Here is a 72,089-nt window from a genome sequence, read left to right as displayed (position 1 = left end):
CCTCAGGAGCTGCTGAAGGACCTCAAAGTCTGGGTCCACACCCTCATGGACCTCCAATGCCACATCACCAACTTCTGAGATATCACCTGCCAAAGATGTGCTAAAAAGCACCACTTTAAATGGACCAGGTCCCAGTCTCTTAAGGTCTGCAGACTGAAGCATCTCAGGAACATCCACCAACAGTCCCGGAAAAACAGCAGAATCGCTCACCGATTGGCTTTCAATAGCAATGGTGACCGTACGGCCAAAACAGGTCACACCGGGAGAGTTGCATGGGATAGAATACAGGAAGGCCTGTGTGATCAGTGAACTGATATGTTGCTTCTCTCTGCTATTCAACATGCAGGCAGGTTTGCTGGTAAGCATACTGGTAGCCAGTGCAACCAGTGAATTACAGCTGGTAAAGTCCACTCGGACCTTACAAATGCAGCTGTCGCCTTTAACATACATGTTGCATTCTTCCAAAAGGTGCTTGTATACCTTGGATGCGGCAACAGTCCTGAGACCAAGTTTCTGAGTACTTTCAATGAGTTGGAGAGTAAAAATCCCCATAAACAGCCCACAGTCACTGTAACGCGTGGTGTGATGTTGAATAGAAGTTGAGATTAATTTGAGAATTGGCTCTGATAAATCTAATCGTTTGAGCAACACTGTGGAAGTTGAAGTGGTCAACACATGCCCGCCAACGTTGTTGTGAATTTGTTTTAATCTGCCAGTAGGTCCGTAGCTGGTACGGAGTATGTCTCTCAACAGAGCAATCTTTTGACAGATGCTACTGTTGGAAAGCGGCTCGTCTGTGCACACAGCCGGTTTCTTCTTACAAATACGAGACATCCTGCGGTTTTATTTACAAAAGATTTCACGAATATTACTGATACATGACAGTTACATGATACATGATCAAGCTAAATAGCATCTGTTCCTGCGGTAACGTTAAGCCGAAACGAACAGTAACGTTACTCTATTTTATTAGTAGAACAGTTAAAAACACGAAGAGAGTATGAAACGTTTAACGGCAAAATCATACATACCCGTTAACCGAACTGTTTACATGAACTTATATAAAATATATAAATACGCTAAAAAAAAAAAAACTACAGCAAATACCAAGTAGTTTGGGGGAGCCATACACACATATCCACATGCTCTCGTGTGGTGTCCGAAACATGCCGGTTATAAACGTCTTTCAAACCCAAGAAACCATAATAAGATTTTATAAATCTAGTAATAAAGAGTAAGTTCTTAACAATAATTTTGTTTCAACAAATATTACATCTAATTTTGTATTTTAAACAAAATTACTTTCAGGAAAAATTGGTATCCTCCTACTTCCGGCTATCTCTATAGCAACTCCTGGCGCTGGGGTCCTTACGTTACATGGGAAGTTTCGAAATCGTTGGCGGGGAATTACAGCTTCTTTTAAAAGCATTTTTTTCATTGTCTCGTTTTTAAGTTGATATTAATGAATGAATTATTATTATATATTGATTTTTTTATAAAAAGATTTGTTGGAAATATTTCATCAGAATGCACTCCTCCAAGTTTGTAATCAAGGTAACTTAACTTTACGTAAACCTATTTAACACACGACCTAACATTACCACACATAATCCTTCATTTACATGGTAACGTTATTCATTTGTGTTAGATATTCGTTTATTGTTTAATTGTTGTGTTATCTATTACGCTGACAGTTTTTGTTTATGATTAAAGGAATGTTGAATTCTAGATATTATATTCACGTGCAGTTGATCGGATATGATATGATATCAGGGCTCTCAAGGTTTATCAAAAGTTTGGAGTGAGATTACATCTGTTAGGGTAGGAGCCACTCAAATTCGGCCCCACCCAATTCTCTCAAGTTTTGCTATTTTACCTATAATTGCCCAGTACAAATACAATTTTAAACAATTGCTAAATCTAATAAAGGACAGACAGATTCATCCAAATAAGACAAATAGTTTTATATATTTTAAAAGCATTTATCAAAAATATATTTGCCCCCAACAAGCCAGCAGATACTGCACACATATAGCAGGATTGTAGAACTTGCCCTGATCGTGCCCTGTGTGAAGCTGCGTGTAAAACATTACTGAAATGATAACCAGAGCGCTCTGCTTTAAGAGATGTAATGTTAGCCTAGTCTTATCACAGCTGAAAAGAATATAAATACAGTAGAATTTAAAGCTAAGCTTAAGCTTATTGCAAAGCAGATGGAGAGTTTTTGACTGCATCAGTAACAATTTAGCATGACTTTGGCTATATTCCCCAACATCAGCTCTCACTATCTATGCAGGAATCATAAAATCCAAATGCAAAAAATTAAGGATGCATGACATTGTTTAATACAAAGACTGTTTAATGCTGCTCAAATGTGCCATATTTACACCAATATTACATAATGTTGTAATATAATGTAACTTAAAGTGAATAGGCTACATTACAAATAGGCTAAATGACTACATTTAAGGCTGATTTAAGAAAAACTAGAGCTAGGTCTATGGAGTCAAAAAGCTTTATTGGGATGAATGTAAGCATTTATAATATTACCAAAGCGTATTCATACCCCAACCCCATAGTTCTGGACAAGACAATGCAATGACTCTGCACTCAATTCTCATACAGATAAAACAATGTGATGGTTGTGTTGGCTGTCAAGATCTTTACATGTTAGAACTTGCTGTATTTTCAGATTGGAGAACAACCCTGAAAAAGCAGGTGTTTATGGCTGTTACTTTTATTTGAATGTACTACATATTCTGAACACGAGAGGGGGCTGTCTCATCAGGAATGCATACTATAGTTTTAAGCCCTGTACAGTAGCATTGATTGAGCTGTTTTAATGTAATCGTTATGTAGTTATACAACACGGCTTCTCATTTTTAATATTCTCTTCATCTGTCTAATATGGGCTTCCTTACATACCGCACAATAAAACCACACAATAACTTCCATCTTTCATATAAACCTATAAGCATCATATTTTGCTGACCGCCTCGGTCACTGTTTTTAAAATCCCTTCCCAGGTGATGTCCCAGCTTGAGGGTTGGATAATAATGCAAGTCTCTATCCAACCGAATGTCTCTTCCCAGTTTCTGGGCCGCACACATGCTGGACTGGCCCTGTCTATTCATCCACGGGCCAGATGAATTAATGTCAGTGCTAATACATATCAGATGTTTCTTTTAAGCACTCAAAAAGCCCCAGGTCTTTTTCTTTGTTGATGTTTCATATAGCGAAAGCTTTAAATTTAGTTTCTGAATGCTGCTGCGGAACGCACACATTTGTGTTTAGTGCCAGACTGCATATTTCCCTCTCTCTGACTTTCTCACTCATCATCTTTCCTTTTTTTTCTGTTTTTCATTGTGGGAGAGCGCCTTTTACCAACTGCACCCTCCCAGTCTGCACATAATGATACTGTTATATATTGCTCTCCCTGAGAAAGGAACTGTCATGCCCAACAGTGTGACCACAGGGAGACAAACAATACCATCAGCTGGCCCAGTTCTCACATTGCACTGGAGCTAAACAAACAGTCTCTGCAGAGCAACTCATTTGGAACGGAAGCGTCAATGCATGTTAAGGGTGAAGGGTGCAATTTTTCGGATATGAATACTTGTATATGAATACATTTTGTAAGCAAGCCATTTGTGGGTTGATTTCCCGAGTTGTGTTTGGCGATGCCAGTGGTGCAGAAATGAAAACTTCACCTTTAATTAATATCGAGACTTTGAGCACATAATCCCTCCCTTCATACTTGTTGTACCAGGTTAGGTCTTGCTCTGCACCTGGTTGCGAATGTCATGTTTCCTTTATATAATGCAGCTCAGGGAAATGGAAAGCTCCATGCCCTGAATCTTGTCGTAACACCTCAGAAGACACCGAATATTTATACAAGACCTGCCACACCACTCCACTGTTATACCCATCTGGTGTATGAGATGGTGGGAGAGTGCGAGTCTTTGTTTTTGCCCATGAATGTTAAGTGCTGGGTAGTATGACAGATGTCTTGGCTCTGGTTTATGTGCTCGGTCGACTTCCCTGGTAGATAGGGACCACACACTCGGACCTCCGAGAATCCCCTTGCTGTCATCGGATCAAGGAAATATGTTGTCATTTCTGAAGCAGAGAAGAAAAATTGGGATAGATGCAGCTTGTAACAGACGTGGGAGGAATCAAGTTTTTTAACCGGGGCTTGTTCCATTGCAATTAATTTGTGTTGTTTTACAGTTAATTTTGTTGTATTAAAGGTCCAGTGTGTAATTTTTTGGATGATCTATTGACATAAATTCAATATAATATACATAACTATGTCTTCAGAGGTGTATAAAGAGCTTACACAATGAAGTTTTTGTTACCTTAGAATGAGCTATTTCTATCTACATACACCGCGGGTAACCTTGCATATAATTCGCCATGTTCTGTCAGCCGTCATAGTGTTTGGAACGGGAGGGGGAGGGGTGGAGTGAGCGGTTGGTTGCAATTTGCAACCTTGCCACTAGATTTTACTGACTGGACCTTTAATATAAACTGTAAATTAGACATTGGTATTTCCCAGCCCTCGTTTTTTTGTTGTCTCCCGATACTTCCTATTTACTGGAATTCTTAGGAACCTCTTCAAATCGTTTGCTTGTTTGTGGAGCATTACCAGGTGATATTCCTGCCCGTTCTTGCTAGTAGAATTTTCCTTCTGGGTTGTGACCTGTCTTATAAAACACTGATCTCCATTCAGGTGTGCTAACATCCAGAGCTTTACTCATAAAGCACACAGAGTTCTTAAAATTAACGTCCATCTTAGTCATTATTGATTCATTTGCGGTGCTTGCTAAGTCAAACATCACTATTGTTCATACTTGGGGTTAGGGGTTTTGCAAAATCGATGTGTGCCACGTCCCACACTGTTTGCGTACATACATCAAACCATGTGGTTTATTGAGAAGATGTGTTCTATTATTTGTTTAAGCGATCAGACTTGGGATTTTTACCTGGCAGACGATAAATCGGGTAAAAAGGGCTGCGCTCTTTAAATCTCAGTAGTAAGTGATGCCCTAGAAACCACCCAGAACACCTTAGCAACCAACTATTTAGAAGCCGTTATCATTACATCCCAGTATCCTGGCAACAACCACCCTAGAAACCACATACCATCCGCCCAGAACACACTGGCAACCTCGTAGCAACGCCCTGGCAACCACCCAGACCACCCTAGCACTGTAGCAACCACTTTTGCAGGAGTAAAACAGCATTCACATTTTCTTCCGAAAATCTATAAAATCGTTTGTCTCATGACTCTCCACAGCGCTGATGTTGACCCTCTTTAGGGAATGCCAGGTGACTCACAGTGTACGAAATCAGCAAGTCAAGACCAAGAGTTTAAGCCTTTAACAGGCAACACCCATAGATCTAAAGAGTTCCCTGAGGCTCCAGAGACTGTTCGTCGACCTGCAACTTTTACATGGAGACAAAGAAGGAGCTAGAAGGAGGGGGGAGTTTTATTGAGTGAGACTGCTTTTTCTGCCCTCTCTCTATCTCACTCTCTCTCACAGCATAAACATCTGTGGCTGGTTAATGTTAGCCCAACAGCTAAGTGCAGAGAAAGGGGGTCTGGTTCTCACAGCAGCGATAGCAATGGTAAAAGGGCAGGGAGGTGTGGCGGCGAACGGGCAAATGCTGCACGAGCGCTCCTGGGCTGACTGCCCGAGACTAATCAGAGAGAGAAAGCAAGAGAAACAGAGATAAGAGAAGGTAGCGTCTTGGGAACTGCGAGTGATGCAGAGGAAAGCCAGGAGGTCAGGAGGAAAAGCTGCAAGCAGGTTGTGATTGCTTCATGTTTTTTCTAAGCAGAAAATAGAACAGCTTAGCATTACGACAGGCCGAGGACTTCGGTCAGAGCGGTGGCGACTGAGTTACCGCTGTTTTGTTTTATTGTTTGTTTAGTTTCTCAAGCTTTTGTGGTGTCTTTGGCAGGGCACGTTGATCAGATAGAGAGAGAAAGGTAAGGGAAAGTTTAATCGCAAGGTTATTGACCCACAGGAAGCCTCAGGTGGATTCAACAGGAGAAACAAACAAAAGGATATGGAAAAGAATAAAGGAGCTGCGTTAGAAAGCACCGCTTGTTCATTCTTCAATCTTTGTACACAAAAATCACTACTGCCCTTGAAGTGATGAATAGGACCCCCCCCAAGATCTGTAAAGGATTTCCTGGATACAGTATCACTTTTCCTCTAGATAACAACAAAGAGTTGACTACGATGTGTTGAATTGAGAATTGGCTGAAAATCATTTGTGGGTATTAAGCAGACCAATTTCACATTATAAACAAAATCATTGAAGATGATAAAAAGTGCATTCAACAAGCAAACCCATATACATGTCTAAGAACTGTGTATGTTAAATTTCATGTATCTGCTGAAGGATTGTTAACAGAGGCGGTGTAACGGCTACGGTCAAAGATCACCTCTAGGTTCAGCTTTGTGTTCCGCAAGGAATTTCTGTTACAAAACCGTCTGCAGTTGCAAAGCATATTTTTAATGGCTTTCTCTGTAAATATCCAAGATTACATCAAAAATTGTTCACTGGCCTAATAATAGATTTTGGATAGATCTAGTATGTTAGTATTTGTTACGTATTGAGATTTCACAAACAAATCCAAATGTCTAAGTCAATTTTATTGCTTTACAAGAATGTTGCATTGTTTCATTTTTATTGACTGGATGACTGGTGACTGGAATCGATGCAAAAAGGACCCAGGGGTCTGATTGTCCAGCTTTTTGCAAAAATATCCAAGTAAATGATAACAGAATTTTCATTTTTGGATGAACTATCCCGTTAACATCCCTTATGGTCCAACCCTCCTTATTTCTCACCAGCCTGTTCAGTTGACCCATGTTATCACATATTAAGACAAACCCCCATATTAGGCAAATCCATTTAGTTGTTTCTCTAAAGCTGTCCCATAGTCCAGTGATTTACACAGGGCCTGGAAAAGCAGGGCCAACATGCCTATCTAATACTGGGAACATTCTTACAGTCATCTGTAATGGCATAGTTCGCATTTTGAACAGAAAGTGGAGAAAAACAGAACAGCATGCGATAGCACAGCCCTTCCAGCTAGCGCAAGAGGACACATCGATGCTGAGCCCCTTTTAATAGCCTGATTGACAGTTCCTGTCTATCCCATCCGTTGCTTTCCCACGCCACGGTAATTGTGGAAGGCAGTCAGCCGAAACCACTGGTCAGTCGCAGAATGACCGAAGCACAAAGGCGTGGGGAGAAAGCCACCCAGTGTTTTCTGAAGGATCTGCTGTCCGATACTACACACATAGTTTCCCCCTCATACATAAGGATGCCTATGTTTCAACTTTTGTGTTCGCTCTTCTGTTGAGGATTTACTCTTTCTTGGGTGCCACAGTTGACCAAAATGAAATCTTTAAGTATCTCAGTGAAACAAAACCTTGAACACAGATCCTCTACATACAGCCACTTATCTTTAAAAAACACACATCCTTCTAACACTAGGGGGCAGCCCGCCCCTCAAATTCAGCATGGTTGTGTTTAATACTAAAACAACCCTCATGTACACAAAGCGGCAATTAGAGAAAAAATGCTTTCATGTCAAAAACAAAGCTATTTGGCAGCACGATCTGGCCAAAGCTGCCTGTCTCTGTGCTAATAACGTGCCGTAATCCTGCTTGACTGGAGATGGATTCGGAGGTTGGAAGCCAAACGAGAGCACTGGAGACGTTTTATTTACACAGTCGCTGTAGACTCCTCTGGTATGGGGAGGCATAAATCATCGCTTATGGGACGAGCGAGAAAGAGACAGGAGACGTAAAGAGAACGAGAGAGAGAACGAGTGCAGCCAGTGAGTGGGGCTGAACAATGGGCTTTTCCCAACACACCCATCTAATCACTTTCTCACGTCATCTCTTCCCAACTGGCCTAGGAAGAACACAGACCCAAATCAAGGCATTACCCAGCCTCATACCGCCTGCCCTGCCCAGGCCACTTTAGATCCTCTCCAGGGCACACTAAAACCCACACTCACTTAATCATGTTTTATCAGGCTTTTATCAGACGCTCTCCAAGTGCTCTAGAATGTGCTCTGTACTGTGTCATTATTTGTCATGCGTGTGTTTTGAAAAGGGTTTTGCAATATAGATAATTTCATCACTAACACACCTCTCCTGTGATGTCATCAGCTCATCTCCCCCACTGTCAATCAAGCTTGAGTCTCATCATTAGTCTGCTCATGTCGTCTGGAGTTCAAGTGTTGACTGTCTGCTCTCCGTCCTCTCGTGGGTGGTCCGGGAATGGCCCGTGCGAGACTGGACCGGAGCACAGCATCAGGCACTCATGTGTAAAACACAATCAGGCCGGTGTGGAGCGGAGATGTAGCGACCACTTAAATAGCCGCAATGAATTTGATTTTGCTCTTTTGAAACACTTCGGAATCGGATGAAGTTCTGCAGCCAAAATGCGACCATTAGGAATGTATATATGTGTGACTAAATAATGACTTTAGCCACAAGCTTTTGGGTTTAACAGCACTGTCTTTGGGTTCAAGCGTATCGGGTTGCTGATGAGGTACGTTTACATCACTTGTAAAAGTCATTGGGAGAGGGGAGGGCGAAACAGATGCATGGAGAGGAAGGGGTTTGTGTGACATGCCTTTAGGTACGGATCTGAATGTGTCATTCAGTCAGCTCTTGACTTTTTTGGTTTTGTCTAAGCACTCCCTAATGATGAGCCTTCTTTCTCTCTCTCTGTCAAAGTGTGGGAACTTTGCTGTGCTGGTGGATCTTCACTTACTGCCCTTAGGCGCCCAAGACAATGCCAGATGGTTTTCTCCGGAGCACAGGAAGGTACGGGACAGAGGGCGTGTTTCTGTTTGTTTGTTTGTTTATGTGATCTTACACTTTAGTAGACACTGCAGAAATCCGATTCTAGATCTACTCTTGGGGATTCCCTCCTCCTATCTTTATTCTGTCTTTATAAGATGTTTTCATCTGCCCAGAAAATAAGTTAGGCATTGAATGGTGTTTTTCCTCTAGGTTCACACAATGGTGTTAACTCCACATGCAACATTTCAGTTTAAATTTGAGCGCTGTTGAAAAGGTTTAGAATCAATGTCATGTTTGATTACAGAACCTTGCTTGAGGGGGTTATCTTTGTTCTTATGAATGCATATGTGTGTGTGCAAACTTGCATGTGTCTGTATATGCAGGAAGTGGGCTCTTTGATAAGAGATTCAGTGGAGCAGAAGGTGAGGCAGTTTCAAGAGGCCAGACACCAGAAGATCCAGCCCAAACCGAAGAAAGATGTCACCCTGAACACACCGCTCTGCCTTGAAGGTATAGCACACATGTGCTTTGTTCCAATACCTGCATACGTGGATAAGTGTGTACCTGATGCAAAGCTTTTTCCTGTACTCAAAAAATGAACATTTTATGGAATGTATGATACAGAGGTTTTCAGAGTAGTTACTTATAAACATCACTTCCTACGTTTACATGCACCCTCATAATGCGATTATAATAGGATTTTGGCAATACTGCGTCTGCGTTTACACTTTACCTCATGTAAACGCAATCATTCGATCGAAATAATGCGATTAAGCTCATAATCGCAGTAAGCATAATCAAAGTAACATATGTGGCGTATGCCGGTTTTAATCGCAATATAAAGGCATGTAAACACTTTAATCGCATTTATGCTGCTCTGACAAGGTGCACGGTGTGCTTCTGTCACGCACCTTAAGCGCAAATTCATGGTAAACTTGACAGTCTGAAGTTTTACCGTCAACACAACTCGCTGTCAGCAGTCTCTGCTCCTTGTCTTCATACAGAAACAGTGTGAACGTGATGACAGAGTACACAAACGATGCAGAGACATTTTCATCATATTTCTATATCTATCACAGCGCCAAATAACTAAGAAACACATCCGGAGGAAGGCGTTTAGCATTTGACGTGAACATATTAAAACGATAGCCAGTAACGCACCTACTGATGCCAAGAGCATCGTTTGTACCGTGTATTATTGCAAATGATCAGAATAATTAAAACTGCATGTAAACGGGAGAGAGAGGTTTACTCGTGTCATGTTAACATGTTACTGCGATTAAATCCTTACTCTGATTATTGGAAAAAATCGCATTATTGGTGCACATTTAAACATAGTCAGTGTGCAACTTGACCCTTGTTTGGGGTTGGGGTCCATGAGACCCATTGTCAAAAAAGGTGTCATGTTTCTTTAACCTATGACATTTATATTTATTCAGGATAAATATTTATACAGGTGAACACAGAGCAGGATATTTGGAAGATTGCTTGTAACCAAACAGTTCTTGGCCACAATTGATTACCATAGTAGGAAAAATCATACTTTTGTAAATTGATTACCATAAAGAAATGTATGGTAGTCAATGGTGGCCAAGAACTGTTAGGTTACAAGCATTCTTCCAATCAAATTTCTCTGTGTTCATCAGAAAAATAAAATATACAGATTTGGAACAACTTGAGGGTGAGTAAATGAAGACAGAATTTTCATTTTTGGGTGAAATGTTCCTGTAAGTATTTAAAAAAAAAAATTCCGGGTACCTTCCTGAGCATCATACAAGGGTTAAAAGGCAGTTGTAGGTTATACAACTGAGCAATGTTTTCCAGCAAACATTCTAGATGTTTAATTGCAAAATCCACCTCATGCAGTTGGCTGGAGATTAGATGATACTGACGTACAAACCCAGCCCTTATGTTATTAGTGTTTGCTAATGTATAACTATTTTGATTTATGTCTTTTTCGTGGCGTTCAGTTGAACCTCAAACACCACCGCAATCTTCAAATACAATACCGAGTGTACCTGTCAAAATATGACAGGTACTTGTTGCGCCTGCATATTTGACAATTATCTTTAGGCTATTGAAATATATAATTACCTGTGATCAAGCTGCAAGTGAAGACCTGCGTCTTTCCCTCTCACCTTCTTTAGACACTCTGTGTCTCTGTACACAGCGGTCCCACAGCAGGAAGGAAGATATATCAAAACAGAGCGGAGAAATTGATGCCATACCTGCATGCCATCAGGAAAAATACGTAGCCTCCCCCCAGGAGTATCTGGACCACAATCATACAGATGTGATGGATTTTTTTAACTTGGCTTCCACTTTATCCTATATCCGGTTAATATGTTTCACCCAGTACCAGTTTTTTCTCATGTGTTTTAAAGGGTTCCCATCATATGGTTTTTATTATATTTCCCCATCTGAAGTTTACTTGCACTGTTCATAAAATTGTTTTGTGGCAAATGTTTTTTTGTTGTTGCTGCTGTGCCTTTAAGAAACACTCCCTTAACTTAAGTAACAACAATTTGGTCCGCTATAACACGGCCTGTGGGTTTTCTGTTGAGTTCATTGTCGTTTTTTAAGGGATAGTTCACCCCAAAATGATTTTCTTTTATAAATATAAATTCACCCAATAATAAAACTCTGCCATCATTTACTCACCCTCAAGTTGAACACAGAGAAAGATATTTGAAAGAATGCTTGTAACCAAACAGCTCTAGGACTACCATAGTATGGAAAATACAATGGTAGTCAAAAGTGCCCCAGAACTGTTTGCTTTCCTACATTCTTCAAAATATCCTCTTTTGTGTTCAACAGAACAAAGAAATGTATAAAGCAATTTTTCCTACCATGGTAGTCAATGGTGGCCAAGAACTGTTTGGCTACAAGCATTCTTCCAAATATCATTATAATAAAGACATTTATACAGATTTGGAACATTTTGAGGGGAAGTAAATGAAGAATTTTCATTTTTGGGTGAACTGTTCCTTTAACCATCACGTTGCAGCTTTAAATCTTAGCAGCGCGGGAAATGTAGTTAGTCACATCATCACACACGACTGAAAGATATTGACTGTCCTCTGTCATTGCCTTTTCATTGTCTTTGGTCCCGTCTCTCTCATCTGATACCCCTCACCCCGTCCTGTAAAAGCAGAGGAGGGGCAGGAGGGAGTCTGAAGGAGGTGCTTCTTCTTGCACAGGTAGCACTTATACCCTGTAAAAAGCTAACTCACTGCATGGGCCAGGTCCTGCTGAGAGAGGCAGATTACAGGGCAGTTAAACCCATAAAACGAAATTCCCTTTAGATTTTGCTGCCCCTCTCACGGCACATCAAGGCACGGCAGCTCCGCTGCATTGGTGCCCAGCTCTGGCTGTTTCTTTTTTCTGTCTCTGTAAGTCAATAAAATCACAATGCATGTTGTTTCAAAGCAGCTTTAGGCCATAGTTGGGCTAGGCAACACAAATGAGGTTGGATACGCAGCTGGAATCTTAATCTGAACCTCGAGTTTCCAGAGAAGCCGGGAAATCAAATGAGATAATGTTAGATACTGATAGTGGAGAAGGTCTTAATGTTTACAGTATATTCTGGCGTTGAATGTTGGGGTTTTCTCCATTTGTTAGTAGCTGGTTTCTCCCGTGAAGACGGACCTTAACTTTCCCTCCTGACACATTGTAGGTGTCCAGCGTCCCTCATTCCGGATCGATTTCAGAAATGTCATGAGCTAATCTGACGAGAACATCATGAATCACTGCTCTGTGTGTTACCCTCAGGCCAGGTGAGAACCGGGTGATCGTCTAATATATCAGAAAGACTGACTCATTATGTCTGACAGATGAGCATAATAAATATGAGGGTGTGTGCGCGGACAGACTGTCTCCTTCGCTTATGTGTCCATAAACAAAAAGGGTTAAAGGTATTATTAGGCCTCCGGCAGGAAATGGAGCTAGTCTGTGATGGGGAAATAAATGGAAGGGTCACATGCTCGGTGTGGAGGTCAAACACTAACCTGTTTATCTCCTTTCCAGAGTTGCACACGGGGGACACAAGCATGAGGAAACATCACAGACAAGGCTATCTCTCTCATTCTGTCTTTGTGCGTGTGTGACCGTGTCAGAGTTTTGTCATTGGCCGGTCACACAACATGTGACCTCTCCAGCTGTTGGTCTTGTTGTGATCTGAACACATGAACACGTTTATTGTTCAGTTAGGGGAATTTTTCAGTCCCATAGGATCATTTATAAAAAACAATTTCTTATTATAATTTTAAAGTTAGCTAGCTGACTTGTTGAAGAATCACTCATATGAGATCATTTGTCTCTCTTTTATCTGTCACCCTATTTTATTCTATGCTGTTTTATCATGCATGTCTTGAGCAAAGATGTGTCTGTTACGACCTGTCTGTGGTTGTTTCTGCAGATTTCGGCGCGCACGCCACGTCTCATCCTGCATGCACATCACATGCCGACACATTTCCTGAGAAGTCTGCTGTGCTTTCAGCTGCAAAGGCCACTTTCCAAATGTCAGCTCTCGTAGATTCCCCCTGACTGGCTACTTCATGCTTCCCCATTAGCTCATAGTGAGTTGATTTATTTACGCTTTGGAGAGGGCGGGAAAGGGGAACTTTTCCCACCAAATGCTTTGGCTTGGTGCGAGCACGAGCCGGACCCTTGGCAAACTTACCAAGGAAATGTTTGCTGCTGGAAGAAAGCAGACTACGATGTTATATATGGTCATTTGTGCAAGCGTTTCTGCCCTGAAAAGGGCAAAAGTACAGCATTTCGATTCTTTTTTATTTTAAGACATAATGATATTTGGAATGAGATGAACGGTGTGGTAGTAGCACTCACACCCAGAGAAGAGTTTTCTTCATTATCTCATTATGCCAGTCTCTAAAGCCACTGTATGACCCCGCTGATGTGCTGGAATAGTATAAGTGCTGTAATCTAATCTTGTACAAATTTAACATATAACTATTAGGTAGATGGAGAACATGAGGAAATTAGGTTGTTGCCCAAATGTTTCTGCCAAAGACTTTGAAAATCAAGCTAAATCGAGACAGGGTTTTTTTTAGAAGTTTAGTTGTTCTAAATGATTCCACAAGGTTTTTATGAGCACTCTTAAAGTAACTTTACTGTTTCAACCTGTATTATATTGTTACTTTGTCAATAGTATATGAAAATGAACATAGACAGCTCCCGATGGACCAGATGAAGCGTTTTGGATTTACTTGACTTTCACTGTCAAATAAACTTGCATTTCACTAACCAGGTATATGCGGATAAAGAATAAACATACAGTATAAAGTTCAATTACATATGCCGAATTACCGACATTATAACTGGTGGAGTCACACTTTAAAAAAGGTTAAAATTTTGACCGTACAGTTATATTTCGTTAGTTGGAATGTACTACAATAGGAACAGGACAATATATACCGGTATAACCGCGATATTAAAACCATGACCATGGTCGATATCGTGTTCATTCTGCAAATACATAAAATAAACAAAATTAAATATACATTTTACTGAAAGCATTATTTGTTCATTAAAGAAACAACGTTGGAATAAATACCATGATGATATCATCACCAAGGGGTTGCCCACGATAACCGCGTAAAAGTGAAATTCTGATATCATGACAGCCCTCGTTGTAACCAACTAAATGTTTTACTCCTAACATTGTGGAATCATATGAATTTAATGTCTATAAATAAAATAAATTTGTGGCTAAAGACCTAGTTAGAGGTTGTTGTAAAAATGCGTTTTATTTTTGGAAACTATGGTAACCATACATTTTTCATGGGGTTGCTTCACATTTGTCATTTGTGCACTTCCTCCAGGTCATTTGTTATCCATTGTTAACCCAGGTTATTCACCCAGTTGGAAGCAGCACTGATGTTCTTCTGGTCTGGTGTCACGCATACTCAATGGGTTTCCTGCAGTGTAAACCGAGAAGCCCTCCATCAATTTTGGCCAAACTGAGGCAATTACACTTACGACGCACCAATGATCGCGGGCAGCTGTTTGCACTTTCACGCACATCTGCCGGTGACTCAGATGTGAGATTGTCTACCAATACTCCCATTTCCCCATTAGCGTGTTTGATCCGATGATGAGCAGGTATTAATGGATAAAGGGGAGGAGAAAGAAAGAAGGTGGGCTGGTTCTCCACACCTCCCTTTCTTACCAAACCCCATCCTCTTTCCCACAGGTGCCAGGGCTTACAGTGCTGGTGTGGCAGAGGGGGGAGGGAACACCTGGCACGCTGTTCTCCCTGACGCTCTGGTGGGTTCGGAGGCATTTTCCCAGGCTCCCCAGATGAATGGTCACTAATAGCCGTGGGAGAGGGCTTTGCGAGAGCTGCACAGTGTACCAGCCTGACTCCTCTTGGCAGACCCTGTGAGGAAGGCTTAAACGAGAGCTGGCTGCCCGTGACCCAGCCCCAAAGCCAGCACAAGTGCACTGCTGCAGATAGCCTTACCACTGGAGAATGTGTTTACAAGGCCAGAGTGAGATCTCACTCAGTGAGACGTCTGGCTGCGGTGCTCGGACCGTTTCTGATTCTCTCAGCCTGCGTTCACAGAGCATAAGAATACGGTTGTCTGTTCTGTTTTACAGTGCTGAATACAGTTACTGTTTGTTCACAAGCAGTGCATTTTGTAATTGAATGGACTCGGAACTGTTTTCTGAAGGTGAGTTTGGTAAACCTGTGCTGTGAGATTTGAACCACACTAGACAAAATATCTTTCGGTTAAATCATATCGTGCAGCTAGCTATTGTGCACTGCATTGCATTGTGTGTTGTTTTTGAGGTCCTCTTAAAGGGACAGTACACCCAAAAATAAAAATCTGTAATTCATTATTTACTGTCATGTTGTTCTAAACCTGTATGTGACTCTTTCTTCTGTGGAACACAAAAGAAGATATTTTGAGAAATGTCGCAGTGGTTTTGTGACCGTACAATGGAAGTCAATGGGGTCCAATGCTGTTTGGTTACCAATGTTTTTAAAAATATCTTCTTTTATGTTCTGCAGATGAAAGGAAGTCCTACAGGTTTGGAATGATGTGAGAGTGAGTAAGTGATGAAATCATTTTTATTTTTGGGTGATCTCTTTAACTCCGATCCAGTCAATGTCTTCCTATCAGAGATGCGTCCTACAAACTGTATCAGCTCTGTGGTCTGGATGTGACCCAAATTCTGTGCTTTTCAATTTTATAAATAATAACCATTTACTATTTTATATATGATTTTAAAACGTTTTTTTTTGCAGTGCTACAAAATCTCACAGCATTAGCTGTAGGCAACTGCGTCCGTCTAGCTGTTTTTGACAGCTTACACCGTCAGAGTCAGGTGACCCTGTACCAATCCACCTTAAGCGTCCGTAATACCACCTATAAACGTTATTAAATATCTAATATCCTGTATCTCTTTCAGGCTCCTTCTGTCTGCGCCCCCTCCTCACCAGTTCAAGCTTAGTTTTCCTGCCCTGCACGGCCCGTAGCCTTTAAATATAAAGCATGTGGCAGCTTTAGCAGCAGTTACCTGTCCTCGAACATGTGAGGGGGGTTACGCAGGATTACCAACACGGGAAATGGAGACCTGTGGGCAGGAGTTGCCGAATTCCTCTGGCTCTCTTGACCGCCTGTCTGTCAGTCAGTCAGTCGGCCTGTCTGTCTCCTTGTTCTAGAATTAGCCCTTGATGTTTTGTCGTGTCGCAGTTGCCGTGCAAATCCACCTCCTAAGCCCACGTCTCGCTGTGCAGAAAAGCCCCTGGACAGCCGGACCCTTTCCACATACCTTTATCATTTACATGTACATTTAGTCGTGTAGCAGATGCTTTTATTCAAAGAGAGACATCGCAAGCAATATATCATTTCAGATTCTCTCCCGCGGTCAAACACACCCGCTTTTGGCCTTAAAGTTATGTTTGTACATCAGTATGACTTGCTCTGGACATACACACACACACCCTAGTCTCTTTTCCAGGGTCAGTGGTGTTCCTCTGGTTCTGTCCCACCACAGTTCTCTGTATGTAATTAGGGATTGAGGAAGGACCTTGATCAGGACGAGACCGCTGCTCCACCACAGTCCAGTCTCTCTCTCTCTCTCTCACACAGACACATACACGCGTGCAGCCTCTGTGAACCTAGACCAACCGTGCCGAATGACCAAAGCACTCACTACTGCAATTACCAAATTGTTTTAGAGGATCATTCTACTTTTTCCTTTAGTGTTTTCCGTGCAGGGTCCTTGCGCAGATCAAATGGCGGTTTAATGGTGCCCATCATTATTTTCTGGCCTCTTTTGTTTTATAATGAAGTGCATATTTTCCTGGCAGAGGAACCCATTACAGTTGGCACAGTGTGATTGTTCTTATACATTTAATAGCATGTCACATTTCGTCATTAGAGCACCAGTGAACCTTCCAGGTGTGTAGCGGGTCAGTTTTAATGCACCGACGATTCGTAAATGCACAAGCGGGAGAGATTTAGTGGGAGAGAAAGATGAGGAAGAGAAGAGGTCTGGATTCAATGACAGGTCGAGATCAGGTTCAAAACCTTTAGCCCTGCAGAACAGCACATAACTCAAGATTTCAGGAGCCTTTCCCACATCATTAATCTGCTGGAATCAAACAGGAGGAATGTGTTTCCCTGCACTCATTCACACCACACCATTCTCCTCTTGAGTCCCTAATTTCTGCATTTACAGTACCAGAGCTCATTTAAGGATTTACGGGTAGTTTTGTTCTACTGTTCCACTAACCAGCAAATATCTGGGTTGATGGATTTTGCAGCAAACCTTAAGAGTTTATCGTATAGATCCTTTCACAAGACTTAAACACAAATGGTCCTGAGGCACTTCCTGTCTGTTTTTAATTTTTTTACTACAGGTTGGTTTTAACGCTCTCTATTGGCTTACCACTGTAATGATGTTGTGTGGAGAGTAGATGAACCCAAAAGCAGGAATTCTAAGCTTTACATACATGTAGATTTGGTAATTCCCAAAGAGCGGGCAGCAGTGAGTGAAGTTTGTAGGTGTGTTTCCGGCCATATTGTTCACAATTTTGCTGCATCCGTTCACAAAAATAAAGTTTTGATGTATTTACGGTAGGAAATTTACAAAATATCTTAATGGAACATGATATTTACTTAATATCCTAATGATTTTGGTATAAAGGAAAAATGTATAATTTTGAACCATAGAATGTTTTGTTGGCTATTGCTACAAATATACGAGAAAAGTCAGAAGAGGTCACATTTTTAAGCTTATTTGGAACCAAGATATGACTCAGAATAGACTGATAATAAGTAGTCAAAAATAGTTGTGCAGTTGTGTAATTTTATGAGGAAATGTTATTTTAATGAAAATATTAGTCAATTTTGGAACTTACTGTATTTTGTATGTCGGTTTCAGTTTCCCTGAACTTAACAGTATATTTGTTTTCAAGTAACTAGACCTAGGTATTAACAGGAATTAAACAAGCCTTTCAGTCATAGTAAGACATCAAATACTAGTGTATTAACTAAAATGTTATCTTATAAATAAAAGATGATCTTTTATTTATTCTCTTTTTTTCGATAGTGCAGGTGTAGGCAACTTGTTGTAGTGTCACAGACATCTGTTTGCACACGAAGTCACATCTTCATTTTCTATGTTACTGTCACCTTGCCGTGTCATGGCAAGAATCTTTATTACGGTCTTTTTGATTGACTTCATGTTAACGTGTTTAGTTTTTGTTTTGTCTTTGATCTTTTTCTTCAGTGAAATTATGAAAGGAAGGTGCTTTACTTCATGTACTTATCTTTACAGTTCTCCTTTTGATCATGTGTTGCATCCTCCTGTTGGGCCACACTACAGCATTTCATAACCACGCTGAAGGGTCACCCAAATGTTAAATTGAACACTCATGCGCAAATATTGTTTCAGGTGGACGTTGAACAGAGTGATAAGATGCACCGCCCGCTCGGCCCAGGCTACAGTTACGCAGCCGGGTGTGATGTGCTTCCAGGAAAACCCCACTCGCCCATTCCATGTGGCGACCCCCGTGAAACCTTCGCACACATAGGCGCAATCGCCCGGGAGCCCCACCCTGACCCAGTGAGAGCAGAGGATGAGATCTTAGAGGGTGATCGTTCATATCAAAGTGAGAGAAAATATTTCCACAAATTCCAACTCGGTCACCTAGACACCGCTCTTCCACCCGCTGTCACCGGGTTTCACAGTAGACACGTCTGTGAGATCCCATCGGGATCATCCAACAGTAGCTGCATGCTCGGATATCACAGATTGTACCCAGAAGCAATCAAATCTGATGTCTGTTTTTCAAGTTTGATGTGTTTAGATTGTACAACCTCTTTGGCTTGTCAAGTCCCCAGACTGCGGCGCTGAGAGATGATTATTATTCTTTCGCATGTCGAGCTGTCTATACTGCCCATTTGCTTGGAGCCGATGAGGTTTTTATAGCTCTTGTTCCTCTTTGAACTCTGAATCAATGGAAAGAATGCCTCTGGTTCGAGACAAGGGATCACTCACCCTTCTCTTCCATTTTATTTCACATTCCTCTTAACATTCTTTTGGTTTGTTGACTTTTTGTTCCCTCTATTGTTTTCCCAGGAAGTTTTAAAAGCTTTGGTGTGGGGGGCTCCGGGTGTCCGTGTATTGATGTACTGTATACTGTATATATATCTGCTTTGGCACCGTGTCAGCTGAATCTGTGGAAAGACATGTCTTGATGCTGTGTTGCTGGATTACGGTTTATGGTGGTGCACTTTACCTCTGAGGGTTTAACAGGGCCGTCATCTCCGGAACGTGACGTGCCGGTTACAAAGGCAGCATTACTTTCTCAGACATCTGGTGGGTCTGGTGATCATTTTCTGCCTTTGGTGTTGCGGCTCTCTTCGCTTGCCGAGACGGATCTGACTGTGCGCCGGTAAACAAGAGTGTTTGTGTAGATCACAACAGTCTTTGTATAGATCAGAATCAGAATCAGATAACGGTAGTGTTTGCTTTATCTCAAGAAAGGATGCTTTAGAAGTCATTATTGGAGGTTAGAAATCATTAACCTGCTTAGAAACTGGGACAGGGTCAGAAGTTAATGCTGTGTGTGGGGAAAAATGGCATTGAAAGAGATAAAAATGTCCATAAGTATGTATATATTTATTTCTGGAATAACTCATGAGAGGCGTTGTTGTAGGGCCTTTTTCATTGGACGCACGTGCATGGCCCAATATTAACATTGTTTATCGGTCTTGCTAGTGGCTAATAATATAACTATTTATATTTTATTAAATTGATATAAGTGTATATTAATATTTTAATGTATAATAGTTGTATTAAATAAACTATTTGTTGAATTTTATTGCATATTTATTATTTAAATAAAGAATTTGTTGAATGGGTAGTGTAACTTTGTCGCATTTAAGTTTAACCAAGTAACGGTTCTTCTATTGGTCGCCCAACATAATACTGTCTAGACTTACTTTTAACTTGCTAGCTAATGTCATTTATCTTTTATTTCTTTTGCTTGTTTTCAAAAATAATTTACAGGGACTCTATTCTTTGCGGATGTGTACCGGAAGTTAAGTTTGGGCCACACAAGCGTACATGCGCAATAACGTTTGTTTATGTTGTTGTTTTGACACATTGCTTTCATAAATCGATTATCACATATCTTTTTATAATTTAAATGTTATTTTACTAAGAAAATGGCACATCATCCACTAGAAAGCATCTCTGCCATATAAACTGTGGTTTTTATGAATGTAATTTTTTGTATGAACATGAACCGTTAGTCTTTGTGCATTGGAATGATTGACAGCCTTTATTTGGCTTGCGGGCTGCCATTTAGAAAGCTCTGGACTAGACCCGTACATGTCTGTTCCCTTATCTTCTTCGACTCCGGTGATAGATAGAACAAACAACACTGACAATCTGCATTTCGGTACGGCATCCCGAGTTAAAAAAGGGAAAGAACATGCTCCAGGCTCTTGATGTTGAGCAGAAAGACTTATGTTATGACCCAGGAGTTTTATTTTCCCATAACTCTCTCAAGCCTCTGAGGCCGCTTGCATACTCAAATCATTAGGAAGAGGAAAGATAAGACCGCTGATATCGTGAATGCATGCCTTTTTTCACTCCCATTGATGTTGTGTGCCATCTTGATCTCTACGCTGGTGTTGACTTTCTCCCTTTAGCTATTTAAGGCCATCTGATGAACTTTTCATCTGATATCGGAATCTTCCTCGCCCTCGTCTCGGTTAACACTTTGTGGCAAAACGGAACGCCCAAGGGTGCATCTGATTCATATTTACCTTCACAGGACTCTTGTTTTGAGCGACGCTGCGTGCAGGTTCGGTAGGTATTGCTGTTCCCAGTAGTGTTGGATCACTTCCCTTGAGCACAGATCAGTACCATTTGGCTGGAACCTTGACACGAATATCAACATCAGGAGCCTGTTTGGCAGGTTCACCTGCCTTTCAATCTGTTATAAGAAATTTACCGTAGCCTATTATTGTTATAGGTGGAATACAATAACATTTACAGTAATTATTTTGTATCTTGGATACAGTGGCTGGGGTTTGGGGTTTAATGGGGTTTGAAACCTCTGTTTGTTGTTTCTGGAAATGATTTGGGTATCGTGACGATTCATGTCATGGTTGAGCTTTGAATGGAAGTTATTTTAAAGCAAGAGGTTCGAGAATTCGCTCTAATGTTGTCTTTACATTTACAGATTTTGCTTTTTCAACACATGTAATTTTAAGCACTGTAATAAGAACAATAAGAGCAGCGTAAACAATTCAACAACAGTTGTTGCATCTTTGAAGTGGAAGGAAGTACATCCATCAGTCATATTCTGGGGGTGCCCGCTGACAGTTTTGTGGTTGGAAGACACTGTAATTGCATATCATTACCTGCAGAGGCACATGTTAGTGGGACCTGAGATAACATCAGAGAGGCAAACCTATCTTTCCATAGTCATTTGAAACATGCTCTCTAAAAATTGGCAGCTGTCTGTTGGGGATCCCTGTGAGGATGTTTCAGCATTCAAAGATTTGAGTCATCTGTCTGCAACCTTGCTTATATAATCTGAAGATATATTCATAATTAGATCGCCATTAGATCTGATCTGTTTCTTTTGGGATTTATGGTCCTCTTGCAGCATTGAGGTCTCACTTCAGGGCTCTAAAGTGAGAACTAATGGATTCTCATGGCTGTTTACAGCTGCACCAGCATAGCTAGCATATTCACCAGCCGCTTTCTTTTGCAGTTTCCTGTCAGATTAAAGGGGTCATATGGCGCGAATACGTGTTTTTCTGTGTCTTTGGTGTGTTTGCCCATACTGTACATGTATTAGACACGTAAAATTGTAAAAATGAAAGTGTCGGAACAAAAGATGCATTCTATCTAAAAGCGAATGCCCACCCAGACCTGCCTGAAACGCCTCGTGTAACCACACCCCCACAAATGTATGTCAGTTCGTGGTTTGATTTGACAAAGACCGCCCAAATGTATACGCAAGTAAGGTGGGCGGACCTGTCAGTACAATTGCTTTGGAACCTGATGTTCCAAATATGGTAAGGGGCGTTATATTTCCGTCACACGCTTGCAGTATTTGACCAATCACTACGCACTGGTTAACTGGCCAATCATAGCACACCTTTTCAGAGCGATGAGCTTCGTAAAAAATCTGCGTGTTTCAGAGAGGCGGGGCAAAGAGGAAATATAAACATGCACGGTATGTGGAAAATACAGCGTTTGTGAACCTTAAATCGTGTAGACAGATTGCATTACATCTAAATCAAACAATAATATTCGTTTTAGCCGTGTCATATGACTCCTTTAAGCAACAGTGCTTTGTCTTTGCGCCTAGTGGATCTTGCATTCCTTGGACAAACCGATCTAGGCTGGATTTTTCCTGTGCCCATTGTATCTTAATTTAAAACAGAATGGCGGTGATTCCAACGCTGGAAGGGTTGAATGAACTCATTTTCTTGGCGTGATTGCGGTGAATGTGTACGGTTGCTCTGGCAACTGCAAAAGCTTGTAAGGCCATAATGTTGACGTCAGTTAATTCTTCCAGTGTCTGTTGAATTTCAACAAAATCTAACCTCAGAAGTGACATTAAGTCATTCAACAGCAATGTGAAAGACTGACAGCATGACAAGACACATGAAAACTGTGATAAAAATCGAGGTTATCACATAATTTTTTTACCTTTTCCTAAATACCTACAAATATTACTGTTGTACTGCTCAAAAGTGAATATAAGGTTGTTTTCTTTGCAGTATTTGAGGTCTGACAAAATACAGGGCACCTTTTCTGTTATTTTCACCTGTTTCTCCAGTTTTCATTTTCTGCAAATAAATGCAAATAGAAACAATATTTCTATTTGATATTTGGGAGAAATACTGTTAGTAGTTCACAGAATGAAACAAAAATGATCATTTTACCTAAACACATACTGTACCTATAAATGGTAATTTCAGAAAAACAGAAAATAATTTTTAAATGGTCTCTTCATTTTTTCTGCAGCTGTATATTATATATATTTAGTAATTTTCCAAATTTCTGCTTTTAACATAAAAATGCTTTTTTTTCTAAATAAATTAGAATTGAAATTGAATAATTGACATTAACATGCATTGAGTAATACTGGAAGCTGTTCAGCACTTTAGATCATGATTCAGGAGAAAGTGCTAAAATTGGAAAGTGTTGTTTGCTTTGTGTCTTTACGCATGTTTTTGTTCCATTTCTTCACTGACAAAAGCTTCACACTCACATAAAGGAACTTACGTCTGTGTAGCACAGATGCATCGCAAGCTATGCAAAGAATGCAAGCTGAAGGCCATTTCTGCTGAGGTGATGAAAAATGCATTACACTATAAACATATTTTGTCACCAGTAGCAGTTTGCCTCAGCAAATTGCGTCAAATTGTTTTTTAACAACTGCAAGCCATACTGTAGCGTCGTATATCAAACCCCCATTTCAGGGAGACTCGGGTGCGGCCTGTAAATGCTGAGAAAGTTTGATACTTTTTCTGGTTGCCTTTATCAAGGAAATGGATCCTGACTCATCGTGAATGAATATCTTGGATTATGTAGCTAATCTTTTCAATAATTTCATTTTGCATAAACACTTTTTTGTGTTTGTGCAAACAGACAAATCTTTTAATAGATCTCCAGGACCCCACCTCTTCGTGTAAACTGTCAGTTTTTTCAAACGGCACATAGGGCCTACGTGCAATAAATCTCAGCGTGCCCTACCGTGAGACGACAGACGCCAATAAATAACTGTCTTAAGTTTTACTGTAAATCACCTCGGTTTCCAGCTGCTTAGCTGGTACCTAGAGATTTGACATAGTTTCACGTTCAGTCTAAAGTACAGGTTGTGCATGCAAAGTGGCACATCTCTAAAGAGTAGAGCATGGATTCATGTAGCTCTTTCACCGATAGAGGTTGTAAATAGTTTCAGAGTTTAGTCAGGCGTGTTACAGTGGACTTCAAAGGCCGAGATGCCCCGGAGCTGCTCGAGTTCATGTCTGAACTATGATTCTCGCTTATTTGCTTTTATCTGGCCTTCTGCATAGCTGCATACAATTGATAATGTTTGTGTTCAGGAGAGGCGTCATGAACTGTAATTAATATGATTTGAATGCTGATTCGTTCATTTCCTCATGACTAAATGTGTATTTGTTTAAACTCTGCTGGATCCCTGTTACCTGTTCGGTGATTATGGGTGCACGTCTGATTTACAATATGATGTCTGATGAGTCATGACGAATTTGTTTTACTTTGGCAGGTGGGAACATTCGCTTGTCGGTGTACTTCATGAAGCGACACATCAACCTGAGGTGCATTGTGAGGCAGCACTACAGAGGTATCGTGTTTTTTGCAAGGCTGAATAAGGCCACATTCATTTTAAAATACGGGAATACATCTGAAATGATGCAGACCTGTTATTTTGCCTACACAATAGAGTACCACAGGTATGACGTATTTTTGTAGGCCAACCCAGAAGTTAGTTCGGTGGCTGGTTCCCACCACGGAAAGCCTTTGGAAGATCGCAAAAAATAAGATCTGTGATTAACAAAGGTTTATGATGTTTAGGCTATGTGTTTTGTCTATCAAAATAATCTTTACAAATAACACAACATTTGTTATTTTTGAAGCCTGAATACAATCGCCAGAAGAGCTAACATGAGGTTATAAAGAGACTACACTGAGGTTGCTCGATATCAACTTCACCACCACCAAGCCTCTGAAAACTCCTTCAAACTTTATTAAAAATGTTTTCCATGGTAAATGAATCCCATCCACGTTTTTAGAGATTTGTGCCCATGTTGCATTATAATATGTGAGATTTATATTCACGATACTTGTTATCAACCGCCGTTTTTAAGACACAATAAAGCTTTAAAAAATCATGAATGGGTTATAACTGGTGTTTTATGTCATAGATTAAAACGTGAAAATATTTAAAGGTTTTGTTAACTTTTTAAAGGTTTTGTTTTGTCGCAAAAACGGATGATTGTATGAGAAGCACTTGTGTTGTTATCAGGTCATAGCTGTCAGCCTCCAGTTGGGGGGCACTGACCAGACCATTATTTTGGAAAAAGTCGACGGAAATATGTGAGAGCAGTTCACTTAGTTGGCAGCTCAGGACACAGAATACACTTTATACTCAACTTGTGGCGTTTACTGCAACTTCGTTGAAGAAACCGTTCATTTTATCAGGCTAGATGGTAAGAATCAAATCCATCCCTGCTGAAAAAAACAATAGAATCCATTAAAGAAGTTATAAGGGTTTTAATGGTTTTAAAGGTATTTGTATTGGTTTTAATGGAAACTGTAATGGTTTTACTGGTATGCGATGGATTCTACTGGCGGGATAATATAGCCTACTGGAATAATGCCCAAAACACTACAAAAAGTAATTTTGTAATGGTTTCAAATGGAAAAAGCTAATGGTTCATAATGTTTTTTAATGGAAACCATTAGAATTTCTGTAATTGTTTCTATTGGGTTTCTATTGTTTTTTTCAGCAGGGATGTTCAGTCCTAATAGAGGCGGAGCTTAACAAATATTTGAGACTAAAGCCAAGTCCACCAGAGGCAGGCAGACAGCGGCTCACAGGGAAAATGTGCTTCATTTATCACAGTAAACAACTGCAGGCTTGACGACTTATTATGTCTGTGGAAACATAACCGTGACGCCACACTCCGTATGGAAATTACAATAATCATGTTACTTATTTATATTTAACACGCTTCAAAGAAGTAAAAACAAAGTAGGGATGTACACGGTAATAAATGTGCAGTATGGATTATTTTTGGTGATCTAGAAAAAGCAAAACGAAGGAAAAAGGACTTGACCAACAATTTGATTGGCATTCACTTTCCAGCTAAATTTGGCTTAGAAGGTTAGAAGGAAATAAAATGGAATACATCAAACAATGTGGTTTGTTTTGCTTATATCTAGTTACATATTTGAAGCTGCATTGACTGAGGGGCAGGAGGTGAATTCCGCCAGTGTTGACATTCAACATCATGGCAACTTTGCCAGTTACTTGAAAACAATAGTTCAAGGTTTTTTTTTACTGAATTTGATATTTCACATGAATAGGACATTCAGGTCACTTTACTTACTAGATGAAATAAAAATAAACATTTTTACCTCAGATGTCTGCAACATTACATCCATCTCCCATTCCTGTTTATGCTGTATACATGTCTGTCCTGATAAATGATTCATCTTGCAACCAACCTCTTTCACTACAGTTTAGTTAAAGTTGATTTTGTTTGCAGAGTTGCGTGTTTTTCCTGAACGTGTTGTAGTGTGTGCCAGTCCTCTGGAGAACGCTGTACTTCCCAATGGAAATCTGAACCAGGATGTGGTAAGAGCTACTTACTCAGTAGATGTATATTAAAGTCATATTTCACATGCAGAAGTGTCACAGCACGAATCTGATATTGTCTCTCAAGAATACTGATTTGTTTCCCTGTCAACAGAACGACAGCTTGTGGTTTTTGCAAGTGCTTATTTGTCGATATATTACATATTACAAGAATGTAAGAACCTGTACGTTTGTGTTGCTTTCATACACCCATTCTCTGCCAATGCACGGTTGCCATGAAGTGGGTTTTGGCTTGTGCAGTCAATTCCTTTGCCTTTTGTTCTCCTCTCCCTTTTATTATGGGATGGCAAAAGAGAGGTTGGAAGGGCTAGTTGGATGAGGTACTGTACACTGGTCATGCTCTCTGAGGTGGACCACTGAAATGCTTTGGCTTCTGTGCTGGCTCTCAAACCCCCTCTGAGGTCAATGAGTTCTGCAGCTATTCTATGTACAAGAGGACTGTCTATATATCGTGTCATTCATTCACCCAAAAAAAATTCTGTGATTCTCACTGGAGTTGCATCATAGGTACACAATATATTTTCGCTTAGCATTGTCATTTTTGAAGTCTGAAAGAAACCACAGTTTTTGTTGGCTCACAAACGCGCTCTCTCTCACTTTTATAGCATTAGTGTAGTGTGGGTAAGAAGGCTGTGATTTGATTCAACAGGATGTTTAGTGGTAGGATCTCTGGAGCCTTCCGCGTGATGCTAGCGTGGGACACTCTTGGGTTCGGAATGAAAGCGTTCTCGTGTAGACTTCCCGCTCGGATCTTCTTCAAGATCACATTTTTCCTTTCTGCATCATCCAATAGAATCATGAGAAATCTATACAGAGTCGCTCAAAGATGAAGGCAGTCTATCCTGCCATTAATGTCGGTACTTTTCGGGGTGAATCATTTGCCGTTGCTTTTCTCTCAGACGTTTGCTTTCGCTTTGGCTTTCCATGAAAGCAAGAATTGTAAATAATTTGAGTGAAGTTATCCAGTTCGACAGTGAAAAGTTCACATTGTGTAACCGCTTTTCCAGTTCAGGGAAGCGGAGCGCTTGTTTTTGCATTCCCCTCTTCAGGATGTGGTTCTCCGTGCTTGTATGGGTTGTGCGGAAGGGTTAGTGGGAGCTTGTGGTGGTTCTCTCTCTCTCTCTCAGCCACTTTGGCAGATCGGAGGAGTTGAGGTATCAGGACAGAGAGCTGGAGTTTCTCTCATGACAAACCAATTATTTCAATTGCTCCGATCTAATTTGTCAATAGGAGCCAGTTTCTTGTTTTCTCCTCGGCCTAAGGTTGGCCAGGAAAGTTATGAATCGAAATGAAAAACGCGGCTCGGCAGTGTGAGTCACATACGATGTCGAATTTCAATTTGAAAATGATAATGGCCTCGGTGAATTTGTTCTTCCGATGTTGTCATATGTTTATGGCCAGTCTTTCTCACCACATTTTGACAGCGAGAGTCTGAATGACGCCTTGTGTTTTCAGCCAGTTGGGGGATTTGTCTGTGGTCCTTCCTTTTTATTTAGTGCTCAGTTTGTAAAACAAAGTTTATATCGGTCGTGCGGAGCTCCCATAACACCCATCCAGAGGTCATAAGGTTGAGTTCTGACGAGTGTTGACATGACACACGGTTTCTGGGAGGCAGCGAGAGAGCATGAATCTTTCAGGGGGAGCTTCAAGCGGTTAAAGATTTTGCTACTATTTAAGGTCGCTGGTTCAACGCCTGAGAGGGGTGTTTTATGAACTGGAAAGTGATGTCATCTCTTAAAGGCATACACTGTAAAAAGCTGTCATTTTTTGAAATGCGATAGAAAATGTCCAATTAAATAAACTGCAAATGTTGGATGTAAAATAACATTAAAAACATGTAACTTGTCTTTACAAAATTTTTTATTTAGACTCATCTGCCAGAATGTCGCCATTTTTACGGGCATTTTTTACACTGCGCTTAAAAATCCAAAAGTACCATAAAAGTAGTCATTTTTCTGTTTTTAGAAAGTTTTGAATATTGCTAATTGTATTTTGAAGCCACATGATCTACGTTTCTGGGGCTTTTGGTCTTTTGAGCGCCCGATGTCACCATTGATTTTGATTTCAAGGAATCATACTGTGCAGTTTGATGCAGACGTCAACCTTACCATGTAAAATTAAAGATTTTACCAAAGGTTTTCACTGTACTGAGAGGTCAGATGTCGATATTGGGTGGTTTGTATACCCGTGTGAGCTCTCCCTTAGTTTTTAAAGCACAAATATATATTAAATTCATTAAAATATATAATCTTTTTTTGTTTTATGAAGAGCCATCCCTCCTCCATTGGTTGAAAATTGTTTCTGGCTTGTACGTTTTAATCTTTTATCTTTCAAAAACATGTCCTTTCTTGTTACATCTATAACACATAATTCCCTCATCTTAAATGAAAATGTGTAGAGTCATTTTTTCTGGTGTCTGAACTCTGTCAACAGGGGTTTAAACCGAGGATTCAGTATATTGGTAATGAATACATTCTCTGAGAGTTTATTTCAAGTTCTGTCTGCAAATGTCCCATCAATAACTCTGGTGTTGCCCAACAGCATCAATAACATAATTGTTTGGATAAGTGAGTAAACAATGACAATGTTCCTTTTTTGTGTGAACTATTCCTTTAATACACTCCACAGGAATTTTCCCTTTAACAAATCCAAAGTAGTGTAATCGCTTTGTATAAAAAAAGTGTGTGCCAAATGACTCAACCTTACTGTTTTATTGGTGATTGATCATGTTTCTTGAGTGATTCATTCATATGTAGTACTGTGGTCTGAAACATAGGGATGAAGTGGTTTGTTCATTGGTGTTGTGTAATGTGGGTGTGGTACAGCATCATGTCATCTGATGGTAAGTGTCAACCCCTCTTCCAGTTAATGCGCTTCGAAACACCTTGAGAAACTGTGTAGCAGAGATTGAAGTTCCCTTTGGTCTACAATATTCTGGATCACTGTGATGAAAGTGTTGACTTTTTCAGTCAACATGTTTAAGTCAAGTCGTCCTCCGGGTCATGTGACTTTGTATTTAGAGATGCGAGCTGGGAAAATGGCACAGATAGCGGTCCTGTAATGAAGCGGTGGATCAAAGCTCAGGGCAGATGTGTTTTTACAGCCTCCTCTCCCTTTGGGCAGACCCACAGTGTTTATGGACATAACTTTATCCTCTCTTTGTTCCTCTCCTATCACACCAAGCTACACAAAGCTGCAGTTCTAAGGCTTCTTGGCACTTTAAGACTCATTGTCACCGAATCTGCTTTGTCGCCATGAAGCTAAGAATTTGCGACGATGTACAGATTATCTTTATGTCCTTAGCTGGAGAGTTTTTCTGACAGGTATGTTCGGAATAAAGTCATTGACAGGATGATTTTTTTCAATGGTATTCATTGAATAGATGTTTTCGTAGCGTGTTGCAGACCACTCTTTGTATAGGGTTGTATATAAGCTTTAGTTTCTCATTATTTCTCCATGTTTTGCTGGCCTTTGTCCTGCTGTGGTATACAGAACAAGCAAGGTTTAGCGGAAATGTCAAACAACAGATTGAAAAGACGCTGCAGAGTCGGAAGCATGCAAGACCGTGTCACGTTATACTCGATTCTTTTAAAAGGCATCATCCCTGAAACACTAAGCAGTGATGACAATGCACAGTTTTCCTGTGGTGTGTCTACAGTTGTTTTGGGAAAATATGCGTGTGGGTGCTGCTGTGGTTTGCTTTAGGCTTTCCAAAGGTTACTTTTCCAAATGATCATAGCACAGTTAATCCTGATAGATTGGATTCTTGGCTACTTAAGCAATACGATAAACTCCACTTTACTGCAACATTGCAAGCCTCGCAGCTTTGATGTATGCATTCTTTGTTTCGGTCAGTCTTTGAGGTAAATGGTCAAATGTCCAAGTTAGTCCATTTTGCTCTACAGATATGCAGATTGGACTTTACAGTACTTGCGTATGAATGAAAGTGAATTGAACATGGGTTAGTGTGACTAAGGTGTGGGATGCAGTCCAGCTAACTTGGAGTTTAAAGCCATTCTCAAGAGCATTATGGTTATTCTTTGTAACTCTTCATTTTATGGATCATCAAGTGATTGTGTAACAATGATCCGCCTAATAGAGAATGAGTCAGAACACATGATAAGTGTTTGTTTGTTAATACAGATGAGCCAGAACTTGCAAGCCCCTATAGTGTCATATATACATCAATTCATTGTTGATAAAGTTTGTCATCCTGAGTTAAGACTTATTCATTTCCTTGGTTCCTAGATTATATCAAATAGTATATTCTTGTGGTATATTCAAATAGACAAATGGTCAATTCCAGTGTTATGAGTGTGACATTTTTAGTCAAAACTTGAACTTAATTCTCAGAGAACTCTCTGAGACTTTTAGACTTGGGCTTATCGAATGCTTTTAAGGGTTTCTGTTAAATAAGACACCTTCTGTAACTGTGACATCAGTTCTAATATAGCTCTAACATTGTGTGACTGACACGACTCTGAGAGGAAATCCTGTTGGTGGTCAAGTTCAAGCCTTGCGGTTTCTGGATTGTTCCACGTCGGTCTTCCCTGTTCCCACACATTGACTTCAGGCCTCCTCACCAACTGTCTGCCTTGAATTTCTTCTCTTATCTCTTTTTCTATTTCCCCTGTTCTCCTCTGAGGGAGAGAATAGAGAACAAGAAGGCCACTTATTGCTTTCTCTGGGAAATAAACACTGCTCCATTGTCACTCGGGCTTTCATCTGTTTTCCAAGGGTCTGTGAAATGCATATGAAATGAAATATCAAATGTTCTTCCTCCCCTCTCCTCAGCGTTTTTGTGGAGCGAGTGCGTGCGCGATCCAGCGTTCACGCTCTGGGTGTGTTTATTTTCTGTGGAGTTATCATTAGCGAGTATGGGTGTGTTTCTGTGCGAGCTTGTGTGTCTGGATATCCCCCTAAAACCCGTCCAGTCTTGGTTACAGTGGGCGGAGAGACGCTGAGAATTGAGGAGGGGAGTTTCTCGTGTGTGTAGGAGAGACAGTTGGACAGACGGTGGTCATGGAGGTCTGCAGATGACACAGCAGATCATTTATTTCCACTTTGGAAATGGACTGTTTTTAAACATTAACAGCCCACGCTGTTTCTCAAATTCATCGGGATATTTGAAAACACGGCAGACACCCTGTAACCTTCAGTTCACCTTAAACTGAACCGTTCCTCTATCAGCCATTGATCGGAGTGTTTAGAGTCAAACAGAATTGATTTATGTGAACTTCTGTTAAACCCGCTGCTGTTTGTGTGCTCAGAGGCAACAGAACTATTAAAGATGGGGTAACACACTCAGTTCCTGCCAATCTCATTTTAATCTTGAGTACCTATACAGTAGTATTGCATGCGTCGTATCTTCGAAGAGTATTTAGTTTGATCAGATTTATGAAAGGTAGATACAGCTGTACGATTATTTCCGGAAAAATACGAGCTGCTGGAGGCGGGCAGTGGGACGGAACTACAGCACGAGCACACAATACATCATCGCATTAATCCCTTCGTGTTTTTTTACATTATGCACGTACACGCCGATTGCCAACAAAGAACAAACATATGACTTAGTTTGACTTACCGCGTGCGGTTCATGTCCGGCATCTTTTAGCACTGGGACCGCGCCATCTAAACGATCTCCAAATCCAGCTTTATATCCACCGTTTATAACATCCATCACTGAAATGCTGTGAGCAAACAAACACACCTCAAACTTCTCTCCCTATTGCAATAGTAACGAGCCGCAGCTGCAGGCCCACAGCGCAGCCAATCTTGATAAGCGGCGCTTCCTATGCTCGTCAGTTGGCGCGTGGCCGGGCTATTACTTTCGCCTTGTCGTGCTTTTCCCGGGAGAATTGCCCAATTAAAGGAATATGATCCCTGTTACGAAACAGGATCCAGGAAATAATTAATTTTTTTTTTTTTTTCGTTTTTATATAAGATTAATTTGTTTTAGTTTTAGCTTATTTTTTGTTTATTTTCAGTTAATAACTTTAGTGCCTCATCTTGGACATATTTGAGTTTATTCCTCAGGCCACACTTTTAATTGTCGTTAATTTTAAGTTTTTAATATAATAGCCCAAAATATTTTTTGGATTTCAATCGACAGATATGTTTTAATAGTTTTAGGTATAGTAAACTATAATAACCTTGGTTGGTTACGATTTCACAGATAATGTCAATTTGGCTTACACACGTATAGATAAGTACATAAAGTAACCTGCAATTTTTATTTTCAAACAGATGGTGATATTAAGGCAAAAGTTACAGTTTGCAGTTGTAATATGAAATTGTATATAAAAGGCTGTAAATTTTCACTAAGTATAAAACGAATAAAAAATAATTTCTAAAATGGTTTGTTGTTGTATTGTCTTGCGTGCATCTAAGAAGTTACATTTGGCCTTAAATTCTACAGCAGGGTCTCCAACTTTTTTTCTAAGCGAGGGCTACCTGAAGAGATAAAATCATCCAGAGGGCTACTTGTTGGATATAATAAGAAAATACTTTCAAACTTTAAACTGTGTGACGCATTATTTTTTGTTATACTTAACTTAACTTTTAAGGTTTATGGTTTTTGTTACAGTCAATTTCACCTTAGTTATACCACCATAACAATTCTCAGAATAGCATATTAGAGTGGTTAAATTATCATTTTTTATGTTTTAATGGTATACAAAATTGTTAGAAACAGTTTTCATAAAGAAATTGAATAAAATAATCAAATGTAAAACAACACTGCATTAACTCGACTTTAAATTAAATATACATTAATCCTACCTTCACTTTAAGAGCTAATACACGGATCCAGCATGCTGTTACATGTACATTTTGTTTTGAACTGTTTACATTTGTTAAAGCAGGGCCATATTTTCACATCCTTTGGAATTATGTCATCACGTTATGACGCCATTACATATTCTAAACAGAAATTGTCTCTTTAGGAACGCTGTATAAGACTGTTATGGGAGGTAATACTGAACCACTTTCATGTCAAACTTTGGCTAAAGCAATTTATAACAACATTCCAGATGGTGAACAACGTGACCAGTTGGTTAGTCCAGTTATGCCGTCAATTGAGGAAAGGCACATTCATTTTGGGATGCGCATCGAGGAATTTATTCGGTAAATGTGTTTCTATCGTATTTAATTGCGCACATCTTCTTGTTGGATAAAAATGAATCCGACTCAATTCAGCGCATACTTTTTTATGCGCTTTTTTAGAATTTACGTGCGTCTTTGCGTTTGATATGTCTGCGCACAGCACGCACAACTTCTCAAGCTCACAGGGATCAAATTGAGTTCTCCTTTACATAGTTTTGCACTTGAATATATTTACATCGGCAAAGCTTAAAAACACGTGCAAATGATAAACTTTCATGACGATGCAGCACTTGCCTGGATCGGTAGTCCCGAGAGTCATTCATGTGCAGCTCTTGTTGTTGAGTCCATGGCCGGCACCTCAAAAAGTTCATGCGGGCTACCCGGTGCCTGCGGGCACCACGTTGGAGACCGTTGTTCTCCAGTATGTCAGGGAATATGGGTTTTATTCGAATATACAAAAATGCATGGAAAAACAAAAAGCTTAAAGCAGATAAAGAAAATGTTGACTACAATTTCATCTTTTAATAATATATTTGAATAAAAAGCAACGACGTCAGTTTTGGGCATCACACAGGGGAAACTCATCCCTCTGCAGTTTCCTTCTTTAGCTCTAGTGACTTGAAAGATCTTGTGCTTATCTGCCCATTTGCTCCTAAAATAGAACTAATAGCCTATATATCTCAAAGCAGTTCAGAGGCCAGCGGCGGGTAAACGTCCTCTTTTATGAAATCCAATCAATGTGGACTGGAATGATTGTTTTGTGTCGTTTAATTGCAGTTCAATGATCCTGTGCCTCTAAAGACGATGGCCACAAGCACCCGCTCTGTTCTTGCTCACTCAAGGATTGTTCTGTTGACGGAGCTTCATTAGGACTGTTGAAGGTGTACGTTGGTGGGATTCAATAAGCTGGCCCGTCTCTATTCTTCGGAGAACCGCAATGTTAAGCATGACTAGTTGTGGAACAAGGACTTCAAAGTGTTTCTCTGTGTACGTGTGTGTGTTTGACTGGGCTTCACCAATAGAAGAGTTTCATGTTTTGGTAATTTTCAGTTTTTTGATGATGTTTTTCTCTTATGACTCAACGTTTTGACCATGTAAACATCAGCTCAGATAAATCGTCACATCAATCCACTGCGGCTTTGTGGCGCCATCAAAATATTGCTCTGTTTGTTTGAACATGGGGCATTATTTTTGCATTTGGCACAGAGAGGACACAGTTAACCTTTAATCTTAATTTCCATTTTTTAACCCAACAACTTCACACACATGTACAAGCAAACCCACACACAAATATTTATATTCGGAAGAATACAATGACATTTTTGATGAGCACGCAGAGGGCGTTCTGATCTTCTCTAAATGCTGGCAGTTGAACACAAGCGTTTTGCTTTTGTTTTGATGGCCATACCCAAGAGACCAAGCGGGAACATCCCATGGATCTGTTCCCATGACTACACCAAATATCATGTCAGTACAACAGCCTTCTCTTTTGAGTTCTTTGTCGCGCTCTCTTTTTCACTAAATAATTTTCTGTTCAGTTCCGTGACAGGTGTTGAGAGATTGGATTCTTGCTATAGTTTGTATAAAAGTCATCGAGTTTAACATTTCCATGACAGTGCATTGATAATTCTTCTCTCTTAACCGCTTGTTTCCTCTTGTTTTTTGTAGTTGCAACAAAGTGGACAAAGCAAGTCGAAGTATTTTTCAAGCCCCGGTGAAACCAAAGATCCATTATCTAGCTCCACGGTTATGAGAAGAGCCGTCCTTCAGAAGATGTAAGTACGGCTCTGATGTACAGTGTCTTCTTGTGATAGTGACCTCAGCATTCTCATTGAATGTTGTTTTGTTCTTTCAGTGCCAAGCAGGCGAACACCCGGTCCCGACCATGCAGAGATGACCACGAATCCAGATCGGACACCGTAGAAAAGGGGATTACCAAATTGAATCGTCCTCTACCAGTATCATCCGAATGTTTGTTTGCTGACGACTTAGTGGCTTGTGCGCATGAGGATGTAAAAACCATAATTCAATTGTCTGAATTAAGTAACAAGGATAAAGAGGGCGCTCAACCATGTCCTGAATCAACTGGTTTTAAGAGGAGACAACGCACCCCTAACTCTGAGGAACACCAAAAACCCAAAAGATTGCGTCTCGGAGAGGCTGCTGTACCAGGCGATTCCAACAGGCCGTCTTCTGGCATCTCCTCATGTAGTTCCCATGGTGCAGCTCAGCCTGAGATCAGACTGGAAGAGGAGGTGCTTACACATGGAAATAGTACTGTCGAACAGAGTAACCAGAGCGGGCCAGCCGCAAGTCTGAGAGGCTCATCCGTCAAGCCCGTGTCCTCTGGCTCTTCTATTAGTTCCAGAGAGGAAAGGAGGGAGGGCGCGCCCAGAACATCCCGATTACGCCGACTCAAGAAGTCCTGAGGGCCACGGCGGCATAGAGTGAGAGCGGATATCTGACGCCATCGAGATGGATGTTACTGTACACACTTCTACTGTATTTGCTGTCTGTCAACACTGGTTGCACAAGCACAGCGTTTACCACAGGCGGTCTCTCATGCATGGAACAGGCATCCCAAAATAAAACTTATGTCAGTATTTGTCCGCCACGGTCGTTCCAAACTGTATCACTTCTGTTTTTTGTAGAATATAATTTTTTTTAGGAATGTTTTTGGGTGACCGTGATAGAATAGAAAGAAAGGGAATAAGGACAGGGGTTGTTAAATCAGCAAATTTACAAATGGAATAATTTTATTTGTATAGTCATACAGGTTGGAATGATTATTGTGTCTGTGATGCTTAAAGGAACAGTCGACCTAAAAATGAAAATTCTGTCATCATTTACTCACCCTCAAGTTTTTCCAAATCTGTATAATTTTTTTATTTCTGTTGAACACAAAAGAAGATATTTAGAAGAATGTAGGAAAGCAAACAGTTCTGGAGCACTTCTGACTACCATTGTATTTGTTCCTACTATGGTAGTCAATGGTGGCCAAGAACTGTTTGGTTACAAGCATTCTTCCAAATATCTTTCTTTGTGTTCATCAGAAAAAATAAATGTGTACAGATTTGGAACAACTTGAGGGTGAGTAAATGATGACAGAATATTAATTTTTGGGTCAACTGTTCATTTAAGCGAAGTATAAGATAAAGTAGTTAAAAATAAACTTAAAAATATTTCAGTTCTGCCTTTACAGTAGACTATAAAGGAGATAAACACACATGCATATGCTTAAGTTCCCAAATATTTGAATTGGCTTTACTTGCTCTAAACAAAAACACGCAGCACAAACGCAGATTGCATTTTCCGCGTAAGATTTGAATTTCAGACCAGCGGGAGCCGCTGAGCACACTGTGGCTTCCAGCCCAAATCTCTGGCTCCATCCGTCTGAAATCTCCACTCTTCCAGCTTCAGCGGAGCACATGATTGATTCCGCTGTGTTCTCATACATAGAGATCTGTAGGCGAACGGGGTTTTTACTATTGGAGCCGACTGTAGTCTCCCTGTGGTTATCATTTGTGAATGTGTTACTGCTTTTCATTACAGTCTGCTGCAGGATGACTGACAGCATTATGAGATGCCAAACTGCTCGTGTCTGATATTTGGCTAGTCATGACTGCAGTCAACTTTGATATAGTGCGTAATGGCAGGCCGATTATATGTACGGATATAAATTAATCTAGTCACATGGCCTGCTTTTCCACATTTTTCAGTTTGATGTCTTTTGGATAACAGATATGTGTCATAATAACAGCACTGCCAGAACATCATCAGTGTGCACAGACAATTCGCTGTCATGATACTGTAACGTTTTCAAAACACTTGTTATTATTTTAAAGCGACAAAAATGGGAATTTGAGATAAAGAGCAGACACTGGCTTTCATGTTGAGTCATTTTATGTTACGTAATGAAATGTGAATTATTAAAGATGTTTTTTGATCTTGAAAACTCATGTTCTTGTTTTCATACTTTACGTTCTTAAAGGGACAGTACACCCAAAAATGAAAATTCTGTCATCGTTTACTCAAACCTGTGGGAATTTCTTCTGCAGAAGACAAAAGAAGATATTTTGAAGAATGTTAGTAACCAAACAACGGCGGTACTCTTTCACTTCTATTGTAGCCTATGGACACAAAACCAATGCAAGTCAATGGGCACCATCGTTGTGCGGTTACCAACATTCTTCAAAAAAATCATCTTGTGTGTTCTGCAGAATAAAGTAAGTCATAAGGGTTTGAAATGACATGAGGGTGAGTAAATGATGACATCATTTTTATCTTTGGGAGATCCATCCCTTTAATTGCTGAGTACCAAGACCTAATTGAAGAAGTACTTTAAAATGGTATAGTTTTGTGTTCTTTGCTTGGTCTGTTTGTGTTTTGGTCTATCCTCTGATCTATCATTAGTTATCTGATATTGTAATACTCTAAACTAATAAAAACGTTAAGTTAAGAGTTAAAAGTCCCTGCTGGGAAAAAGACCAAATATTTACTAGGTCTCTACAGTCACAAACATTGGGAAAGCCCTGTTACCCGTCACCGTAAGTTTTGCCTTTTGCCCTCCAGTCATATGACTGAATACCTCATTGATCATGTGAGGAAAGTATTTTAGTCACAGCGACAGTCTTCACACGGTTCACAATACAATGAGAAGCGCACAGCTACTGCATGTAAACACATTTAGACAGACCTTGTGCTTCTGACCTAAACCATGTAGCGTAACATAAGAGCGAACTCTGTCCCACTCCCAAAACAGCACAAAGAACAACAAATCAAAAGCAAACAAAAAGATTTAATTTTCTTTTTATACAAAAGGTTTAATAAATATAACATTCAAAAAATATCGCCAGGAACAAACTAAAAAAAGGTCAAAAATGAACATTGAATATTGCCATGATCTCATAAAAATTATAAGCATGTTTGTTGGTTTTTTTAGAGAGCCTAGATATAAAATATTTGGGAAAAGAACACTACATGTGCACAGCAATAGAAATGGACTCCTGAAAGTAAGGCAGTCTACAGTGTTTCCATTGGCCCCCCTACTGTTCAAGTATTCACAGCCTAGCTTACGACATACTGCAAACCAAAACAGAAAAGTCTGTTTAACTCATCTGAGAGCGCTTTATCAACAAGCAACTTAAAAGACTCTTGTTCCCTTTTCATTTTTAAAAATCTTTTTATTTTTTGTTATATGTGGCAAGCAATGTGTCTGCCACCAAGTATCCGAACAAAAAGCAGCCATTAATTGTGACTTGCATCAACATGCAAGTAAATCGTTGGCAAACTACGTACAATAGAAGTTTCAAATATTGAAATATCTGACAATGTATAAAAAGGAAAAACAAAAATAAGCACAAAATGCCTGTCTTATTTTAAACTTTTTTTCCTCTTCAAATTTTGGTATCCGAAATGTGAAACGAATTCGTCTGAACAAAGCTATCGGCTTACAAAGCTATCAAAACCTAAAAAACTAGACAGGACATATAAATAAAAAGGAATGATATTTTAAGGCTCTTTTGATTATTAAGTTAATAAATCAAATATACACAGTGATTAATTAAAAAATATATACATATCTACACTTCTAAATTGACACAATTCTTCATATTGGCAGCGAACGCTGACCGACCTATCCCGCCCCAAGAAAAGAAAAATAATAAATATTTTTTTGTTCTTTTTATTCGTTTCCGACAACTGCTGTGGCACGTAGCTGCGAAGGCACTTATAGCTCCGAACTAGAAATGAACCCGACTAGAGAAAGTTTTCGCACAGCCGCTGGATAAGAAAGAAACTTTAGCTGTGGGAGCATTGTCATGATAAACAAAAATAACACTTACAACTATTTGCAAACACTATGCACACTCAGATACTCAAACGTATCCACAAAAATATCGACATATTTGAAATGTATGTTTACGTTTTTTCTTTTTCAAAGGAAAACGCCCGGATGCGCGACGTGGCATTCCCGGTTTTCCAGCCATCCACAGCAACTATCAATTGCCAGTGTTAAGCCAGCTTGTCGAAACTTAAATTAACACAGGATTCTAGGCCGATATCGGCCTTGTAGTCCAGAACGCGACGCAGCGGTCTCCAGTTCAAACGTGAGGGAGAGGAACAGGGGTTTGGTCGCAAGGCAACACAGCTGCCTGCTATACAATATACTCCATCCTGTTTAAGCTCTGTGCCGTCTCCAAGTCTCTGTTGTCCTGTTTGTTTGTCCAATTTGGGTTTTTGTTTGCCGTGCGCTCCTCCTTCTCCACCAGCGTGTAGGCTGGCTGTTTGGTGAAGCGTGCTTTCTGCAGGTGTTTCTCCATGTCCTCTTCCTCCACCTCAGAATTATGCGTCCTAATTTTGGCAATGATGGAGTTCTTTCCCTCGTAATCTTTTATGGCCACGCTGTGCGCCGCGTGTTTCTCGATGGGGTTTTTGATTTGGTTGAGCTGCTCGCGCACGTTATTGGTGGTATTGTCCTCCGCGGCTGTGGTAGCTGCGTTGCCGTTCTGTTTCCGTCTGCGATGCACGCACCACAGGAACGCCGAGGCCAGGGCGAGGATCCAGAGCACTATGAAGATGGAGCTGAGCAGAGGAACCAGGTAGTCTGGGGAGGAGGGAACAAGACGCAGGTTATTCATCAAATCTTTTTCCTATTTGCTGGTGCCATGCAGTGAACATTGATAAATTTGGTAGGTTGAGAACTTCGATGCTTGAACAAAAGTGGAAAATTTACAGTAACGTTTTCCAGTTTTGGGACAAGGCAGGTAATTTATTTGTTTATAACATTTATACCGTGCATTTGTCCAAGTTTAAAGGGTTTCTCAAGCAGCTTGGCACAATCTTTGGGCGCCATTTTTGATCAAGCGCATGATGTCCCTGATGTCTAAATGTTGTTTCAACCAGCTGGCAGAGCTGATGTAACATTCCATGGCTTCAATGACTTAAAGCTTCTTTCGGCAGATGAACATTTCTCAAGACAGACAGACCTACCAAACTGGCCCACACTTTGGAAAAGTTAATATTCTGGACATGCTGAACCTTTTAACATAAACTGTTGTTGCTAAATTTCAAACAATCGACCCAAGTCAAATCCAGACATAGCTGCTTACCAGTTTTTGGGCTTGGCGTCTGATGAACACGTACACCGGTGATGGCTTTAATGATGGTGCCGTTTCCATTGTGCTTGCTCACCAAATCGATGATCTGGACCGTGATGTCTTTAATAGGACTCCTGTCCAACCTGGGTTCTTCTGTTGACTGCACAAAAACACGACTTGTGAGTATCACATTCAATGGCAGAAGAAAATCACAAGTCATCTGATTTTTAAAGTTTTACTCACAATGCTGACGTGAATCTCATTGCCGGCTGTAGACGACGGGTAGCAGGTGATGGTGACAGCATACTCTGTTGTGAGGTTCTTCAGTAGATACCAATGTCTCAGCTCATTGCATACCTGTTCTACACTCAAACCCTGTCAGAACATACAAATCTATTATGAGACATTGTTCTGTTATTGTTTACATGTCATGGACTATAAGTCAAACGAAATGCATTTCAGAGTTTTACTTTAAAAACGAATCATTTAAAAACATTTGGGTACTACTTAATATTTTTACTACATGGCATTAATAATGCAATCGGCTTGCCATATTGTGAAAATATCTGCAGCTCAGTATACCAGGGCGTCTAGCACCTCATTACTTAAATCTACAGGCAAATCCCCAACAACTGCTCTTTAGTTTCAGGTTTGGACTCCCATAACAGAGCTGGGAGCGTGAACAGAGGAAAGCGACAGAAGAATTAAAGATTTAGTCAGTTGGAGAGAACAAGACCGAAAGGCAGTTTCTTTCCCCGTCAAAGATTAATCCCACTACGCTCATCCCTTATATTGAAGTTCACTGCTGTAGCCCATTAGAATTAAAATCTCCAGGTTTTTTATGCCTGTGTTCTTTATTGCTCTTATTTGTCTCTTTCTTTGCAATTCTGCTTGGCTGGTGGTCAGCCGCCAGCGGTCTTTCTCAAACTAGGGACTTATACGATGACTGCTTAAGTATTAAAGCGTTATGGGATATTAGCTCTGGAATGCCTCGGTTTGGAAAAGGACACCGAGCCAAGGCTTATTGTACAATATGTATTTCTTACGTTTTTTCAGCATGTGAAAAAAAGATTGTTTGGATATGACAACAAAGCTTGCGAGAACTGAGCTAGCCTGGAAAACTTCACCCGAGAGGAACGTCGTCTCCTAGATGAGGAGAACCTGATCTTTCACGCCCCACTGCTCTATGCCGAATTAGAGAAGGGTGGAGAAGAAGTTTGGAGAAGGGGGAAAACAGCCCAAAAGCTCCTAATTCAATCTCTCCCCTTGAAAGTATGACTCACTTGAGGCATGTTCTCCTTGTTAAAGGTGAATGTGATGTTGGCACAGCTGTTGTCCTGGTAAGAGAAGCTGGCGTGGCATTTGGAGGGTGGAGGAGGTGCTGGGGGCCAGCATTCTCCAAGGCTAAGGCAGGGTTTGACAAAGCAGTGTTCCTCATTGATGGGAGCACAGGATTGGCCGACGGGACACGCACTTCTGCCCTTTCCTGCCCGACATGACTTTGGTCCACACCACATCTAAACGGAAAAAAAGCTAATTTTAATCTTTCATGAAACTAATATATCATTATATAGAGAGTAATTTATTCATAAAATGATAATGATGCAAATAAGTTACCATGGTGCAATGAATCCTTCCATTTTGACATTGGCATATATTGCAGTCTTCTTCCCATTTGGTGCCATCAGCAGTTACTTGTCCATTAACAAAACATGGTCTGCCAACGACTGTAAACAGCACAGATGGGGGATTACAACATGGCCAGAGAGGGCTTTGGACTTTTGAGTTGAAAAAATACTCTCTTTTTTTTTTAAGAGTTCCAGCATTGCTTGAGGTTTAAAACCTTGCTTTGTTGTAACATGAAGGACTTTGAAAGTTTTAATGCAAGTCTCAGTCTTAAAAATAGTATTATCAAATATTAAAATTATGATCATTCTCTCATTATTTTCTCACCCTCATGCCAACCCAGATGTATATGAGTTCAAATATTGTGGCACACCGATAACATCAAATCTCACTAGTCCTGCCTGTCTCATGACAAAACATGCATGACAAGACACAAGAACCAATGACATTCAGCGTTATTGACGCGCTGCCATATTTGAACGTTCACTGAATAAAATAACTTGTAGAATTCACTTAATAAAATCCTCGTAACAATTTGCACAATTTTTTTTAAGAAAAACTTGCTGCTATAATTCAAGTACAACTTACTAAGCAGAATAAAGTAAATTCTACTTTTGAAATACATTTAGTTTTTGTTAAAATATCAAGTAAATGTTACTTAAACAAAAAAATTATGTGTCTAACTCAAACTTCACGGATCTCACTTACTTTCATATTGAAATATACTATTTTTTTTACAACATAGATGGTCAAGTAAAAAGAGACAGGTGGTCTCTGTACTGGCATTAGCACAGTTACTGCTCATTAAGTGAAATAACACACTTCATGACTAATATCATGCATCCCTCAGTCTAGGCACAAGCACGGCTCTTCTGAACCACAGTAACAACTTAAAAAACCCAAACTTAAAAATAATACCAAAACTCTCCTAAATCTCAAAGATAAATCAACAAAAAACACAAACAAGTCTTTTTACTGAAAAACACTTAAAATGACAGTTAATCTTGAAAATGTATCTCCTAATGCAGTCAGATACAAAGCATGCTGGGAACTACAGATCAACTGCCAATGTAGTTATATCTACAATAATTATTTATGTAGTCTCAACACAAAATAAATAAGAAAACTTAATTTGACCAATTTAAATGGGTTTAACATAATAAAATTGAGTTGGATTTACTTAATAATTTGTTCAATTAAAATTACTCAAACAAAATAATTAAAATCTTAACAACCAAAATTAGATTTTATTCCCAATATTTTTACGTTATTTTAACTCAATTTTTTTGTTAAAAACAGGAACATAATTATATGAAGTATATTTTAATAATTTATTTTTATAAAATCTACTAAGGCACATAATAATTTTTTCAGTGTTCCTTTGCTGGGCTGTATATTTACAGTATCTTGATATGTGACGTATCCATTAGTGATGTCATGTAATACTGGTATTGACAAAAAACATGATATTAAAAACCATAATTATAGATACTGTGTTAATTCTACACATATTTATAATATTATCATAATTCGGTTTCCTTTCAAAGTTTTGCATTAAGAGCCACAATGGATACAAACTCTCTCTCTCTGCCTCACTACACTCATATTTTAAGTAAAATGTATTGGCCAAAACGAGAGAAAACACAAAATAATTTAAATAATTAGACTAATTTATTACTTAAAAAAACATTTCATTATTGTGAATTCTTTTAGCCATGATAATCATGTAGTAAAAATCTGATATTGTGACAACCCTAGTATCCCTAGTATATGCACAAAATATTGTTTTCTCTAACAAACGTAACATATTGACATTTATTAATCCACTGGAGTGTCAAGGATTACGTTTATGATGGATGGATGTGCTTTGTGGAGCTTCAAAAATATGGCAAGGATATTATTTATTATAACTCTGATTCTGTTCAACTGAAGAAAGGACGTCTTAACTCACTCAAAAAATGTTTTGGTTATTTCAACCAATCATTGGATCAAAAATGGACAAGCCCAGCCGTTGGGTTAAATTAACCCAGAAAATATTTATACAGTATTTGACCCAACAATGTATTAAAACAACCCAGCATATTCAGTTGAAACAACCCAACATAGGTTCATTTATAACCCAGCTGTTGGATTTGTCCATTTTGACCCAATGCTGGGTTGAAATAACCCATCTTTTTTTTTTAGAGTGAAACATCTAGGATGTTATCAGAGTGAGTAAATGATGAGAGAATTTTCATATTTCTTTGAACTATAGGGAAAGTAACAAGAAACTAAGATATCCCAAATACACTTGGGACTAGTGAAATTATATAGTGTAGCTTTCCTGTAGCTCAACAGGTAGAGCATGGTGCTAGCACACTCAAGGAAATGCACTCAATAAAATGTATAGAGTGACATGTAAATCTATGTGTCATCAGTTTGCACACGATTATATATATCTCACCTTCTTGACACTCTGGTCCTGTTCTTCCAGGAGGACAAACACAGCGATACCCATTGATTTCATCTTCGCAGGTGGAGCCCAATGCACAGGGAGAAGACTGGCACTCATTTATATCTGAAGAAATAAGAATCCGTTAGGAATCACGCTGTGTAAACATTCAAATGTCTTGACATTATCGCACCATGTCATGTCAAAAGATGAAAAAGCAAGCGCAGCGTTATTCAACACCCTGCAATGTTTGCAAAACTTCCACAGAGATAATGTGGATTGAGATAAACTGACGTATGACCTAATACCCTGTCCTGACAGACTACAACATCTTGGGTTTAGCTGACGGTAATGTCACGAGAATGCTGAGTTCATTTGCAGGTTCGGGTGTATAGAGCAGTAAAGCCCGAGGTATGTTTCTTACAGCCAGATGTAAGCTTTTAAAAGAGAAAAATGAGCTCTGTAATCAGCGGCAGATAACTAGGCCGACTGGCGTTCGGTCACCGCGAGCCAGTTTCTCCCGAGGGACTGTGAACATCAGTGGTATTGTAGAATGCGAGGACGACGCATACTGAGTTTATGGCCTCCTGCCCAGAGGGCCGGCTAATTGGGTGGCTAGACCGTGCATTTCGCGTTAGCTGTTTGTTTTTTGAAGAGACGTTGCACATTAACAGGGTTGACAGCCAAAAGAGATCAGGGGTTGGAATGGGGCATCATGCAACACTTACTTATGCGGCAGTCTGGACCGGCGAAACCCGAGGCGCACTCGCAACGGTACCAGTTATCGCCATCCACGCACGTCCCGCTGTTGTAGCTGTGGTGAGAGAAAGAGAAATGTATTACAAACTCCAAATCTCACTATTTTTTGGAGAAAAGCGTTCGTGTGCTTTTATTTAGTCAGAATGAGCTCTGTTCCAGACAACTGGAAATCTTGTTCAAACAACTTCTTGAGCAGATGAACACGATGTCAAGCGCACAATAGGCAGCGAGCTGCACGCACCCTTGGAATGACAGAAGCTGGGAGTGCCTATTTCCCAGCACTCTGAGAGAGTGTGAGAAAGTGCGGCACAGCTGTACGGGCCTGTTTACAGCGGCACAACTGTGTGCGTAAATGTTTTGCAAGGACTTACCATGGGTGTGGGTTGCAGTCGTTGGTATCTGAAAGAGAGAGAGAGAGAGAGAGGGTTTGTTTTATTTCACACCCATGTGAGTACAGAAGAAAGCACAAAACAGTCAACATGTCGTGGCTTGCGTCGCTTTGCGCATGTGCGTGGGTGGGCGTCCAGCTTGGCAGGGTTGCCAATTGCTGTGTGTTGTTCGGAAAATGACTTCTAACTTTTTTTTCCTTTAGTATGTCTTTGAGTTTGTCAGTTCACGCAGATGCCAGCGAGAGAGTCAGAGGTGTACAACAATATACTGTATGAGAAAGGACATAAAAAAAGAAGTGAGGAGAGGGGGTGGGCTTGAGACATCTGTCTCCACTTTACCTCATTTACATTTTTTCCCTCATAGCTGGCAGCGGTATGCAGTGTCCAGCCAGTGTGAGGTGGGTTTGGGGGGAATAAAAGAAAAAGAGCAAGAAAAATGCAGGAAGAGGATCTTTTATTTACCAACTCGAAGCAAAAAGGACAGCGAGACTGAAGAGTTGAAAGGGAGGGAAAAAGCATTCTTTTCACTTTAACCTCTCTTTCATACCTAGGAACTTACAAGCACCCTTCCAAAGCACTCAAGCTATTGCCTTAAGGAAGCGGTACTCACTTTCTGTGCAGGTGGATCCCTCCCAGCCTTCCTTGCAGACACAGGTGAAAGAGTCACCGTTCACTACACAGGTGCCCCCGTTCTCACATGGGTTGGGCAGACAGCTGCTGTTCTTGGCTGTAAAGGAGCCACAAAAAGGTCAGAACCCTCTGAACTTATGACACGGACAGACACAAACACGACTAAAAACCGCAGCAAGGTCACCACACTCAAAACACACTCGCTACATCGTGAAATATTACCAAGTATAATATTTCCCAAGATCCGTTCCTTCCAACTGAATTTCCCATCACATAATTTGAGTGGACCGTTCGCCAGATATGATCTCTGAATCCAGCAAATTTGCGAAAAAGAAATGTTCACCCAAAAATCTGTGGGGATTACTTTACAGCTCGTGCTATTTCAAGAGAATTACTGCCAGCACGTCGACAATAAGAGAGCGAGAGAATGGCGGGAGAGTTTAGAAGGGTTGACCCAGTTCAAAGCTGGACGGCTTGGTCACACAATCTCAGTTTCTCCCATTCGGCGTCGCAACCTTGTTTTTGGTCCCACTCTTAAATTACGACTTGGATTATTATCTAAAAAGCTTTTACAGGGGCTGTGTGTCATTTTTTGGAGGATCTATTGACAGAAATGCGATATGATATACATAACTATGTCTTCAGAGGTGTACAAAGACCTTACATAATGAAGCATTATGGTTTTATTAACTTAGATCGAGCTAATTCTATCTACATACACTGCGGGACCCCCTACATGGAATTCACCATGTTGTTTCTACAGTAACTCTAAAAGGACAAACTGCTCTACAGAGTGCACTTCGTAATACGTTATCTCCTTTCTCAAAGAAGCGAAAACATGGCGACATCTTAGTTCTGTGTCAGCCACCGTAGTGCTTCAAAAAGGAGGGGTCCAGTGAGCCATTGGTTGCAATTCGCAGCCTCACCACTGGATGCCACAAAATTCCATACACTGGACCGTTAAAGTTCTGAAAACTTTGCAAAAAATAAAAAAATTACAATTTGCGTATTTACAAGATGCTATTTGCTAAGGGTCTGCAAACAGTATGGCACAAAGCCCACTTGCATATAGAAAACTGCACCACCATTTTCCAGAAATTTGGGGGGTTTGTGAGAACTGTATTGTTGTAAGTGTGCTTCATGCATGTGACCTATATTAAATATCAAAACAACTCCTTCCTACCTATGTTACAGGTGGCTCCTTCCCAACCAGGTGAGCACCTGCATTTGAAGGTGTCCCCTTCATCATGGCACGTACCTCCGTTGTTGCAAGTGGCTTCGTCGCATTGGCTATCGCCTGTAATGGTTCGACAATATCGTTTAACTCTGTGCATACAAACAAAACCTCAACAAACTGGGTGGGTCATAAAAACATTGTCTTTCGTACGGGAGTGGCAAGTTTTTCCCTTCCAGCCGTTTCTGCATTCGCAGTAGAAATCGTTCACCAGGTCTTGACATGTCCCCTTGTTCAGGCAGGGGTTTAGACTGCAGTCGTCTATATCTGTAAAAAAGCAAGAGAACCAAATCAGTCCAGTGACGTGCAATAGTTTGTCAAATGAAAAATGTACCCCGATATTTAAATCGACATACTGAGTTCGCAATGACCTCCCTCCCAGCCGTCTGCGCAGATGCACTGGAAGACGTTCACTTTATCGATGCAAGTTCCGCTGTTCTGGCACGGGTTGCTTTCGCAATCGTTTATATCTGAAAGGAGATCACATGACGTTTAGAATCCCCAGAGACCACCACAGATGTAAAATAACTACTGCAGATGATCATCAGTCTTACTCTCGTGGCAGTAGGTGCCTCTGAATCCTTCCTGACATTCGCAGGTAAACTGGCCGCCCGGCTGGCTCCTGCAGCGCCCGCGAGGGCCGCACACGTTTGAGGAGATATTCCGCACCCTGTCGGGCGTACTGTTAGATGCCACTTCGACAGTGCAGCTGTCAATCACTGCGAAGAAAACAAAAGCTTGTGGGTATAGGATTCGTTGAGCCAACGAGCTGTGACGTCAAACCTACAAGTGCGTGTTTATTGTTTTGGTGAAGCTCTTGGGAAACATCAATTCTATACTGCTTTAGTTCACTTCACAGTACACACTTTCTTCTTCTTTTGCAGAGTGGTCAATGAAGCCATATAAAGTCCAAATTCTCCTCCAAGAGTTGAAAGAAACACGATGTGCTTATCTAACTGTGGGGTTGGTGTGATTTACCCCCTTCCCAAACACACACACATACAATATACACAGCCAGAGAATAGTAACCACAGAGAACACACACAGAGCTGTTAAGAAACTGGCAACCTTTCAGGAGGATTTGGAAAGGAGGAAAGTGTGTTTAAGATACTCTGTGTGTGTGTGTGTGTCCAGGGAGGTTACAGTCAAATAGCTCAGTATGGCAGAACAAGCCTCATGTAACAGAATATGAGCCCTCGTTCCTCAACCTTCTCCCTGGAGGTGGTGGGAGAGGACATGGGCGTGTAATCTAGCTTTACTCAGCAGCTGAACAATGGCATGCAACAAGCAGATCGTCTTACTTTGGCTTTCAAGGCTGGTTTAAAATGAGATACAGAGTCGAGAGCCGTCCCGGAGGCTGAGATTTCATACCTTTGCATGATGTGGTTCGACAGTGGTCCTTCAGGTGAGAGCAGTTTTTACCCTCGTAGTCTTCGGTACATTTGCACAAGTAGTCCGAGGCCAGGTTGAAACACTGCGCGCCGTTCTGACACGGGTTGGGCTGGCAGTAATCCACATTCAGCTGCACCGGGGAAAGATTTAGAGGGAGAGAGAGCTCAATGAGGAGGGGAAAATGATATCCAGACATTTTTGGATTCTCACAAAACGGAGCAACCCTCGACAGACTCCGCACAGGGTCTGCCAGGAAACAGCGCACCAGAGAATGAAAACAAATCAGATGAATATTTTCAAGAGGTAGCCAAACTCTGTCTCACACTAGCACTTCTTTATTTCACGTGTTCTCTTTCTTTAGGGTACAACCATTGGAGCTCAATAGCTCCGGTCTCCATTCACTTTCACTACATGGATTCATTACAAAAGAGTAAAATCATGAGTGAACGCAGGAAGTCTCTCACCTGACACAGCTGACCCGAAAAGCCAGCGGGACACAGGCACTGAAATCCGTTGACTTCATCCTGACACCGACCGCCGTTTAAGCACGGGCTGCTTGCACACTCATCCACGTCCTTCTCACAGTGCTCACCTGAATAACCAGGTGGACAAAGACAGCGGTAGCCATTCACCAAATCCTGCAAAAAAAGGCCGAACTTTATTTTCTAATTCAAAAAGCCACAATAACTTCTGCATTGACTATTTACATTTTCATCGTATCGGCACACAAAAAGAATAACATTATTCAGTCTGGCAAGCTTGTTTTTCTGAACAACAAAATGAAGACGGCTGAGTCTCTTCCCCAGACGACACACCCACAGGACTGGCATAAGCTCGCTAGCATCAATCTGTCATCAAGTCATGTTTACAAATTCTACGATTAGCTGCTATGATGAGCAGTTCTGAAGAATAACTTGTCAAAGTTTGACGGTTAATAGCATCAAGTCTTAAAACGGCACTCTTTTGTCTTTTAGAAACGGTACTGTTTAGTTATGTTTAAAGCTGACAGAAGCAATTCAAGGTGATTCTTTTGAGCACATCTGTGCATTCCATTTGTTCTCGAAGATACATCTAAACTCACTTAAATGTAATACATTTTTCACTTTATTTGTCAGCCAGATGAATGACGGTTTAAATATACAGATCCAGATGTGAACTGAATCTTGTTTTTTGCTTTTCAGGATCAAGGACAGTCAACAAAAAGGCAACTAAAGTTGAAGTGAGATCAGGAGAGCTCTTACCTTACATGTTCCTCCATTCAGACACTGACCCTGGCAGTCATTTATGTCTGTGAATGAAATGGGTTTGAATTTAGAAGCACATAAAACATTTTGCAAACATGCTGTGAATGTTTTCCATTTCGATTCAATTACATCCCTAATAAAATCCATTCTTGAATCAGATGAAAGAAACCAAGCTGTTATACTCACTTATATCACAATTCTGTCCCATCCAGCCTGGTAGACACTCACAGAAATAGGCACCAATCAGATTGTGACATGATTTGGCATTCACGCAAGGCTTGTCTTCACATTCATTGGCATCTTTGAAAACAATGTTTGGATATAATTACTATCGCAAAGCAAGAACATGTTGGGAAAAAAACACATCAAGCTAAAAAGATGCTTGAATTTCAGATTGCTTCTCACCAATCAGACACATTTTGCCAGTCCAATGGGGAGGGCAGGTGCATTTGAAGCCGTTGACCAAATCTTGACAGGTGCCCCCGTGTTTGCATGGGTTGGGTGTACAGTCATCCACATCTATGAGAACAGAGCAGGTTAGACACATCAAGTGTTCCTTTCTGGGTAGAGAGAGTGTTTGTGTGTTTCCTTACTGATGTCACAGGATGGGCCGGTCCAGCCGACTGCGCAGACACACTCGTAACCCTGACTGGTCTCCTTGCAAGTCCCTCCATTGGCACATGGGTTGGAAAGACAGGCGTGTTCCGCTGTAAACGCAAGCACATCGTCTGAAACTCAAGTGAAACTCAAATTAAACTGATAACAGTTTCGCTTAGTGAAGTCAACCAGTTGATTTTGAGAACATTTAGTTTTACACATCCATAGTTTTAAGTTATGTACTAAAGTTATCTGTGCACCAAAACCATGTATATCAGATTGTGGTCTGACCATTCTGCTTAAGAAAGTAACATTCCCTCCTATGAAGTTCAGAGGAGAGGATTTCTTGATATTGCCCCAGGAGGCTGTCACCACCCCGAGTGCCTGATCTGGATCAAATGAGGCCAAGGGGGGGGAGAGGAAGACCGGGGGATAAAAGCCATGGCGGCCCATCTGGCAGATTTCATCACCATACCTATCCAACAACTGACTTTCAAAACAGAGCTGATCCACTGGCAGGACATATCAAAACAGAGGATTAGCAGACCTGGGCACCCTTCCTGACACTGTAGACAGTTCAGAACCGAAGTCTGACATCATCTGATTCCCTCATATTGTCTCTCCACCATTTCCCATCAACAACTACAGCTCAGAGTATTAAAATGTGAACAAACCCCATTGCTACAGTACGTCTGATTTTCACCTGGTCTCGATAACAAAATGATGGAATTGCAAAACAGCGCTGTAAACCAAGGGCCATGCGCCAACTCAAACAAACAGAAAGCTTGTCTACGATATGACACTAAAGATTTACAAACTGTTGTACATAAACTGCTCTGTGTGTATTAGGTTTCAAAGCAGCTATCATTATGTTGTAGAGGATCAAGGAAAGACAGTAAAAATGCTGGTTGGTGAAACCACAACGCATGCAGCCATCGTTTATGATGTTGTGCATCAATCAAACTCCTCAAACTTACAGCACCATGTCTTTATGCCAAAAATGTCCACAAACCGATAAATTTAAATTTGACTTTAGATATTCTGTGCAAATATTTTATACTCGCTTCATTAAAACTTCTTTGGGATTGAACTTCTTTCCCTTTCATTAGCATTACAAACTACAAAAATTTAAAACCATTCTCACTGCCAAAAAACATCTTGCTGCACAGCTCCAACATGATAAAAATGAGAACATGAGACAAACTTTTAAGGAAACAGCAAGTCCATCATAACGAATAAAGAACATCATTAAACATTAAGAAAAAAGCACGACGCTGACATTATCTTACAGGAACACCTATCTCATCCTCAGACGACACGCCCACAGATCGCTCAATGACTGTCTGATGCATATCGCACACAAAAATAGAGAAAGGGTTGGCTGAAATCTCCAGATTTTCTGGCACCAGTCCGCCTGGAATCAAAGTAGTGTTTCTAAGGTGCTGTCTTGATGCTATGAGACAACTAATCCCTCGATTTTTTTCAGGTAAGTCAAAATCTTTTAATTGTGTTTAGAGTTGATTTTAAGATTACCACTCGCATAATTGCACTTTCTTGTCTGTGAAATTAATGTAAATGTTGGTTTTGGCTAAACAAAAATTATGATTACCATCTCGACACATTTTCACAAGTTTTCAGTGGACTGCTGTGCAATTGTTTGAATGTGTTTTTATTGTTGTATTTTTGTGGTATCTACAATTTCACATCAAGTCACCCCTAAACAGCACCTCAAAAACTGTAATTGGTTGCTTTTCGTGTCATTCAAACTGGAGAAAACCTGGAGAAAAGAAGACCAGACTCACCTCGTTCACAGTTGACCCCCGAATATCCATCAGCACAAGAGCAATGGTACTTATCCGGTCCTGTATTGCTGCATGTTCCCCCATTCAGACACGGCTGGTGAGTCCCACAGTAGTTCAGATCTGACATTGGAAAACATGCATTACTATCGAATGCCATGAAGCAAAAACAGTGAGAGAACAAATGAGTGAGAGAACATTTGTTTACCCTTGTCGCAAAGCTGTCCACCCCAATTTGTGTCACAAAGGCACTGCCAGGGTTCCACACACGTCCCGTGGACACAGCCGGGGTGAGGGATGCACTTATCACAGTAGAGACCCTGCCAGCCATATAGACACCTGAACGAGTTACAAAGACACAAAAATAAGAAGGGTTTTTATCGTGCCATCTTAAAATTATTTATTGCTTGTTGCAATGCATTCTGGGATGGCTTTCCTCATGGAAAGTCTAAATCAATTCTCTCAAAAGGCAGCATATGATGTCAGGAACTTAAAATGGTGCCTCCCTTGGTAGCTCAACAGGCTTTGGAATGGCTAAAGTGTGTAACCATGTTCTTGAAGAATAATGTGCCTATAATTTTCTCCAAGTAAATTTCGAGTCTTGAGTTGATTTTTGAGGCGTTCACTAAAAGGTTACCCTTTTCCTAAACTGTGTTTTAAACTCCCACAACAGTACGCTGGGGAAACAAACTTCTCGTCTGATTATTTATTGGCAAGCCATGCAAACAACAAACACCAGCTGTATAACTCCACTGGGCCTTTTACAGAGACTAACATTAGCTTGTGGCAGGACACTCTGTCTCAATAAAAGCAGAGCGGCTTGGCCCCGTAACTGCCCGGACCGTCTGGGTGGGGGGGTGTTTCCAGACCGCTTCGTTGCCAATGTATTTACGGCGGGATCTCGCTCCCGTTCCCATGTAGCAGTTCTCCACCCGAGGCGTGAAAAAAAGACCCGGCACCCCAGCCATCTCCAAGCCTGTAATTAAATGTCTTCTCCAAAAAGTTTCAGCGATAACTCTTCCCTACATCCATCCATCCCTTAAGACGGCCATAATCAACCAGCGCTTTTCTGAGCCGGAGCGATAACCTGCGATAAACAGGGACTTAAGTGTTTAGCCGCAGGAAAACAGACTGCCCTCTGGGGGGAAAAGAAAACAATTAGCCCGGGGTGGCAGTTCAGCTGTAAAAATAAACAGCGTTGTTGAGGAAAGCTCTCTTTGAGATTACAGCAGGGCTCTAGACTAACTTTTTGCACTGGTTGCACTGGTGCGCCTAAATTTCTTTCTTAGGTGCACCAGCACAAAAGTTAGGTGCACCCAAATTTTCGACCGCATCGCATTTAACACGCAGTTTTACCAGTTCACTTTTTTTTAAATGTCCATATAGGCTAAATTCACTTGTAAATGATTAACTAACAATCTGGTCAACATAAAGTTCTTTATCTGAAGCACAATTCTACAAGAAATGTAACTTACTGAAAAAGTGTTGGTGCTTAAAGTGCTTCACTGAACTGAAATTTAAACTTAAAACATCTCAAGATAAATGGACCAGGGCTTGACATAACCTGGGAGGTTGATGGCTCCGTGTCAGAGCATTGCTTATGATTTTCGGACGGATCAGGCCTTAACTTAACATTATTCACGAAAAAGTTGTCAATCGTTCTTTTCATCTTCTCTCATCATCCACTCTGTTTAACTGACGGGCCTATAGGCTCCTCACCCCTCTGTCTGACTGCAGCACATGCATTTTCACACGTACACACCAGAGGTTGCGCTAGACTTTTTTTTATTGTCCGTTATTTTGACTGACAGGCTCGTAAAAAATCCATCATAATCTATTATTACCAGCAATGCAGCAATCACTATGTTGCAAGGTGGCATTACGTGGTAATTAGTATGTTCGTGACGTCATCACGCTGTACTTGCGTCTCGGAACTTGTTGTATTTTAATACAACTGAATGCCCAATAAAGCCGTTGTTGTTTATATTCATCTATATATTTAATGTTTTAATGTTTATGTACATATGTGATTCGATCTGGGAAAACCCAACACATGGTGCAATTTATATATTACAGTTTTTGATACCATATTCAAACCCTTTCCAAATCAGTTTTTATTTTGCTCATACCTTGTGTATGTAACAAAAGTTATGGCTGAGGTCGGCTGAAGCGCTAGGATTTTCAGGAACGGAATTTGGAGGAAAACGGGTTTAAAGTTAAGTGATGAAAATAAAAGCACCACAGTAAAGTATCACAAGTAAAAGTCACTTTAGAGTAGTAAAAGACTTACTCTAATAACAATTTAATAAAAAAACATTTCCCAGTGTTGAAGTCTATAAAAATACTGTACAAAACCGTTTGAATAAAACGAAAGTAAGGAAAATGGTGCAGGGCACACTTAAAGAACGAGAGCTCTGCCATTATCATTCACTACACAAGGAAACTAGCAAACATTATGGACAACAACTAATAAGCAGTCAAGCAAGTTTTACGTTGTTTATCATGTGCATAGTGTCTGGACTTTTGATCATCCCTTGTATGTTTTGCGATCGGATAACTCCCGGTGCTGCAGACGGGGAGCTCTGTCATCTCACGAAAACATTGTATAAAAAACTTTGCATTCCGTAGTTTACACAGGACTGGCGGGAAATGTGCATTGCTACTCCTTCATTCTTCATGTTATGTGGTTTACTTCGATAGGTGAACTGTCTTTCCCGCGTCCCAGCGCCGACGGGTTTTCCCAGATCGCATCACACACACCGCCTTCAGATTTTTCCGTCACTGGTAAAAAAAATCTGTCAATGACAGAGAATTTTCGTTTAACACGACCTCTGGTACACACACGTACAGGAAAATCTGGACCACGGCCAATCAGAGGGGGGTCCGCCCTTCACTATCTCTGATAGTGCATGGTTTAGACTACGATATGCGCCTAATGTGTGTCTGTTGTTGAATCACAGGGAGACTTTCAGAGTCGCAGAGACTTTTTTCTCCCTCGAACGGCTGATCGCACCAGTGCGACCTCAGATTTTTCTTAGTCGCACCATTGAGAAATAAGGTCGCATGTGCGACCAAATTGGTCGCACTCTAGAGCCCTGTACAGGCGACTATTTTTAAACGCTCGTGAAGATTTCAGCATGATAAATGTCCACAATGCATAGAATCTCCAGTCAGAGACTTGCCTAGCTTTCATTTCTTCCTAATTATATTAATGCAGAAATACGGTTAAAGGGCATTCCCAAAAACAATTTCAACCCGCAGGCCCTGATAGTTTCAATTTAGCACAGTTTTATCTCTTGTTTCAACAGTTGCGCAATTGCATGGTTGTGTGTTCTGGCATGCGTTCAGTGAGAGATGAATGTATGTAGATCATTCAGACACAGAACTAACACAAAAAAAACATACTAGCTAGACTAGGTCCAAGTAATGAACCATAACATGCGAATACTAATAAAACGTCCAAATCACAGCCAGTAAATGCTTATCCAAAGCTTGTCGTGACTTGCCCGGCAGATAGAAGTCGAGTTTGTTGAACAAGAAATTCAATGTTCATTAACTCGATGCTCTCCTTAACGCAAATAGGTTACACATGACGCATTCCTTCGTTGACAAAAGCAGTGAACTTCAAAAGCCTCATTTGTGCATTTGTGCCCATGCTCGCGCATTACAAAATCCATTTCTTGAAATCTTCTGTAACACAATTCGTGAAATGAATTATTCTTTTGCTTAGTACATAATGCAGCTATAGCAGGAAAACAAAAACTGAAAATTGCTTCCAAATTGGTTCTCCAGGGAAACAACACAATAACAGACACGCTCAGAGATATGCATCTCACTGTCTTTCTCTGTGGCCAAATTCATACACCATTAGTTAAACAAACAGTGCACTTTAAAAACCAATTAAAACTTAAACTTGACAGATTACCGTTTAAAGATAAGACCTCAACATCTTGCCAGACAAAATAACATAAAATAGCTATAAATAGCTTTGCTCTAAAGTCTCTACAACATGCCCCCATTGACATTGTCTCCACGCTGAACTCCATCTTGGAATGAGGTAAATACTTCGGGTGGATGTCAGTAATTTGATGACATTCTAACAAGATTTAACTGTGAGCCACTCGCTGTGGTCAGAGCTTGCACTGTTCCACTGTTTAACAAGGCTTCACTGAACAGCTTGTTGAGGAAAAAGGTTTAGGAGAAATAAAGCCGTTGGCAGTCGGTGCCAATGAGATCACTGACAGAGATATACCCCAAATGATGCCATAACAATGAAGAACAACTTACTTGCAGCCTCCTGGTCGCTTACAGGATCCGTGTTCTGTGCTGCAACCTTGTCTGCAGATAGCTGAGAGAAAGAGACATGAAATAAATATAGCGAATTTTGAGAAACAAGTGAAAATGATTGGTTAGTAATTTTGGAAAATAAATATTGGAAAAATAATGTTGTAAATGTATATATTCCTATAGGAAATGATGCACGTATCATCGGTATAAGTGACTTATTATAGCAATATTTAAAAAATATTGAGTATTCCAAATTATTATGCGCAAAAGAAAACACAAACCGAAAAAATCTAAAACATTTTTTGTGTTGATAATTCAATAATCTGTTCATCAATGATTTCGAATGGCTTAACAACAAATAGTTTTTTAATCAAAAAGACCAAAACATTTCAAAACAACTCTATTGAATCTTTTAAACCCCCTGCAATTTGAGGTCTGTCGTCAGGCTTTGAGCACCACGCTTTCACTTCATGGCTATTGCCTTGTACAAACGGCCGCTTAAACCAACATTCAGTAAATTCAGTTCATAAAACCAGCCTGAATGACTCATGAATGGGACTGAACTCAATGATTCAATATCAGACCCTAACAGCTCAGAATCTCACATTATTACTGAATGATGACTTTCTATGAATTCAAGAGACATACAGTATATGTCCAAATTGCTTTTGTGTTATTGTTATGGTAACCATTTTGAACATTGAAAGCTCAGTCTTCAGAATGTTTGAATCTAGTGTTTTTTTGTGTATTGGTGAACTTTTATGCATTGTCAATAATGGAAGAGAACTAGTCTACTTGTACAGACTCACCTGTATTGCACTCAGGACCCGTCCAACCTTCCAAGCAGGTCTTGTTTCCGTTCGAATCACAGGTGTGGTGTCCGAAGAACTCATCACGTGGCCGACAGAACTTGTTGCAGCCGAAGCCGTAGTAGTGTTCATCGCAGGTGACCCTGATCTGGTAGTCAAACTGGGCGACGGGGCCGTTGTGGGTCAGCCTCTGCCACTGTCGATTTGGGTTGATCATGCCAGAGTGGTACGCTTTCTCGATGAGCTTTACAACAGAACCTGAAGAATGCGTCACAGAAAGAAAGCGCTCAACATTAAGACATCACACACTTTTTAAAGAGCTACAAAGGTTAAAGAGCTGTATCTGGTTGCTTACAGACGGAAAATATTGCTGGCCGTAAATGACCCCTCAACATCTACCGCGGGAGAAAAAGCCACATTCGCTATTAATTACAGTGTGCAAACAAAAAGTAATCCCATTGGCAGGCTGTACTAATGACATCACTCAATAACAAACATGGTTTTCACTCTCTCTCTTGCTCTCTATGCCACCGGCAGGATTAGAGGACTCGAATGAAGCATCTGTAATGAGCATCTAATTAAAAAATAATGAATGTAAATACTAATCCACCCAGTAAATAATGTAAACTGGTCAGGGTGTGTGAAGGGAATAAAGGTCAGTCTTATATCTCCCACAATCAGAACAGAAAACAGAAATGTGTCGCCCAGTAGGGATTCGGCTTTACCATTTATTTTGCGGTTCTTTTATCCAAGTTACTTTGTGATGATGACACATGGAATTGTGCAAAAACACAGAGCGGGATGTGTCCCCAACAACTCTAGACACAAAATGAAGTTACTTTTTATTAATGGGTGTCTGTTAGGCACAACGCAAAACAGAGTTTTTGATGTCTGCGGTTGCCAAGCAACCTTGCGGCAAGGCATTGATGAAAATCTCAACTCTGTTTCCCCAACAATTTCAAAGTGACTCATTGAAAAATAATTCAAATTCAGTGTCATTCACTTTAATAGTTTATTGTTTTAGATCTTTGTTTATATAATACAGCAATAAACTGTAGATGTACAGTATAGGCGTTAAATAATATAAGATAAAATAAAATATTCCAAAATGTACCTTTAATTTGTAAAGAATTCAAAGGACGTCCTTTACTACATATTTGAATTTCAACAACAAATTCCACAACAGTCTTCTGACATATGGGTAGTTGACAGACTAATATGCAAATGTATCCTATGGTGTGACGGCAAACATTTAGAAAAAAAACTAACAATGAAAATAAATCTCTCTTGTGCTGTTTTATATGATAAATATAAATATGATATAATATAATATAAAACAATGTAATATTAACAGTTTGTATTCTAAATTTTGCTATGTCACACCATAGGACACTACCCCGTTACTGTGATTATACCACAATTATCATAAAATTATTCATACCTTGATAAAACAATTGACTGAAAATACCGCCCCACCCCATCCGCTCAAATGTGTTATATCTAACCACAGATTCTGAGGCAAGCAGACAGCTCACCTCTTTCTTCATTTCATTCCTGGAACAGTCTAGAAAACTCTGAAATGTACATTTCACCCTTTCTCATAAAGACACACTTTTATCTTTCACTTTTATCTCTTAAACTGTTTCTTTGCAATACATAAAAACAGATTTATTCAGTCGTTCCCAGAGAAGAGAGGAGTGAGATGAGCGTAACAATATTATGAAAGCCAAGAGGGCCTACGGTTCAGGAGATTCAGGAATGCCGAGGGCTGTTGTGGCATTTCGCTCGGACCCTGAGCCTTCAGTCCGGGCCAAGTGTCACCTCTTTACTACCTGCAGCCTGATCCACTTCACTGTGGGGTGAGGAAGTCACGTTAAACTGACAGAAAGAGCCCGCGAATTGGTACGTATAGCTAACGAAAAATAAAAACAAAGTCCTTTTTATTATGCTCTGAGCGAAGCCAAAACATACGTCTTCCAATTTATGAAAGTCAAAGAACAATATTTATAGCAGATCATGTTTTGCAAGATTCTAAAGTACAGAGGAAATCTGCATGTTATAACCAAAATGTTATTTTACAATATTTATAAAGCTAAATACTGTTCTGAAAGCACTGATCTAGGCGAGCCTCAATTGGCCGCAGATTTGGGGATTTCCAGATAGTAATAGTTGAATAAAAGGTTCAAAGATGAAAAATTGAAATAAAATCCTTTACATAGAAGTGTTTGAAAACACAAACAACCGCACTTCAAAGAATCCAAGAGCATATCTATGCCGTCTATAAATGAAATTATAAACTATTAAATATAAGTAAAGTACACAACAAACCCTATAAAATCCTAAAGTATGGATTCAACATGTTAGCTTTCCGGCCGTAACAACTCCCAGCCAGTCACTAAACCGAATGGTAACACAATCCAGGACAGAACTATTCAAATGAACTGCACCAGACTCCATATAACGTCTAAATGGGATTGTTTCAGGCGTGTTAAGCCCTGTTGATGTGTACAAAGAGAGAGGTTATAGCAAACATAACCTTGTGCTTGAGCCATTGCAGCGTGACAGAGAGGCCGTGAGACCTTGACTGCCAACACCTGCCATTAGTCATCAGGTATTCAGAAACATTTTCATAAGCAGGAGGGCCCCCTCCACCTTTAACACAGTGTTTCCGTAAGCCCCTCGCACACGCACACACAGCCTTCCTATTTTTTCGTCCTGTTACACACACACCTGTCAGCACATTTGGTGTCAAGTCTAACATGCAATGTACGGAAAAAGGTACAAAAACCAAACATCAGTTCCCTCATTTGTCGAAGGTTAAACCAGAGAGGCAGTTAGAGACAGAGAGAACAGAAAGAAACATGTCAAAACAACAAGGAAGAAATGCTGAATAAAAGACATCTAATACTCACTTTCACTGGCGGTATCATTATTGAAGTCCAAGGCCTCCACTATCAGCGTGTAGGACCTCTGAAAGAGAACAACACACATGGGGTCAGCAATGAAACCAAAACAGTCAAACATCAAAGATGATTTTACATCTTTAGTCAGGGACCTTGCCTTGTAACCAATAAACATCAATGACAAAAACTGACCATGGGCACATGCTGATAGATGGACCATAACATGCCACAAGAACAGCAGAACCATGACCTTGGTAGTGATCTCCAGAAATCTTTTCAATTGACACACCACAGCATCAAGTAACCCTGCTGTCCTAAGATGAATTAAATATTTAAATGTGTCCATTTCCTACACACAAGGGTATGTGATGTTTTTATTGGATACAGAAAATGTCCCTATACTACCTCAAAGATATCACTAAAGTATCTGTCCTCAGAGATCACACTTGTCTGTGACGGCCGGAGACTTTGTAAACAGCAAAAAAGACGGACCCTCGCTATAAATCGGACCCGGTGATATACTATAGTGTTTAGCCAATCAGAATACTTTAAGGTTTTTTAGTCATTTTGAGCATTTGGTTTTTCTTTTTCTTGGTTTGTTGTTGGAGGGAATTTTACAGTGATGGATCATGCTTAGTCTGGCAATACAACCATAAATATGATCTAATCTTTCTCTAATAAAACACCTTAGGCTTCACATTACTCAACTCAAACCAGTGGTTCTCAAACGTTTTCATTGTATAGTGTTGGTTGGGTGTATTGCTTTGTGCCCCCCCCCAAAAAAGACTTACGATCTTAAACATACAATTTGATTTAAACCAGAAACATATTGAAATGTACAATGCTGGAACATCAATTCTTTTGATTGGTGGTCTTATTTTTCTGACGTTTGATTGCACAAAATGTATCATAAATTTCTATATTTCATAAAATATCACAAAACTGTGGCCTCCCTGGATCCATCTTGGGCCCCCCCAGACTGAAAACCAATGACTTAAACAATTGCTTTGATTATAGATTAGAATGAAAGTTCCGACAAAATAAGCTCCTAATTGTTTTGGAAAGCGTTTCTTGCCATTTGAAAATGATTTCCAATTTATGACATTTACAGCAGGTTTTATTATGTGTCGGGATCTGTTCGACCTGAAACATTGGCTCACAAGCATCTTTCAAAGTCGTTCAAACAGCCGTGTATTCTTACAAAAATATTTTTTATCATTGAAGTGAGTGATCAGTCACATGACTTTTAGGGATTATATGATTGTTTCAGAAAATCTGTACGACAGCTTCGTCCAAATAACTTAGATCTCCTTGGTTTCCAAAACATCACAGTGACATCACTCCTTGGTTTGCAAAACCAAGGAGTGACACCATGGTACAGTTGGTTTCCGTTCAACACTTAACCCTACATGATGTCCATAAAACTACATTCCCAGAAAGTTGAAACAAGTTCCTCTGTACGTTCTGTGTAACTGTCCTGCACATCTGACAGAAAGAGGTAGAAGAAAACAGCAGGTTGAAAGTAGACTTTTTTGCGCAACCCACAAAAATCCCCTTTCTCTTCTCACTTTCAGGTCCTTTGTGTGCTGCGTTTTGTTCCTCTTTTTCCCCACAGAGAGGAATGTGGAGTTGAGGATCTGAGGGAGCTGCAGGGGGTGGGCTGCTTTTAGCATGACTCCAATGCAGGCCCAGATCTCTGGAGGGCTTGGCTACATTTCAACTTCTGAAACGCTTTGTCTGACTTAAGGTCATGATGGCTCTCACCGATATCAGGTGACAAGAGCCACAGAGAGAAAAAGAGAGAGGGAGAATGATTACTCTGCCTGGGAGTATAAAATAATTGGCCATATCTAGTTGTTCAGGTATTCGTCATTGAAAAAAACTGCAGAATAGAGCATATGAGAGAGAAAACGTCTGTGTGTGTGAGCTCCATAACTCTCGGTGCCAGAAATGAAGCATCTCTTACCGCACTTACTTGTCAAATTCACACACTCGTACTCTTGACGGGGCACCACGGAATTTCCAACATCACCAAATGTTGCAGCAACGTAGGACCCTGAGCTCTTTAAACCAGACCATTCAAGCACACCGGCGCACAAAGAGCTAAAATTAGTCCTGGCTCATTTGGATCCCAATGACCTGAAGAATATCAATACACCCACCTCGCCAAAGCAAAGCACCGCCTCGGGCAGAAAAGGTCATTTGAGCGGCATGGTCGACTCCCTTGTCGTGTTTACAGTGTGAACAATATCGGATATGCGATAAAATTACTCTATGTCACCTGTGTCGAGATACATGTTGCCCTTCCTGTCCTTATTCACACTTGGATGCGCTACGAACACAAACACGCACACAGACTGCATTCTGCAAAATCACAGCCCCCATTTAAAGTGACACATCTTGCCAATTTATGTATAGTAAACACAAAGCTAATGTATTTCAACTTCCACATTTGAAAGTCCACAGTCTTTAGCAGCGGGCACATGTCCGGACATGAGCTCACACAACCTTCCCTCGGACCCAGGAACAGTACGCCACCTAAAACAAAAGGTGATGGACTTCTCAACAGGCACTATGGTTGACTAACCTCGGGAAGGTTGCTAAGTTTCTTGTACGCTTGCTATACCTGTTATTAGGTACCATTACTAGTTTTCTGGCTTAAATCGGTTTAGTTCCTTCTTAAGCTCTTTTGACAATAAAGAAATTAAAGGGACAGTTCACCCAAAAATGAAAATTCTTCCATCATTTTTTCACCCTCGTGATATTCCAAACCTGTATGACCCTGGTAACCAAACAACATTGGAGCCACTTCCACATTTCTCAAAATATCTTTTTTTTTGTGTTTGAGTCATAAACAGGTTTGGAACGGCATTAGGGTGAATAAATTATGACAAAAAATTTTTTTGCACAGGTATGTATGAGATTAAAGCATGGGGCCTGGTGAGACTCTCACTCCATAACTCACAGTCTAGTTATCAGCTTCAAACGCCTGCCGCCGCCAGGTTCACTTTTCCCATGTACGTTACTGACCTCTACATCTTCGCTGGACTCTCACTAACCCCCCAGCTTTACATCCTGGCCAGCAGAGGTCTCTGAACCTTTGCTTTTCCTTATCACCTTTAGTCTACAAGCATCCGTCCAACACACAGACACCATCTGATAAAGTCTCCTGTGCCAATCACAAAGTCCGAGTTGCCAGACGACACTATGGTTCACTTGCTCTCAGATGCTGGTTCTTCAGCATTAGGCTGGGGTTTCTCTATGGATCACAGGTTGATATAAGTGTTAGAGGGAACCTCCATCTAAAAATGAAAATTATGTCATGAACTACTCATTCTCAAGTAGTTATAAACTTCTGTTCTGTTAAACACAAAGAAAGATATTTAGAAGAATGTTCTGGGGTAGTTGACAAAAAAATGGTAGTCAAAGGTGCCTCAGAACTGTTTGCTTTCCTAAATTCTTTAAAATATCTTCTTTTGTGTTTAACAGAACAAAAATATACAATCATTTTTTCTACTATGGTAGTCAATGATGCCCCAGAAATCTCAGTTGCTAACATTCCTTCTTTGTGTTTGACAGAACAAAGAAATTGATACAGGTTTGGAACAACTTGAGGATGAGTAATTCATGACAGAATTTTCACTTTTGGGTGGACTATCCCTTTAAGGATAACATTGAGTTTGATAAATAATGACTGCGGATACACTGCGGCAGATAAAAAAATCTTAATCATCATAAGAACCACAGAAAAGCAGATTAGGACCAATGAGGTAGATGCCTTTTTTGGCCATACCAAAAAGCGCAATCACTGTAGAAAAAGCAAAGAGGAAGGTCTTTTATCCTGGGAGATTCTAATCAGGAGTGGTGGTCGGAGATAAGGGGGGTTTTCTCAGGGAAAGCTTTTGACAATCTTTTGCTGCTCTCTCTGCCGTGGAAAATGAGACAGGTTTCCTTGATAACAAGTCTGTCACTCAACTGTGCACACAAGCGCTACTGGCTGCTGCCATCTAATCTTCTGTCACTCACGACGGCGATCGCGAGCGGGGACTGAGGAGAGGGGCGGATGAAACGAAACATCGGCTGTCAGATCTGTGCATGGCTGCCGCCAGATCTCCATTCGATTCAACACTTGATACCTTAATTCCACTAACACACAAAGCGTTTCTTGGTTACAATATGCTTGAACTGAAAAAAAAACTGTGTGTGAAATGAGTCAAGTTATTCTGTGCCATGCTCAATGACATGTTGGAAACACATTAACCACAATACTACTCAACTTTACAATGGCCTATCAATACCTCATTTAAAACCCAAACAAGGTCGAGAGAAAAAGCCAAGCTATGCATTTCCCCCTTCTATGGCTTGACTAATTTGCACATAAGTGCCACAACAGAGGGGACCATATAAAGCAAACCTGTCATTATCCTCTTTCTGCCAGCAGCTCTTTCCCTCAAGGCAGGATGGTCAGTTACGCGGTTCACCTGATTTTTTTGGTTCCCACACTGTCCCTGTATTTCACCAAAGCCTGCTTTCCAGCAGCACTGGACAGAATAGAGAAAGCATGATCAGCAAAGCCGTTTCTTCTCAGCTGGTTAACCTCAGCGCTTGGACAGCTTTTGTATTTACTTTGCATGGGACATGTATTAAATATGCACATAAGTGCTAGTTTGGCTTTAGGGAAGGGAATAGGTTCACAGACAATTTAACGGATTGGAAGATGGGACAGGAAAAATGAAATTATCCAATTTGTCGGCGAACCAGCTTTTTGGCTCACGCTGTGCAGACAGGCCCCAGGTGCATTCAGGGACACGGGGCCAGAGAGCGCCGCTGTAATCTGCTGAAACGACCAGTATGAGAAGTAAGGTCAGGGCTGGGGCTGGGTTTGATTAGGAGCCAATCTCATCATTGCTGAGTTGAACGCAGCTTCCTGTGGCTTGCCCTGGGCCGGCATTATTCCTGGACTGGCTCCATTATGCACAGTAATCCTCCCTGTAGCCAGCTTGGCCTGGCCATTGTCCCCCCCTTGTTTCACGATCGCAGGAGCCTGCTCTGTCTGGGTGGGCCATGCCCCGAACGCTCTCTCTCTCTTTTACTCTCTGTCCCCCTCTCTGAAAAGCAGAGGCCACTCAAATGCAGTAAAATGCAATAAATATGTGGCATTCCACTAAATGAAACAAAAGTAATGCGATGAAATGCCGTCGTGTCTGGGAACTTGTCTAAAGCTTCATTAACTTCGGTAATAATTACTGAGGGTTGCGAAGTTAAAAGGTGCAATACCTGCTCTCCAGTCAGCCGTGACTGACACAAAGCCTAGACTTCAACCCTCCCCATGCAGCTGCCAACAGAAAAAATAATTATCGGATAAAATACTGGCAGCCTCTCTGCTGCCTTAAGTGTGCTATCATGATTTTATCTATAATCATCACTTAAAGGCGGCATTGGTCATATGTTTACAGCAGCCATCCAAATCATTTTTTATTCATGAATTTGGCACACGATTTTATCCAAGCGACTTACAGCACTTCAGTATTTGTCTTCCTTGGGATTCAAACCCATGACCTTTTGCGCTGCACAAACTGAGCTACAGATACACCAACAATATTGTTTTCTTTTACAAATGATCAATGTTTTAGACTCGAAGGTTGACAAAAATAGCTGATGTGTCAAGATGAACACATCCCCACTGGTCGTCTAGTTCACATACTGGACAGGTGGACAGTTCACCGGGGCAAAGAGTTTTAACAGGGACACATTTCTATTGTCAGACAGTGGGTGCTTTGAATTGGTCTCATTTCTGACCCGCTGAGAACTGTATCCATTATGACATCATCGGGTCAGCAGGTGCACTGGCACAGGCGCAGGCAGAACATGCCAAAAGAAAGTTCAACCTCCCCAGAGCCAAAAACTCCTGAGAAATAATATTTCTGAGGCAAATTTATTTGTAGACCAACTATACTGGGGAATCCCAGAAAATTACATTATCCAGCTCAATACCACTAAGATAGCTCAAAATGACACTGTTAGCTAAATAAAGTGTTTGCACTGTTTATATATATTGTGATAAAACAAGTCACGCATTTTGGTACACATCAAACAATATACAAGGTAGACATTAAATTACATTACTGCTTCACATTCTAACACACAACTATACTACTAAACACCTTTCCACCACAGTTTAGACTGGCTATTGATAATGTTATAAAAGTCCCTCAAACAGATTTACAATTCAAGAGATTACGGTAACTCATAGATTATTTACAGCTGCAAAACAAACATTGGCAAATCTTTCCTCTCTACGACACCTCAACACTCATGCACCAGACCAAACTTTAAATAAGCTTGATCTGCATTAAAGAGACACAAATTAAGATGTCTGATAAGGACTGTTTATTCGAAGGTTTTTTTTATAGCCAAATTAAAATTAGCTGACGCCCGTATGCGCGTGAGCATCTGAAACGACCACCGAGAGGAGCGAATCAATTGACTCAGGCCACTTGCACCAGGCAAGTTCATGAAATCAAGACAAACCCAAACATTTCATACCGCACTCACTAACGACCGCAAATAAACACACCGTCACAGAGCAGCGTGCATGTCACAGAAAGTATTTTCTTTACAAGTGACCTTGACAAATATAGTATAATATTTAATGCAAAACCGAAATAAACAGGTAAACTTTACGTACAAACAACACACGTGGGGCGGAACGCTGCAACACCATCGTTGCGTCACCAACACGCCGTGATCTCAGATTAAACATGCACAGAAACAAAACAATCGCCACGAGAAAAGATTCACTCACCGGCCACGCGAAACTGAAGGGTAAAACAATCCTTGTCTTTTCACTCCGCGTACCCTTGGTCGAAAATTTATTCCCACCGAGAACGGGCGTAGATCCAGTTCCAAAACTGCAAGGCCCAGCCGCGGAAACGCGCGATTGATATTCCTTCAGACAAACTTTAAAATATGTATCACATTCGTCCCGCGTGCATTTGCGATCCGGGTTCCTCGCGCCGTCGCAGCACGAGCCGTTCTGCAGTTCTCCGTTCGCATTGTGCATCGATGAGACTTCCAGCTCGAAGTGCCCCGATGCTTCAGACACCTGTTGAGGAGAATGCATCTTTAAACGCAAACACTACATCTGTTTAGCTTTATGTAAATTGTTGCAAACTGTCTGACAGTCTGTCAATGTCAAACTCGGCTAGACTAAACTTTTGTAAAATGCTTCTTGATATCAGCCGTCCTCTGCCAAATAAGCAAGGGATCAGATTATAAACGCTACTGTTGACTTAAACCATGGATACAAAATGCTACTCGCACTCACAGTTGTAAGGTCGATAGACCAAGGTTTAAATAAGGGAAACTAATTTCAGTTTACATGCAAACAAAATGGTTATCTTTTTTAGAAATACTCAAAATCGACTCACCTTCGTCGGCAAACATAACAAAAAAGCATGAAGGTAGAAAGCAGAAAATACTGAAGTCCGTCGCACAACCATGCCTTCTTGCTGGTGTTGCTTTGAAACGCAGAAGTTCTAGCCGATTTACGGCTCTAACGTATTCCCCGATTTAACATGCACGGGTGAAGAACAACTTATGTTTGTTTCGGAAGACTATTTTCCAATGTCTAGGAAACTGCCTCCTATTATCCCAGCGAATGTCAAATTCTTATCTTTTTATTATGTTTCTCTCCCCTCTCTCTCTCAGCGGCGGGTATATATTACACAGAAGCCATGAGAGCGTTTGTCCGCGACTGAGTGCCTGCGCATTCAATACACCAAGTTCAGTTAATGGGGGTGGGAAACGCATGCGTAATTTTAATATTCAGAACTAAGGAGGGTTGGCCTGTATGAGAAGCCCCGCCCACGTCCACATCCCACTGTGTAAAACAATTCTTTTTAGAGTTTTATTTGGAATTTGTAAGTAAAAAAGATCTTTTTTCAGTATTGATATATTATCTGTCTATCTATTTATCCATCTCCATATCTTAGTGGAAAATATTCACAAAATTAAATATTTATTGAAAATATTAAAATGTATCTTTAATTATTTAGCATCAAAGAATGGTGCTTGTGTGCACACATTAGAAGTCATTCTTTTTCACTTTTCTGAAGTAGGTATTTATTTAGATTTATGATTTATATCTCGTGATGTCATTTAATAAAGGCTCAGTCAACGGATGTAGACTTTTGCTTGCATCACCATGCTGTTTCATAACCATAAAGCACTGTGTGTGCACAAAACATACAGTAATCATTAGTTAATTGACTACCCGCTATTGCCCCAGTAGCTCATGCTGCCCTCTTGTGGGAATGGGGCAAATTCTGAATAGCTTTTTACATACAGAATCATTCAGGTAGGTATAAATCTGGATGAAATATCCTCCACTTTTAGGGACCTCTAGCTCTTTGATATTTCTCTGACGTTACAGGTCATGCTACGTAGGTCACACCACAGACCTTGGTGCAAACAATCAACTGGTATGGGACAGCAGGTAATCAGTAACTAGCGGGTTATTTCGCCATGTCATTTTACAACTGCTGTGGGACGGCAGGTTTGTGGTATGATATCCTCTGATAAGCAGCCCCAGTGGAAAAAAGTGCATTTCTACACGTGAATCAAATCGCATGTTTGGAGACTATTAATCTTGATGTTGAAAGATGAATGGTGGTCTATTTCAATTTGTCTCTGTGTTTGATCAGAGTAACGTTGGAAAGCAAGACCATGTTAAAGCATGTTAAGGATGTGCATTTTCCCCCTTAAAGGAATAGTGTACCCATTTATTCTCTCAAAACTTGACATCTGCCTTAGGCTAGCTCTCCTTGTCTTGAGTTCATGACAAAAGCAACCACAACTGAAGTATTGCAAAATGATTTTTTTTCTTTGTTGTGTAGAATCTGACTAGAAACGCTTACTAGAAACGCCACGTTGAGAGTTTTAACTAATTTATGACTATTCTCAAATACAGACTAAAGATTTTTCTGTTGGGCCTCTTTGCCTTTTTATGGTAATGACCGCAGAGACATTAATGTGTGTGGCCACATGAAGGAGAACCGTAGCAAGTTGAGGGAAAGATGCCAGGCTGATATTTCCTGTCGGTGAGGTTCAAGATTAAAGGTGCGCAGGACCTTTTGTCCTGGCCACTATGCCTTTAAAAGATTCTGACCCCCGAGAGAGGTCTCGGGTTACTCACTGCATTCAAATAGTCACTCTGTGTAATAAGGGTTAATTAGAGTATTTAGACCTCAAAACTTGAGCGCTTTCACCTCAAAGGGTTTCGCCTATTTTGATATCCTCATTCCCGTTTCGTCTTGAATGCCAAAGTCCTTCTTTTGAAAGTCAAACATGTCAGAGTTTGTGGGTTTATACTGGAGTCTTTGTTAGAGGATCCCGACCTGCCATGATAGTGCTGCTTTAAAATCAGGTCATATATATATATGTATATATATAGCCACAGAAAAAACAGAGACCATTCCAAAGTTTCATTTAATCAGGATTTCTAGATTGTGGCCATTCCAGTCCAGTGTCTGTTGAATTTCAATAAAATCAAACCTCAGGATCACTTTGTTAACTTAAATACATGTACAAATATAACATATTGTATTGCTTAAAAGTGAACATGAACTTGTTTTCTTTGCAGTATTTGAGGTCTGAAAAAATACAGAAGATTTTTTTCTGTTATTTGGACCTGTTTCTCCAGTTTTCATTTTCTGCTAATAAATGTAAATAGAAACAATATTTTTATTTGGAAGTTGGTAGACATGTTAGTAGTTCACAGATTCAAACAAAAATGATAATTTTACCTAAACACATACCTATAAATAAATGTTAAAATAAAAACACAGATTTTAAAATGGTCTCTCATTTTTATCCGCAGCTGCATATCGATAAAATATAAATATTGCACAATAATAGACAATATGAATATCTACTGAAGATTTTATGTTTAAAATGCTCTGAGAGTGTAATTTGAAGATTTTAAGTTTAGAGGTTTGGCTACAGGTTTTGTGAAGTAAAAAACAGTCATGAATTGTTGTTGACAACCTAATTGGTTGTTCCTAGCTGTGGTTTTTTATTACTTTTTGTATATCAGCATAACCACAGGCCAAAATCTGTGTTTCTGTAAAGCTTCCCCAGGGCTAATGTGATTAGAGTAATGGCCACACAAGTGAGCCGCAAACCTTTGGGGAGCCCAAAATCAACTGGGGACCGGTAGACATGTGCGGGTCATCAGATTACACTAGATTTTTCCGGTTTCACTATGCCTGCTTGTCTTCTTTTCACCCTTGACTGGGATCAAACCAGGCAGTTATGAGCTCCTAAATCACGCCTGAACCCAGGAACAAAGGGTCAGGCTGCTGGAGAGATGAGTATCTATTGTTGTCAGACACTCAATGTTGTATACCAATCCAATTACTTAAGCTTGTTGCCACCTCTCATATTACAGTTGTCCGATGCAGCGGACTTGAGTTCAGCCCGAGAAGAATGTGGTGGAACAGATTATGCCCTTATTAAGGAAACTGTGTGCTTTCACTCCAGGTATGTTCATTATTGTTTCATAGTCAGATCTTGGTGAGCTCTGACTATGAGTTGAGCATTGAATGCAATGTCACCCTTTAACTGTTCTACTGTATCAAACCATTAATATCATTCTATTAGAATTATTTATTATTATCATCTATTATAATTTATTTACTTTTTAGTAAAACATGATGTGTATCTGATGTTTAAATTAGGCTATGAAGATACCATAGATAGAAGTGTTGCATTTTGATTTATGCTTTATTATTTTATTCACACATTTTTATGCCAGACGCTTTTATCCAAATTGACTTGCAGTGCATTCAATCTGTGGATTTTATGGGTATGTGCATTCCCTAAGATTTAAAACCCATGACCTTGGTGTTGCTAGCGCCATGCCCTACCAGCTGAGCTACAGGAAATCTTAGTGCTCATAATTTGTTCTTATAATGCACATATCGGAGTGAATGACTAGAGTTCTGTCTAGGGAGGATGTGAAATACA

The 72,089-nt window shown here is 40.4% G+C and overlaps 3 protein-coding genes across 7 annotated transcripts in view; 1 reads left to right on the top strand and 2 right to left on the bottom strand.

Annotated features, from left to right (window-relative positions):
• Positions 1-1,137, bottom strand: part of mkks (MKKS centrosomal shuttling protein) — a 4,952-nt gene extending 3,815 nt beyond the window's left edge. The window contains exon 1 of the mRNA XM_057342256.1: positions 1-1,137. This exon is cut by the window's left edge and continues 151 nt beyond it. Within this exon, the coding sequence (XP_057198239.1) occupies positions 1-834 (834 nt within the window). The 5' untranslated portion in view covers positions 835-1,137.
• A 250-nt stretch (positions 1,138-1,387) lies between these two features.
• slx4ip (SLX4 interacting protein) lies at positions 1,388-37,790 on the top strand. Of its 5 annotated transcripts, XM_057342658.1 has the most exons (9): positions 9,245-9,353; positions 13,261-13,420; positions 14,714-14,966; positions 15,058-16,196; positions 16,281-18,990; positions 24,646-24,723; positions 26,651-26,739; positions 35,533-35,639; positions 35,720-37,790. In XM_057342658.1, the coding sequence occupies exons 5-9, from the start codon at positions 18,798-18,800 to the stop codon at positions 36,291-36,293; spliced, it is 1,041 nt and encodes a 346-aa protein (XP_057198641.1). In that variant the 5' UTR covers positions 9,245-9,353; positions 13,261-13,420; positions 14,714-14,966; positions 15,058-16,196; positions 16,281-18,797; the 3' UTR covers positions 36,294-37,790. The 5 variants fall into 5 exon arrangements, with proteins under 5 accessions (XP_057198639.1, XP_057198638.1, XP_057198641.1 ...); XM_057342657.1 differs by having other exon boundaries at positions 15,058-18,990; XM_057342656.1 differs by lacking the exons at positions 13,261-13,420; positions 14,714-14,966; positions 15,058-16,196; positions 16,281-18,990 and adding exons at positions 1,388-1,554; positions 8,775-8,864 and having other exon boundaries at positions 9,227-9,353.
• An 858-nt stretch (positions 37,791-38,648) lies between these two features.
• On the bottom strand, positions 38,649-68,840 carry jag1b (jagged canonical Notch ligand 1b). Its single transcript, XM_057341929.1, has 26 exons — positions 68,492-68,840; positions 67,867-68,166; positions 61,071-61,128; positions 58,159-58,416; positions 57,350-57,410; positions 53,271-53,401; positions 53,066-53,185; positions 51,260-51,373; positions 51,072-51,185; positions 50,853-50,966; positions 50,664-50,710; positions 49,887-50,060; positions 49,402-49,552; positions 48,585-48,749; positions 48,387-48,500; positions 48,184-48,297; positions 47,980-48,093; positions 46,777-46,893; positions 46,149-46,176; positions 45,747-45,832; positions 45,031-45,144; positions 42,579-42,688; positions 42,245-42,478; positions 41,205-41,336; positions 40,974-41,121; positions 38,649-40,468 (listed from the first exon to the last, which is right to left on the bottom strand). The coding sequence occupies exons 1-26, from the start codon at positions 68,561-68,563 to the stop codon at positions 40,020-40,022; spliced, it is 3,639 nt and encodes a 1,212-aa protein (XP_057197912.1). The 5' UTR covers positions 68,564-68,840; the 3' UTR covers positions 38,649-40,019.
• Positions 68,841-72,089: the final 3,249 nt, after the last annotated feature.

This window comes from Triplophysa rosa, linkage group LG9 (genome assembly GCF_024868665.1).
Source record: "Triplophysa rosa linkage group LG9, Trosa_1v2, whole genome shotgun sequence".
In the NCBI taxonomy this organism is placed as follows: domain Eukaryota; kingdom Metazoa; phylum Chordata; class Actinopteri; order Cypriniformes; family Nemacheilidae; genus Triplophysa; species Triplophysa rosa.
Note: the sequence above shows the minus strand (reverse complement) of the source record. Positions and strands in the feature narration are given on the sequence as shown.

What these genes read in the sequence shown, in the direction of transcription:
- slx4ip (XM_057342655.1), top strand. Translation starts at nt 8,667, where the DNA reads ATGCCTTTAGGTACGGATCTGAATGTGTCATTCAGTCAGCTCTTGACT. An exon ending in TTTCTCCGGAGCACAGGAAG is followed by an intron (nt 8,865 to 9,226) that starts GTACGGGACAGA and finishes CTGTATATGCAG; the next exon opens with GAAGTGGGCTCTTTGATAAG. An exon ending in GAAATCTGAACCAGGATGTG is followed by an intron (nt 26,740 to 35,532) that starts GTAAGAGCTACT and finishes TGTTTTTTGTAG; the next exon opens with TTGCAACAAAGTGGACAAAG.
- jag1b (XM_057341929.1), bottom strand. Translation starts at nt 68,563, where the DNA reads ATGGTTGTGCGACGGACTTCAGTATTTTCTGCTTTCTACCTTCATGCT. An exon ending in GGGGGTCAACTGTGAACGAG is followed by an intron (nt 51,374 to 53,065) that starts GTGAGTCTGGTC and finishes TTGCGTTTACAG; the next exon opens with CGGAACACGCCTGTCTTTCC. An exon ending in TCGAACCACATCATGCAAAG is followed by an intron (nt 48,750 to 49,401) that starts GTATGAAATCTC and finishes TTTTCTTCGCAG; the next exon opens with TGATTGACAGCTGCACTGTC.